At 56.5% G+C, this 69868-nt stretch overlaps 2 protein-coding genes across 2 annotated transcripts in view; both read right to left on the bottom strand.

The window, feature by feature from the left end:
• The window catches only part of ALDH4A1 (aldehyde dehydrogenase 4 family member A1), a 32756-nt gene extending 23360 nt beyond the window's left edge, over positions 1–9396 (bottom strand). The window contains exon 1 of the mRNA XM_068967190.1: positions 9331–9396. Coding sequence (XP_068823291.1) covers positions 9331–9392 — 62 coding nt within the window. The 5' untranslated portion in view covers positions 9393–9396. The remainder of the gene's footprint in view (positions 1–9330) is intronic.
• A 5718-nt stretch (positions 9397–15114) lies between these two features.
• IFFO2 (intermediate filament family orphan 2) lies at positions 15115–61214 on the bottom strand. The gene is made up of 9 exons (XM_068968888.1): positions 60544–61214; positions 26513–26573; positions 25132–25227; positions 23832–23972; positions 22428–22567; positions 17769–17889; positions 17562–17654; positions 16604–16734; positions 15115–15238 (listed from the first exon to the last, which is right to left on the bottom strand). The coding sequence occupies exons 1-9, from the start codon at positions 61212–61214 to the stop codon at positions 15133–15135; spliced, it is 1560 nt and encodes a 519-aa protein (XP_068824989.1). The 3' UTR covers positions 15115–15132.
• Between the last annotated feature and the right edge of the window lie 8654 nt (positions 61215–69868).

Here is a 69868-nt window from a genome sequence, read left to right as displayed (position 1 = left end):
GATTCTCCAGGCCAGAATACTGGAGTGGGCAGCCTTGCCCTTCTCCAGGGCACATTCCCGACCCAGGAATCGAACCAGGGTCTCCTGCACTGCAGGAGATTCTTCACCAGCTGAGCCACCGGGCTCTCAGCAGCAGTGAACCGCCGCAAAGCAGGCGACTCAGCCACCGCCTCGTCCCCCTCAAGCCAGGAGAGCGCCGCCGCGCACTGGACCGGGCACCAGGGAGGTGGGCCGCCCCAGCCCTCTCTGGAGCCCAGGGCCTGGCGGGTGCGAAAAGCACAGGCTCTGCCGGAAGCAGACATCCTGGACGAACCCCTACACCTGCTGGAGACCTCACTACGTCACCACACTACACTGTAAAAACGCCGCAGGCCTCCGTTTTCTCATCTGAAGAATGGGTGACCCCATGTTCCCTGCAGGGTCACTGGGAGGATGACAAGCCCTGCTTACTCTTCCTGCTCTTAAGTTCTCCTAAGAAACTGCAAAGGTCTTCCAGAATGTTTACTCCACCAGGCCAGGCTTTCTAAGGCCAACTGGTTCCCAGACACTCCCAGGGAGTCCAGGGGCTCAACAAACACTGCTGGAATAAATGCAGCCCTGGGTCCCACCCGGGACAGAAGCTCGAAAGGCAGCAGCTACCAGTGTGGCTCCCTCCCCGCTCTCCCACCTCAGGCAACATCAGAAGCGGGGCAAGCCCTCCCCAGGGCAGAGCAACATCAGAAGCGGGGCAAGCCCTCCCCAGGGCAGAGCAACATCAGAAGCGGGGCAAGCCCTCCCCAGGGCAGAGCAACATCAGAAGCGGGGCAAGCCCTCCCCAGGGCAGAGCAACATCAGAAGCGGCGCAAGCCCTCCCCAGGGCAGAGGGCCCCTGTGACCTCAGGATCATATGCCCACAGGGCTGGCTGGCTGTTTGGAAAGTGCCCAGGCCCTGGCCCCCCTGTCCGCCGGACTGTCCATCCGTCTGAATGTAACGTAGGGAACAGACACTAGTTCAAAGATCAGCCTCAGAGCCTGAGTCAACTAAGAACCAAAAATAATCTAGGAATGCCTGACAAGCCTTTTTTTGCCCCTTGGCTCGTGGGCCCTATCCGGATAGCGTGAGCACCCTCCCACTGGCTCTGGGGAAGGCAGAATGAAGCGCTGGTAGGACCCGGGGCTTTTATAAGGATCTGCAAGGCCATTCCCGGCAAGACTGTGTCCCTCACTTACTCATTCATTCATGCAGTCAGCATACATCTTGCCCACAAGTCAAGAAGGCAGAGATAGCTCAGATGAGGTCAAAGGTCTCACCCACCCACGTGTTCACCACACCTGGCAGGTGCCTGGCTCTGGGATGCAAAGGCGAGTCCATCCCGACCTTCTCAGAGCAGCTCTCAGCCCTCCCGCTTCAGGAAAGAAACGGAAGGCAGAGTCAGGATTTGACTCAGTTTCCCCTAACCACCTGGCGTGCCGCTTCTCACCTGGTGACTTCACGGCCTGGGTCTGAGACCCCAGCTACCACGACCCACCCTCTGCACGGGATGACCCACCCATCCTTTTAGGATCTGAGCTAAAAAGGCTGCAAGACCAAAACATCTCCTGCAACGGGGAATGCTGAGCTCTGAAATGTACAAGGGGAAAACTGATGGGAAGCGGAGGGGCCTGGGCTCCCAGGTCGCCCCCAGGCCTCCACCCTGGTCCAAGGCACCACAGGCTTCCACCCGCACGACTGCAGCAGCCACTCCGGCTCCACTGACTCCAAGCTCCTCTTGAAACCACTGGAATAAACAGCCCCATGGCCCACCCAGGGCAGAAGCTCACAAGGTGAAAAAAGGCTGTGAAAGCCAGAGTCGCTCAGTGTGTCCGACCCTTTGTGACCCCAGATTCTCCAGGCAAGAATACTGGAGTGGGTAGCCTTTCCCTTCTCCAAGGGATCTTGCCAACCCAGGGATCGAACCCAGGTCTCCCGCATACATTGCAGGCGGATTCTTTACCAGCTGAGCCACCACGGGAAGCCCAACCAGCCCGTGTCCCACCCAGGGCAGGAGCTGAAAAGGGAGCAGCTACCAGTTTGCATAGTTTTAACATGAAATCATCAACAACACAGAGAGATAAAGGGTAAGTAAGTGCTCAGCTCAGAACTACCCAGTGGCTTCTAGTTTCTTCTACAATAAAGAATCAGAATCCTTACTGAGGCCTCCAGGCTTGTTTCGCATCCCCCCTACCCCCCTCCCACACTGTCAGCAGCAATCCTGCCATTCTGGCCTTCCCGCCCCTTCCCTCACCCCCTCTGCAGGGGATACTAGCCTTGCCCAACCTGGATGGGGCCCCTATCAGATCAGCTTACAGCCGACAGCCCTCATCACACAGCTCGGACTGTGCTCCCACAGCGCCCAGACCACAGCAAGCATCCAAGGAACACCTTGAAAACAACAAGCACACAGCTGGGCACCAGGCCCCCAGGAGCAGACTCCTGGAGGCAGGCCCCCAGGAGCTGGCGTGGGGGCAGCCAAGGCCAAGCAGAGGACTAGAAAGGAAATGGCCCTTCCTTCCTTCAGCTTCTGGGCTTTTCAGCTGTTATCTGAGACCTGATAAGACCAATCCTCCTAATCACTGAGATAAGGGGCTGGGGGTGGAGGAGAGCTGAGAGAAAGTGCAGAGCCGCGCCTGAAGCTCAGGATAAGCTGCCCTGGAAAACTTCAAGGAACTTTTCTGAAGCATGTATGGCATGCCTCGTGTGGTGCTAAGTGATTACCCTACAAATATGTTACCCTGCAAACTATTACTACATCCATCTGACGGACAGGGTGGGGGCAGGAAGCTGAGGTTCAGAGAGTAACGGCTCGTGGCCACAGCTCACGGAGTGACGGAGTGACGGCGCGCGGCCTGAGCCCGGGGCTCCTCCTTGGGAGACGCGCTCTGGCAGAAGCGCCTGGAGGGCTTTCCTGGTGGGTCAGTGGCAAAGGTTCCTCCACCTGCAATGCAGCTTTGACTCCTGCGTTGGGAAGATTACCCACCCCAGTATTCTTGGGCTTCCCTGGGGGCTCAGATGGTAAAGAATCTGCCTGCAGTGCAGGAGACCTGGGTTCGATCCCTGGGTTGGGAAGATCCCCTGGAGGAGGGCATGGCAACCCACTCCATTATTCTGGCCCGGAGAATCCCATGGACTGAGGAGCCTGGCGGGCTGCAGTCCACGGGGTCACAAAAGAGTCAGACAGGACTGAGCGAGTCCAGGACAACAACGTGGAGTATCTCAGAGCCCCTCAGCCCGCTGATAGGACGGGTTCCTCCTCTCTTCTCCCTTCAGCAAAGAGGCCGCCCCGAGGTGGGGAGTGACCTTGACCAAGGTCACACGGGCACCTATCAGCCCTGCCATCTCAGCCCAGGGCTTTCGATCCGTAGCGATGCCTGCTGGTAGGTGAGGAGATCGAAATAATGCTTGAAGCTACACAAGTTTTCTTGGTGCTGGCCAGTTTTTTCGGCTGTGCCAAGCAGCATGTAGGATCTTAGTTCCCCACCCAGGAAAGTCCCAGTGCCGGCCACTCTTCAAAGTGGGTTTAGCATACGAATTCATTTACTCTCTAGGACCATTTTCAAGGTGGCTACTGTTAATCTTTCTTTTCTACATGAGGACAAGAGGCAGCACAGAGAGGTCAAGGAACCCGCCCAGGGCCACACAGCAGCTAGCAGGTGGAGCCAGGACCCACCCCGGGCTGTCCGATGGGCCACTCCAACAGCAACTGCTGAGCACCAGCTGTGCGCCGAGCCAGCTGCAGGGCACCAGAAGCCAGGTCCCCCCCAGGCCTGAGTGCCGGTGCTGACTGCGGCCTGAGTGGGGATTTTCACAAGTTTAGAAGCAAGCGTTCCAGTCACTGGAGGTTCTACTTACTCCTTTACTCAGTGTATTCACAGAAAACACTCTGGGTCCCAGGCCCCCAGCAAGCCGTCTGCCACTTCACCTCTAACCCTCGGGCTCTGTTGTTGCTGTTCAGGTGCTAAGTCACATCCAGCTCTCTGCGACCCCGTGGGCTGCAGCATGCCAGGCTTCCCTGTCCTTCACTATCTTCCAGAGTGTGCTCAAACTCATGTCCTTTGAGCCTGGTGCAACACGGCTATCAATAGGATCACTCCCGTCTCACAGGCAGGGCACTGGGCCAAAGGACAGCAGGGCCACAAGTGCTGGGTGAGCGCGGCTTCACCGGAGGAGGACACTCAGGCAGGAAGCACTGACCTGGGCAGTGTTTGAGAAATGAAAGGGCAGAGTATGGCCAGGGGGCAGTGGGACGTCCCAGGGTCCTGGCCAGAACAGCATCAGGCGGGCTGGGACAAGCCCTAGGTGGTTTTGAAGTTAGGAAGACTAGGCAGGCAGAGAGGCTGAAAGGCAGCCAAAGTCACCAGGATTCCTGCAGGTGAACTCCAGCCCACAAGTCCCCTAATGTCGGAGGGCCAGGCTGGAGTCACCTCTGGACCCCGGCACCCAGTGAGGTCTGATACAAGAGTATATAAGGGACAAATATTAACACTCTAAGTTTCCTAGGTGCCCAGTTTAATTCTTTTATTTATCAAATGTATATACAGGTATAAATATGTATCTTGGCTGTTTCCAAAGAGAATTTGCAGAGACTTCCCTAGTGGTCCAGTGGTTAAGAACTCGCCGTCTAATTCAGCGGACGTGGGTTCCATCTCTGGTCAGGGAACTAAGAGCCCACATGGCAGAGGGCAACTAAGCCTGAGTACCACAACTAGAAAAAGCCAGAGTGCCACAACAAACACCCAGCACAGCCAAAACCAGAAGCAAAAGATTTAGGAAAAAAAAACAACAAAGATTTTGCAGAGGATGCCCAAGACAAAATTAATGCAACAGAGAAAAGGCAGAGAGAAAGGCAGTCGGTTGGGAGCTCTGGTGTTTACTAGCTCAAGACCTTGGACAAGATTTCCTTAACTGCTACAGGCCTCAGTTGTTCAGTCTGTGAAATGGGGACAGTAACACGTAATTCATGGGGCTTTCCCGGTGGCTCAGTCGGTAAAGAACCTGCCTGTCAATTCGGGAGACCTGGGTTCGATCCCTGGGTTGGGAAAATCCCCTGGCGGGGGGCACGGCAACCCACTCCAGCATTCTTGCCTGGAGAATCCCCACAAGCAGAGGAGCCTGGCGGCCTGCAGCCCACGGGGCCACAGCGAGGTGGACACGACTGAGTGACGACGCGTGACACCTACAGCACAGGCTGCTGAGGAGCTAAGTGAAATCACCCCCATAAAAGGCAAACGGCAGCCCTGAGTGACCATCCCTGGCCCCTCCGTAAAGGCCAGCTGTTCACTGCGATCCTCTCCCAGACTGGTTATGATAAATTTCTGTTGACAAGGGAGGAATCACATGATCATTCTTTCATTCACCAAATGTTTGCTGAGGGCTGACCAGGTGCCAGTCACAGTTCTAGGGCCTGGGGACATATAATAAGGGAGGTCAGTCTCAACTGAAAAAGCAAGCTACAAAAAAGCATCTGCAGAGGAGCCCATTTTTATGCTGTTTTTCTAAAGCATATATATTCCTGGGCCGTGAAAAGGCTAGTCGTCAAAATGACAGCGTGGTCACCTCTGTGTGGCAAGCTGCCGGGTGACCTCCGTCACCTTTCTCTTTTCTTTATCTGTACTTTGTACAGTGGACTCATACTAACTAAATACAAAGAAAATGCACAGTCAAGAGTGCGTTCAGGGACTTCCCTGGTGGTCCAGTGGTTAAGAATCTGCCTTGCAATCTAGGGGTCAAAGTTTCAACGCCTGGTCAGGGAACTAATATCCCACACGCCACAGAGCAACTAAGCTAGCACACCGCAGCTAGAGAGTCCCTGTGCGGCAGTGAAAGATCCTGCGTGACGGAGCTGAGACCCAACACAGCCCAATAAATAAACAAATATCGTAAAATAACAAGAATAATTGATCACCACTTCAAAAGCCCCTTGGACAGCAAAGAGATCAAACCAGTCAATTGTAAAGGAAATCAGTCCTGAATATTCATTGGAAGGACTGATGCTGAAGCTGAAGCTCCAATACTTTGGCTGCCTGATGCGAGGAGCTGACACATTGGAAAAGACCCTGATGCTGGGAGAGACTGAAGGCAGGAGGAGAAGGGGGCGACAGAGGATGAGACGGTTGGATGGCATCACCGACTCAATGGACGTGAGAGTTTGACGTCCAGGAGATAGCAAAGGACAGGGAAGCCTGGCATGCTGCAGTCCATGGGGTTGCAAAGAGTCGGACATAACTAGGCAACTGAACAAATCACTTCCGAAGAAAAGAAGTATGTTTAAAAGTTGGTTGAGATTCCTGGCACTCCAGGCAAAAAGGGAAGCACTGCAGAACATCAGCCATCCCAGGTTCCCAAGAGATGGTTTCTGTCAGCACTAGAATTTCATGTGTAGGCACTGAGAGTTATCACTAAAAATGTGCTAAAACTGCTTCCCCATAAATGCAGACATGGCATGCCACAGGTATATGCTAAGAAAGAAAGTGAAGTCGCTCAGTCGTGTCCGACTCTTTGCAACCCCATGGAATGCAGCCTACCAGGCTCCTCTGTCCATGGGATTTTCCAGGCAATAGTCCTGGAGTGGACTGCCATTTCCTTTCTGTCAAATAATTAAACAAGTGGCCAAACACCAAAACTATTCTAGAACCACAGTTCTCAACCAGGAGCGCCTGTGCCCCTGAGGTGACATTTGGCAATGCCTGGAGACTTCTTGTTGTCATGACTGAGGGATGCTATGCCATCTACGGAGTAGACGCCAGGGATTCTGCTAAACATTCTACAATACACAGGCAGCCCCCACGACAAAGGATTATCAGACTCAAATGTTAATACTGCTGAGGTTGGGAAACCCTGTCTTGGGGCATCAAGCCAGCTGCTATATCCAAAAGAGGTATTACCTGAGCCAGCAGATCTGGTTACAAAATGCTTTTTCTCCACTCAGGAGGCGTGAGCCTGGAGTCAGACAGAGGGTAACTTTATTGCTGTTTAGTCGCTAAGTCATGTCCAACTCTTTGCGAGCCCCATGGACTGTAAGCCCACCAGGCCCTTCTGTCCCTGGGATTTCCCGGGCAAGAATACTACAGTGGGTTGCCATTTCCTCCTCCAGGGGATCTTCCCCACCTGGGGATCAAACCCGAATCTCCTGTTTTGGCAGGCAGATTCTTTAACTGCTGAGCCACTAGGGTAGCCCTTAGTATCAACGTTTTTAACAGGCAGATAAGTTTCCCATTGGTAAAACGGTAATAATACAGGGCTTATCTGCACAGGGCCAGGCCTATGGTACTTGATTGCTTGATAACTACTGCTGTTATGAGCTTTCCGTCCAAACCGCCCACCCCACCCCAGCCCCCACCTCCCCCAGAATAGAGGTGTTTTTATACCAGACATTAGAGGGCTTTTTGGTTTGTTTTTTTATGTCTAAGGCTTTCTTCCATTAAACTGAAAACTCTTGCAGGTTGCAATACCCCTCCCTACAGCGTTTAGCACACCACGTACACAGGGCAGATACTCAGTAAACACGTGGACCTATGTGGCTTCCATCAGGGTCTGAGAGGCGTGGTCTCAGAATGCAGGGAAGGGCCTGCAAATGAGACCACACTGAGGATGCAGTGAGCAGGGCCCCCAACCTCAGTTTGGAGAAAGACTCCTCCTCCTTGTCCTCTTCCCTATCCCACCACCCGCCCCCACAGAGCACACACAGCTGCACTGAAACGCATCCGTGCCCAGGGCGCCCCGTACCATTCCTTGGGACACTGATTAACTCGAGAGAGGCACAGCTTAGCAGGGGAGATGCAACTGATCAGTCCTAGGGGTTAGGCAAACAAAACTCAAACTGGGGCCAGAGCTGCCCAGCTCTGAAAGGGAGGTGGACAGACACATGGGTCCACAGGAGTGCAGCCTCACCCAACTGTGAGCCCCTCTGGGGCAGGGTCTGTGTCCTACCTGCCTCTTCCACCAAGCCCACGGGGTGCAGAAGAGGGGTCTGAGGACATCTGTCACTGACAGGGCACAGGTCCAGGAATCCCACTCCACACTGGAGGGGTCTGCAAATCTGGGTTTGCAGGGCAGCTCCACTTGGACCACTACACCTCAGCTTCTTCTTCTGAAAGCAGCTACCCACCAGTGAAGTTTAAAAACGGGCGATAATGACAATCATGATTAATAGCATCGGGCACTGCCTCCAAACCAGGCACTCTTCAAAGCACTTCATGTGTCATAACTTACGAATCGTCACAGCAAGGCACGTAGGCCAAGTGTGCAACACAGGTTTGGCATGTTATATGTACTCCACAAATATTATTCCACCTATCAGAAGAAAGGAGTCCATTTTTCTGACCAACTGCTGCTGCTGCTGCTGCTAAGTCTCTTCAGTCGTGTCGGACTCTGTGAAACTCCATAGCCAGCAGCCCACCAGGCTCCCCTGTCCCTGGGATTCTCCAGGCAAGAACACTGGAGTGGGTTGCCATTTCCTTCTCCAAGGCATGAAAGTGAAAAGTGAAAGTGAAGTCGCTCAGTCGTGTCCCGGCTCCTAGCGACCCCATGAACTGCAGCCTACAAGGCTCCTCCGTCCACGGGATTTTCCAGGCAAGAGTATGGGAGTGGGGTGCCATTGCCTTCTCCGACCAACACTTAACTTGAAAAAGGGGGAAGGAGAAAAGAGAGAAGCAGAAATGCCAGTCCAGAGGAGAGAGGGAACCCCAGGGAGGGTCCTGAACGTGAAACCAAGGGTGGGGAGGAGAGAAACGAAACGTGCTTTAAAAAAAAACAAACAGAGGTGCCCTGAGAGGAGAAGGCTGTACTCAGGCGGCAGGCAAATGTCTTTATCCATCCGGAGAAAGACGAGGTGATCAAGCGGCTCCTTTCTCACCGTGGGGATCCAAGAGGGCACCGAACCAACCCACCTCACCCGCCGGTGGGCAGGACCCCTTAGCTAAAAGACCTTTGGGAGATGGACACATCGCAGGAGGTGGGTGTCGGGCGGCATCAGAGGAAGCGACCCCCGGCGGAGAGAAGCCTCTGGGAAACCCGGAGGGGGTCTGGCCCGGAGGCAGCCCGGTTAGGGAGCGAGGGTGGAGCCCGGTTCGGGGGTCTGGCCCGGAAGGAGCCCGGTTCGGGGGCGGGGATGGAGCACGGTTCGGGGGTCCGGCGCGGAGGGAGCCCAGTTCGGGGACGGGAGTCGAGCCCGGTGCGGGGGCGGGAGTGGAACCCAGTTTGGGGGTCTGGCCCGAAGGGAGCCCAGTTAGGGGACAGGGGCGGGGGGGGCGCCCAGCGACTCCTGGGGCCCCGGGGCCAGCAGGCGCCCCTTGGCCTGCCCGGCGCTCACTCACCCGGCCGCCCTCCCACGGCGGGCCAGCAGGGCGCGGCAGAGCGCGGCCGAACGCAGCAGCATCCCGGGATCCCCGCGCGGCCGCTCGCTGGACCGGCCTCGCTTGGAGCCACTGGACGGCACCGCCCCGCCTGGAGCGCACCACCTCGGTGGGCTGGGGGGGGACTGCCGCCTCGGCCGCCCTCCAAGTCGGGCCCAGCCTAAACGCCTCTGTGTTTGCCTCCTGCTAATAGAAGAATTCTCCCCCGAGGGCCTGACGAAGAACGCTATCTCATATGACGCAGGGCAAAGCAGCCCAAGAGCGAAGCCCCGAAGCGTACGCGTTTCCCCCTTTCCTCCTGTATGGTATGACCCGGTCGCCCTCCGACGGGGGCCGGGGGCAGGAGGGCGTGAGCTCCATCCACCAATCAGAGTGAGCCATGAGAGCTCCCGGACCAATCAGAGGGGCGGTCAAGTTGCAACCTGCTTAGGCCGGGATTAGAGGGGCAGAAGCAGCCAATGAGAGAGCAGGGATGGGGCACGTGTGAGGCGGGGCGGAAGGATTGGGGTCTGCTAGTCAGGTGTCGCTGGAGGCCCTACCCGGAGGCTCTCGCTGCCCTTGGCCGGGGGCTGCCAGACTCTTACACCCTGCAGAGGGCCTCGTCGTGGCCGGCCCCCTTCCTCACCTCGGGGGCTGCAGCCTGGCTCTAGCCTCCTGGTAGGGACGCAGCCACCCTCCACTCCCGACCTGGAGCTGAGCCACCTAGTTGCCTAAGGCATTGCGCTTGGACAAATCGGTCTACTTCCTTGCAGATTACGGTCAATGTAAGATAAAACCCGAACCAATCTGCGCTCGGACTTCCCTTCAAAAGCTCTGGACGCGGAATCCGTTTTATTCCTCTGCTTTATTTTGGCGCCCCGGACCAAAATTTGAATGTTCTCTCCGGGACGTTATTTGCACGAACACGTGAACCTTATTGACAACTCAGATTCTGAAGTTCTGAGGATGGAATCTTAGGGGCCCGTTCTATTGCTTAAGTACTGTTAACGACTTTCCCAACGCTCTCTTCTAATGTATCTGTTAGTATTTTCTCCAGCGGTGTGTACCGAGAACCTGCTTAGGAGTCAGAGTTCCGATGCTGATCGTGGTTTCTCCCTGTGATGTTGACAAGATAGTAACTTTCCTGGGCCTCAGTTCTGTGTCTGTAAAGTGGGGGTAATAATACCCGCCTTAGAACTTCCTCCTTATTTCATTATCACTCCTCTTTATCTGGGAGGCCACACTCTTTAAGGCACTTCGGAGAATTTAAACAAAAGAGTGGGGAGTGGGGAAGGAAACTTCAGTCCTCCTCTGGTGGGAGACGGGTTCCCAGAGCCCCTGCAGATACCAAAATCCACGGATACTAGTCACTTAATTAAGATGGCACAAGACAGTTAGCTTGCTCCACCAGAGAATGGAAAATTTGCAGATTCAGAGGGCAATATGATTAATAGGCCCCCAGTTCCAAACCAGGCTATGCTAGTTCTTCAGGCTGTGATCTCTCTGGCTCTCTTCCCCTTCTATGAAATAGGTATAATTCCTGCTTTAACTGCTTCCAAAGATTTTATTGTGAGATGTGAGGTGATGTAAAATTTCCCTATTTGATCACTAATCGGCCAATGACTTTTAGTGTTTATGTGGCCTGTGTCCTCTTGCCCCTCCCCCATCACTTTATCCTTAATTTAAAAAGAAAAAAGCATCAATTCTAAGACATTTCACTTTATTTAAAAGAAGCCAATATACAGGATATAAAGGGCATGATATTTACAACAATACAGTAAACAGGTTGGTTTCCGGTAGGGTCAGTAGTCTTTCAATGAGTATAAACCCCCCCTTCCCCTTGACGCTAAACCCAGCTGGCAGACAAACAGCAACAGTGGGGTGGGATGGGACTTCAGGATATAAAGTCTCCCCGGACGGGGCTAAAAATAAGGTAGATGCGAAAATGTCCACGGAGGAGTCTATGGGCGGAGGGTGCCTTTACCTCACTGCTTTGATGGCTTGGCAGGGGGAATGGTGAGGGGTTTGCCCGAGCCTAACACACAGCCCACCCCGAGCCTGGAAGTCTTCCACTCATTTCTCAGCTCTCTCCCAAATACAGCTGACTTGGCAATGGATCTTGGCCAACCAGAGTTGGAGCAACTAATCAGAGCCCACCCTCTGAAGCAGAGCTTGCCCCCCGCCCAGCACCCCCTTTCCCTCCCACCACCCTACTCCATTCTGAATTCCCCACTGCCCAGCCACTACCACAAATGCCCGCACCCCGGCCTTCCAATGGCCAGGGAGCTGGGGGATCAAGGGACAGAGAAATGGGGTGAGGGGTGACCTTTGCGCTGCTGAAGCCGCCCATGGGTATGGATGAGCAGGTGGTGAGGATGAGAAAAGGTGAGAGGTACTGATTATATTAAATCCAGCAGCAACATGCATCTTGTCCACAGAAAAATGCTGGGCTACCATAACTGCCTACCCTAGATTTTAAAAAAACCTTTCCTTTCATAAAAATAGATGAGAGTCTCTTGCTTTATAAATAGATTACATTTAGCTTAAGTTATACCTTATATGACCCCCTGCCCCACACCCTCTCCCCCCATCCCAAACCAAAGATTCTCCAGGTCATCTGAGCTCCATCCACGGAGCTAAGTCCATGATGGACAGGCCAGTCGGAGACCTCTAGACATATTGCCACAAGAAAACAAAATGTGTTTACTTGTCAATCATTTTTTTCCCTGTTCAGAATCTCAGAAGTGTGTGTGCGTGTGTGTTCCACAATCAGGGAGCCCAAAGGAAGCTACTCTCCCTGCCCCTCCCCAATCCTCTCTTTTTATAAACCCCCCCAAAATAGGAGAGCAAAAGAGGGCAGCACAGGAGAACCCATTTGAGAACAATTCTGAAACACCAATGTCAATATGACACTGGGCTGAGAAATAGAAAACCAAAATTAAGTATTTACATCTTTACAAAGGACGGACCAGTTGGTCCCAACTGGACCTGGTGCTGCCCCAGCGAGCGTTGGGGTCTTTCTTGGCAAGCTGTGAGCCCATGGCAAAGGGGGCAAGCGGGGCCCACTGGCAACTAACTCAAAAAAAGAACTTAGTGGGGAGGGAGGCAGCCAGGCTAAAGCCCAGGACCACACCCGGGAGGCAGGTCACTAACACTCTTGCTGTCCCCCCATCCACCAGCCCCAAATCCTTGCTCCCCAGGGAGAGCAGCTATTGAAAACCAGCAGGACGGATCTTTCTGGCCAGCATCTGACCCTGGCTCCTGCCACTTCCATACTTCCTAGATAAATTCAGAGTACCCTAGTCCCCAAAGACAAATATCCTATGTATACAAGGGGGGAAGGAAAAATAATACTACTGGACAGCAATCACCGCAGGAACCTTAGTTACCCCCTAAATACTTCTATTGTTGCTTACTGTCTTTAACTCTGTCACCCTCCCACCACCCTGAGGCAGGCTTCCATTCTGCCCACCTGCCCACAGCACTCAATGCCTCCCTCACCCTGGGCAGAGGAGGCCCGGGGGGGCGGCGGTTTCCCACCCTCCCGGAAACGGAAAATCTTTTCAGCAGCTGAGGTCCAAGCCCAACTGGCTCTGATAACCTTTGGTTAAAATAAAAATAAAACGACAATAACAATAACAACAATAATAATCTGTTTGAACCCTGTAACCTTTAGAACAAGGGTCAGTGAGAAGGAGAAGACGTGGGTGATCTCTCCTCCGAAACCTCGTCCCTTCACGCACCTAACGAGGGACTATCTGGCTAAGAGGTGCTGGGAATGGAAGACGTTCAGCCAGACTTTCACGGGGAACCAGGAGGAGGTTCTCCCACGAACACAAAACAAAGCAAAAAAAAAAAAAAAAAACGGAAAAAATTCACAATAAAGGCCACCAAGTTCTCATAAATAAAAATTACACACCATCACTAACACTCTCCTCTCTCTCTCTATATATATATATATATATATTTATATAATACGAATATTATATACAATGGTTTTAAGACTGCAAAACAGGTGGGGAAACAGAAGAGAGAGGAGGCCTTTACAAATCACTGGTCCTCTGGGGAGGAAAGACAGGAGGCCTGATCTACTCAGAGCCCCTCCTCTGCCTGCAGACACAGGCCGTGGGGTAGTAAGGAGCTCTGGTCCTTGGGCACATTTTGCTCCTCTGACCTCCAGGGGGAGCTCCTGAGCCAACAAAACCAAAAATCCCCAATCATACCAGGGGATTGGTAGTAGTGAGTGGTGGGTCCAAAAAGATACTAAAAAAAAAAAAAAGTAAAGCCTGCTCTTCGGGCTCCCAGCTGAGACTTGAGGGTGGCCTCCACACAATGCCCTCTGACTCAGCTCCACTCAAGTCTGGAGAGATACTGGCTCAGATTAACTCTCCAACGGATCAATCAAGCAGTGAATTACAGTAGAGGTGAGCGTATGTCCATCCATGAGCGTGCTCTCAGGCGAGCTCCCGCTCCGGCCACCTCCTCTGCCAGCAGTCCCCGCTGCCTCCCTCTGCTTCCCTTTCCAGTGCCCGCCGGTGGCCAAACAGTGGGCAGCTGGGGCACAGTGGAGAACCAAGATGCTGGCAAGGCAGTACTGACCCAGCTCCCTGGAGGAGGCGGTGGCTACCAGGCCTGGCCCCCTCCAGACTTTCTCACAGAGAAATTTCAGATCTATAACCCCTTATTGTTGGCTGGGGAAAAAAAAAAAAACAACATCAGGGCAATCAAAAGACATTCCCCACCCCCAACCCCCACCCGCCTCCCCAACCCACGGAAGTTCCTAGAAAGCAAGCAGTCAGGTGGCTGAGGTCCTCGGGACCCCCACCTCGCTACCAACCTTGACCAAACCCCCTCCCAAGTAAGTGCTCACCCACAGAGGCTGAGAGAGAGAGAGAGAGAGAGAGAAAGAGAGAGAGAAAGAGAGAGAAAGAGAGAGAGAGAGAGGGAGAGGAAGAGAGATCACCCTAGCTTCCGCCTCCTTCCCAGCTCCAGGGGAAAACCAAGGAGCTAGTTGGGAGAGGGCCCGCCTCCCACAATGGTATAAGGCAAGCTGCTTTTTTTTGTTTTTTTGTTTTTTTTTGCATAGTAGTTTAAACACAGTGAGGCTCCACCTTCCCCCACAGTGCCTTCTCCCTCTGCTTTGCCACTCGATCCAAAAAGAAAAGAAAAATTTGTCCTTCCCTCCCTCCTTCTAGCCTTCTCTCCCCTTCAGTGAATGACATGCCCTCGGGAAGTCCCCACCCAGGCCTGGAAAGGTGAAGGCAGGCAGCGCCTTCCTGGGGGGGAGGTGGACCATCCCAAGTTCAACTCCAGCAGGGGCGGGAAGGCAGAGCTCATGGCCAATCAGAGGAGCAGGTGGGAGGGTAGAAAAAGGCATTGACCACACCCGGGGGGGCCCCCCCGCCCTCACCTTAGAGTTTTGTATAAAAACACCTGCTAGGAATAATTCTTTGGAGCTCAAAGTGGCTCAGCTGAAGGGAAAAGGCACAGTTAACACTGCATCGTCCGGACAGAAGTCTGCATTTGTGATGTGGAGAACAATAGAAATTGACAGCACCATTCCTTGGGTGGGTGGATGGAGGGGGGCACTGGTTGGTGGTGGGCGGAGAAAGGAAGGAAGGAAGCAGCGGTCCCTGGGGGCCTCCAGAGAAGGGAGGGCATAGGAAGTCTGCGTGGTCAGGGCTGGGAGCCCCACTTCCTGGCCCCGTGGGGAGAGGCGGGCAGAGGCCCCATCGCCAAGACCACCAGGCACGGGCTGGGGGGGTGGGGGGCGTGCCTCAGTCATCAGCTGACCATGGGCTCCACGTCCGCCTCCCGCTCAAAGTCGTCCGGGATCTCGTCTGTACTTCCTGAGTCGCTGCTGGCCACGGAGCTTGGGGATGGTGAATTCCTGGAAGGGCACAACAGAACAGGAGACTTCAGAGGGCAGCCTGGGGCAGACAGCAGGAAGGATGGAGCAGCCCCTCCTGGAAAACCTAGCCTCCACGGGGGATCCTCGCCGAGACCTACCCTCTCTGCTTTCCTTAGAGTCTTCGAAGTTCAGGGCTTAAACAAGGCTCTCGAGACCTCGTGCAACGCCCTGGTGCTGAGCGCTCCATGGAAGCAGGAACCATGGGTCCAGTTCAGCTCCTACACTCCCATCATCTGGGCAACTAACTCAGAGCCCAGAGGGAGGCCACAGAGAATAGCAGTTCACAGCACTGGGTTCAAATTTTCAACTTGTCACTGCTGAGCCGGGGGACCTAGTGCAAGCTGTTTACCCTGCCTACACGCACACTCCTCTATCCAAACAATGGAAACAGCAGAAGTGGGTTCTGGGAATCAGTGAGCTGAAGGTAACATGCTCAGCTCCCCCCTCCCCCCTCCCACACACACAGCTTCCCCCTGCTTCTCCGTCTCTTACAGCCCAAATGGTGCAAGAACACCGTCATGATGAGAGAAATGATTATAACTAACATATTTGTGCTTCAGGCCAAGCGCTGTTACTTGTCATTTTATCACTAACATGTCTTTCTCCCCTGAAAGGGGGCTCCCCAGGTGGTTCAGTGGTAAAAGCCCGCCTGCCAGTGCCAGCGATGCGGGTTTGATCTCTGAGTCAGGCAGATCCCCTAGGGACGGAAATGGCAACCCAGTCCAGTATTCTTGCCGGGAAAATTCCATGGACAGGGGAGCCTGGTGGGCTACAATCCATAGAGTCACAAAGAGTCGGACATGACAGCAACTGCACACACACACACACACACACACTCCCCGAAAAGCTGCGTGTTCCCTAAGGGCGGGAGCTGTCTCTGTGCTGGCAGGGAAGGAGGCCTGATGTGTGTTGGTCTCCTGGGGACCAGCTCATGTGCCCTTAGGTTAGAAGATGGGAAAGGAAGGAAAATTGCTTCCTCAGGACCCATGTTAAGCCCCGCCTACCTCCCCACCCAGCAGCTCAGCAGGAAGTGGGGCGTGGGCTCCTGGAGGGCAGGGGCTGTGACCTGCTCATCGCTGTATCCCCAGGGCCTTGCACAGAGCACAACTTCTCAAAGGAGCCTTCCACCGTCCCACACCGATGAGAACAGGCTGGCTGTGCGAGCCACGTGAGCGTAGCTGTGTAAGGCACGCGGTAGGTGGCTGACGGTCACGGGAGGCCCAGACCGCCGGGCCGGCGGACGGAGTCCCCAGGCCGCGAGTCGCAGCCCAGAGCCCGCGCCACACGCCCGCCGGGGCAGCGGCGGCGCGTGCGCGTGCGCAGCGAAGGCGGCGCGGGCGGTACCTGTCTGCGGAGCCCTTGATGAGCCGGCGGCACGTCTCCATCTGCACATCCAGGCCCCGCTTCATGCTGCACATTTCCATGTACTCGTGCAGGTGGCGGTTCATGTCGCTCTTGGCTGTGGCCAGCTCCAGCTGCGAAGAGCCGACACGGGGGAGAGCGCAGGTCACCCTCACAGCGAGCCGCGCGGCGACCTCGCGCCCTCGGCCATCCCACGGCGCCACACCCCGCGCTGGGGTAGCCCCAGCAGCTCTGGCCTGGGCGCTCCTTCACGCGGACTGCGTCAGAAAAGGGGGCTCACGCTTCTGACCCTTCTCCTCAACCAAGGGCTCCATCCCTCAGGGAGGAGCCGGGCTTCCCTTCCTCCCGCCTGACAATGACTGACTCTCACAGACAGGTGTGCCAGGCACACACACAGGCTCTGGAGCAGGGAGAACCGGGCTTGCTGGCCGCTTCCTGGCTAGGGGGTCTCAGGCAAGTCACTTGGTCTCTTTGACCTCATCTCCTCTGTAAAATGGGTACACAGTGCCCACTGCACAGGGTGGAGGCACCCAGGTCCCCCTCGGGTACACACACAGGGTATGAGAATACCAACAAAGGTGTATTTTTAAAGGGCTCAGGGCCCAGTGTCACTTGATATCATTCAAATGTCAGTTCCCATTATTTTGAGATCACCATGTCAGTCAAACAACTTAAGAAAAAACCTCTCTGGGGCAGACAGGTATCACTACCCCCATTTTACAGATTAGGAAACTGAGGCCCTACCCAAGAGAGGGGTGACTTGCCCAGCACCAGGCCAGAGAATCAGTGGGTCTCCTGACTCCCAGTCCTGGTGCCTGCGCTGCTATCCCAGCCCCTGTGCACATGGGTTCTTAGTCACCGGGGGCCTCGGGGGTCACGTGGGGGACATCACCGGGGGCCTCGGGGGTCGCTCGGGGACATGCACAAGCGGGCGCCTCACCTCGATCTGGCCGATCGTCTCCTGATACTCCTTGTCTCTCGTCTTGAAGAAGGATTCGGTCTCGTGGATCAGGTTGCCCAGGTTTTCCTCTTGCTGGAGAAACGGAACAGGGTGGACAGCTTAACCAGGTGGTGGGGCTGCCGGGAAAGATCGAGGGACGGGGGAGCACAGGAACGAGGCGCCCCCGGGGCCCGCCTGCCAGCTCACCTCGCCCTGCAGGTCGAGGCTCGGGTTGCAGTTGGTGAAGTCTTCCCAGAGCAGCAGCGTGTCTTCATTCTCTTCCCACGTCAGGCTGTCACAGTCATCGTCGAAGTCAAAGGTCTCCCGCCTGGGGGGGGGGGGGGGGGGGGCACGGGCGGGCATGAGTGAACAGTCAGGCTGCAGGGGCCCGGGCAGGGGGGGAGCACGGGGCACGGGGAGGGGCCTGCCATGTGGCTGTCCAAAACCACGAGAGCAGTAGCCAGAGGGGACGCGCGCCTTCTCCACGGAGCACAGCTCTTCCAATGCAGAACGTACGTATGTATCACGGATACAAGTTACACTGCATGTTCCTAACAATGCCAGTCTCTCATTAATGAAGACGAAAGATAGCGTCTTGTGAATGGTTTCCATTCATTTAACAACTCATTTCTCGAGCCCCTACTATACCTGAGATGCTTCATATAATCTTCTCTGCAACTTAGAAAGGTGGGTATATTGCTCCCATTTTACAGATGAGGAAACTGCAGCTCAGAAAGAATAAACTAGGGCTGAGAGCCAGACCTTTCTGTCCTCTATGGCTTTTTCCTCTCCATCAAAGCACACCCACAGGACCGATGACTAGGCATATATTAAAGTGTGATTCATTCCATCCTCACAACAGTCCTAAGAGGTCAATATGATTGTTAGTCCCATTTCACAGGTAAGGAAATTGAGGCTCAGAGGGATTAGGTGGAAACTTCTAGAATAACACATGCTGGAAATTGGATTTGAATGGAAATGCTCAGTGATTTCTGGGCTTCCCTATTCACTAGAACTGGCAATAGGGTGATGGACCGTGCAGGTGTATCTGGGACCGAGGGAGTTCTGCAGATGTACTGGTTACCCCAACTGCAGGGGACTATTAAAAAAAAAATAATAATTCAGCCCAATACACCCATTATTCAGATGGGAAGGCTGAGGTCTACAGGAGTAAGTCGCTTGACCCGGTGAATCAGCTGGAGAGGCAGATGTGAGTCCCAAGTCCTGATTCCCATCCCAGGGCTCTCCCTGCTGCCCACGCTCACTCCTTCAACTACTCTCTGGATCCTACAGTGCACCGCTCCCAACCTGCTGGGGCCACTGGGCAGGGCCCAAGAACCTCAGGAAAAGCCCTGTCCACAGCACCCCTGGAGCCCGGCTCCCCACCAAAAAGCAGTTCCTGCAGGAGCCTGTAGGTGGCTCCTGGCGTCCGGCGACCAGAGCTGGGACCCGGCTGCCCTGGGAGGCACTGCCCGCCCCTTGGCCAGACAGCTCCAGGCAGGCTCCCGGGTCAAAGGTCGACCCATCACCGCATCACATACTGGACTGCTGATTTCACTTCCTTCCCGGCGGCTGGGACCAGAAGGCAACCCTGGCTGAGTAATGGAGAAGGAGAAAGGACAGGAAGCTGGACTGAGGAAGGACTCAGAAGAGGGGGCCCGGCCCCCAGATGTGGGGGGCGGGACCGAGGAAGAGGCGTGGCCATGGTGCAGAGAAAGGAGCAGATTCCTCCCCTTCTCCGGGATCTGAACATGAACGTGAAGTCGCTCAGTCGTGTCTGACTCTTTGTGACCCCATGGACTGTAGCCTACCAGGCTCCTCTGTCCATAGGGTTTTCCAGGCAAGAATACTGGAGTGGATTGCCATTTCCTTCTCCAAGGGATCTTCCCAACCCAGGGATCGAACCCGGGTCTCCCGCATCGTAGACAGACGCGTTACCGTCTGAGCCACCAGGGAACTCCTGGATCTGAAGCCCAAGCAATTGATTTTGATCAAAACAAAACAGCCCGGACTTGGGCGCAGTTATTCAAAGACTTCAGAGGAACTGGCCCATGGCACCTTCTGCCTTGGGTCTCAGCCCGGAACCAGGGAGAGGTCGGTGGGAGGGGGCCCGGGCCCCGCCCAGGGTGTGGCCTGGTGGCTTTGGTGAGAACTGCCAGGATGGAGAGGTGATCAGAGGGTTTCGTTTTGCTTTAACTTAGGCAGCTTGACAACCAGATCAATCTAATTGATGGGTTTAATGCTAAGCCCAGTTCAGACCTGTCAACACTCAGGTGCCCGTTTTTGCAGCATGACAAAGAGCACACATGGACCCAGGAGCAGTCCACTCGCCCCCCGACCCGGCCCGCCCACTTTCTGGGCAGGCTGTGGATTCTTGGTGACCTGGTGAGAACCTGGGAAACAATTTCTTCAAAGAAGCCTTTTACTTCAACTGAATGAGCCCAGCCAGGGTCTCTGGGGCCTAAACCCAGCTGGACACTCAAGAATGCCCACAGCAACCTTCAGAAAACCTAGACCTGCCCAAGGGTTCTCTCTCCTCAGCGAAAGATGAGAACGTGAGAAGGGAGGGGCGCATGTTTGGCGCTAAGTAGCTTCAGTCGTGTCCGACTCCTCTGTCCATGGGACTCTCCAGGCAAGAACACTGGAGTGGGTTGCCACGCCCTCCTCCAGGGGAGCTTGCTGACCCAGGGATCGAACCTGCGTCTCTTACATCTCGGCAGGTTCTTGACCACTCGCGCCACCTGGGAAGCCCATGAGAAGGGGTGGGGGTGGGGGGTGTTGAAAGATAGATCAAGAGCCTAGGAGCCTCCTTGTTACCCTCAAAACACCAACCCCTGCTCTCCACAAGCACAGCGCCATCTCAGTTTTGTTTCAAGGGAGTGTCATGCAAACCATCCCGCCCGGGTCCGACTCCTATCTCCCTGCCGAGTCAAGGGTGGGTATGGCGTGGCAGGAGAGACAGAAAGGGAAATCTCTCTGAGGACACAGACGGCCCTGGACCAAGATCCTGGGGTCAGACCTCTGTCCTGACCTGCCTGCCCTCTCTGAGCTGCGTCCTCATCTGTGATAAAGGGCTGGGCGGAGTGAGCATGGGACTCTACTACCTGGGCCACCCCCAAGCTTGGCAGGAAGGGTCTGGAGAGGCCCGAGCCCCCGGCTTCTGAAACGAGTATGATGGTAGGGCGCCGTGTGGGTGGTGACGGCCCATCCGAGTCAAGCGCTAAAATCCAGCCCTGCTGTTGGGACACCCAGGACTCCCGGGGAGGGACATCAGGCCAGAAAGCACGCTTGGCCGTGAAGCTCAGAGACCAGGGGGTGGGGGGAGAAGAAGTGGGAGGGAAGATGGAGCCCTGGGTCAGGGCTCAGGGGACCAAAGGCAGGGGACTCTAGGGAGAGGGCTGGCAAGGGCAGGCCCGTGGGGCAGGGGGAAGTAGACTCAGAGACGCAGCCCCAGCCTGCCGTCTGAGCAAGGCCCTGAGCTGAATCAGCCTATGCCTGCAGCCGCTCCCCTCCCCACCCCGCGCAGGATGCCACGTGGATGCGAGCCAGAGGTGGGTCAACACTGCAAGTGTGGCATGGAATAACCAGGGCCACAGTGGGTCCCCGCCCCAGACAGCCATGCCCGGCCGGTGCCCAGCAAACCAGCTGTCTGCAGAGACCAGAGCGGGCCCGGCTGGTGCCCAGCAAACCAGCTGTCTGCAGAGACCAGAGCGGGCCCGGCTGGTGCCCAGCAAACCAGCTGTCTGCAGAGACCAGAGCGGGCCCGGCTGGTGCCCAGCAAACCAGCTGTCTGCAGAGACCAGAGCGGGCCCGGCTGGTGCCCAGCAAACCAGCTGTCTGCAGAGACCAGAGCGGGCTGCCCAGGTGCTGGTACTTATTGTTCTTCAGTCACTAAGTCATATCCGGCTCTTCGCGGCCCCATGGACTGCAGCCTGTCCAGCTCCTCTGTCCACGGGATTTTCCAGGCAAGAATACTAGAGTGGGCTGCCATTTCCTTCTCCAGCAGATCTTCCCGACCCAGGGATCGAACTTGCGTCTCTTGCGTCGGCGGGCGGGTTTGCGAGCCACCCAGGAAGCCCAGGCGGGTAGCTAGTGTCCCATCGTGGCAAAATTTAAGCTATTAGCGTGCCACTGCTGAGCCTGCAGTGGGCAGACATCAGCTTTCACGAGCTGGCACAAACTGGCTCCAGCCCACCACTGACCACACGAGAGCCCGGACTCTGCCACTAACCCAGGCCGCCGCTTAACCCAAGGGAAAAGAAAAATTTTTTTGACTTTGTATGGTGATGAATGTTAGGCTTATTGTGGTGAGCATTTCACAATATATACATATACTGAATCACAATGTTGCATAGCTGAAACTAAAATAAACTTACCATGTCAGTTATATCGTAACTTAAGGGAAAAAAAAAAAACTGTCCACAAATATGACCACTATTTGGCTTCTCCAGTGGCTCAGCAGTAAAAAATCTGCCTGCCAAGCAGGAGACGTGGGTTCAACCCCTGGGTCGGAAAGATCCCCTGGAGAGGGCAATGACAACCCACTGCGGTTATTCTCGCCCAAAAAATCCCACGGACAGAGGAGCCTGGTGGGCTACAGTCTATGGGGTCGCAAGGAGTCGGACGCAACTTAGCAACCAAACAGAAATGAGCGCTATTACCAGTCTGGCCTTTTCTGAAAATGTGAAACTCCCCAAATACTAAATGTTGAAAATGAATCCAGATTCTCGCAGAACATCATGCTGGCCAACAAAGCATCTGGAGGCTACTTGTCAGCCAGCCCAGGGCACCGGTTTGCACCCCTTGCCCTGGCAATCTGGGGAGACAGACAGGGGCCCCGGGCGCGAGGGCAGCCAGGATACTCACAGCTGGTTAAACACGCGCTTCATCTCATCCGTGATGTTCATGGAGCCGACCTCGTCGTCTGAGAACCGGTTCACCTCCCCATCCTGCTCGGAGATGTCGTCGTCGGAAGCCACCTTACGCTCTTTCTTTTTGGGGACCACCTGACCCAGAAGGAGAAAGATCAACATCACTGGGCAGCCCTGCGGGAATGGGGGGCGGGGCGGACTGGGAAGGGAGGTGGCATCCCGAGGGATGGATGGAGTGTGGCTGGGGCGGCCACTGCCAGGAAGGGTGCAGGTCCTCTAAGAAGCAGGTGGCGCTAGCAGGAAGCGTGAGGTGGGGAGGCATGCGGGGCAGAGGAACAGACGGCCTGGCCCCTTCCCTGCCCTGGGAGGCCTGGAGATTCAGCCGGCCGGATGTCTCAGAGCTCCCCAGAGAGACACAGAAGCCCTTATGCAGGTCAGATGGCTCCATGCTTCCCAGAGCCCTCCTGCTCCCATGCAAAGGCGACAGGTAGGCAGCCCCGGTTCAGCGAGCTTCCTCCACTCCAAGCAGACAAGACGCGACAAACCAGACGCAGGCTGAATGGGCCCTTGCTTCCCCACAGAGGGGCAGCCAGAAGGCACCCAGGGGAGCCCAGGCCTCACCCCACTACAGCCAGAGCCACACACTCAAAGCCAACGGCACGCTGTTTTGCTCTGGGCTCGAGCAAAAGCCAAACCACAACCCCAAACTCAAGAAGCAGCCTTTGGAGAATGGCAGATGCCCTTTGGGCAGCTGGACAGCCCCCAAGCCCTCCCTGGGGGACACGCGCCAGTGCTAACCCATCGCCTTCACTCTGGACACAGATGTTTGCTCGCTGGGGGTAGGGAAGTGGGGGACTGAATGAGTCTCAATGTGGGAATGAAAGAAGAGTCAGCAGGCCAACAGTTCCCCTTCTGAATTCTGAGGCTCGAGGGCTAGGGCTCAGGCGGGCTTGCCCAGGCTCCCACAGTCCGGCCAGGGCTCCCCAACCACAGCCCTGGTCCGCGGCTCCTGCTCCCAGGAGAGGCAGGAGGCAGGGCAAGGGGCCCAAGGTGGACAGGCAGACTGAGCCCTGGAAGGTCCGGAGACCCGAGTCCTCGTCCCAGTTCTTCTGCCACACTCTTCCAGAAGCCCGGCACGTCGCCCCCCACCCCCCGGTGAGTGGTGTCCTCGGACGTAGGATGAAGCGGTCAGCCTCGATGACGGAGTCGCACGTGCCTGTGAGTCTATGCAGTCCCTGATTCTACACTTTCCTGGGAGGCCGGAGCACTGGGCAAAGGCTGCCTGGGGGTGGGTTGGGGAGCCGGGGAGGGACATGGGCGGGGTGTGAGGGGCCCGGGGCAGGGTGGCCGGGGTGGGTGGCAGGCAGCGCCGGCTGGTGAGCGGGGCGGCCCTCGTCACCTGGAAGATCTTGGACACGTCTTCCGAGTTCCGCTGCTGCGCGACATCGCACAGCTTGGCCGTGATGTCGATCCGGCGGCAGATATCCATGTCGACCTTCATGGCCTTTTCTTGGATCTTTGTGTCCAGGTCTGTCATGGGCTGCAGGGGGGATAGCAGGGGGTTACGTGAGCTGGGGGGCCAAGCGAGGGGTGGGGCAAACACCCCCAGGCTCTGGCTGGGCGGAGTGGTGGGGAGACCCCCCAGGTGCTGGGCAGGAGGTCCCCGCAGTCCGAGGGGGGCCCTGCAGCCTTTGCTGAGCATGAAGGGTCGGGCCAGTGGCTCGGGCTCAGGGCAAGGGGCCAGGGGAAGTAGGTGCTGTGGGGACCGAGGAAGACTGTGTTTGCCGGTCTCCCTAAAGGCCAGAAGGCATCCTCTCAGCAGACACGGCGTCAGTGTTGGTTTTGTCGGAACAAGGGAAAAAGAAAGATGCGTCCCAGCGCTGAAAGGCTGCCCTGCTCCCGTGGCGGGTCTGCCCCACCTGTCCCCAACAAAGATTCCTCCCAGGCTGACGGTGGGGGCTACCTTGGACGGGTGGGGGTCCCCCAGACCCCGGTAAGGGGAGCCTTCTGCCCTCTTCCAGCCATCCCAGCCTCACACCGCCCAGGGCCAGAAGCCACGGCCGGCGGAGGCACCTGTCCTGGGCTCCGTCTCCCTCCTGCAGTCTTTACATACTGCCCGTGGCCCGAAGGTGGCAGGAAACCAGGTCCCCAGCAGGAAGGAGGCCCTTGCTGCTCTGCCAACAGCTGCCCCCGCCCACAGTGACTCAGAGGGGCTCCGACTATCCCAAGGACGCGCACACCGGCCAGTCCCGACTCAACAGAGCAACCTCAGGAAGGCCGCTGGCCCAGGTAGCCTCTCGGCCCGGCGCAGACCAGACCTGGGGGCCCCTTCAGCCTGCCATCGGCACCCCCTGCGCCAGACATGGAGGCCCCTGGCCGCCCCCGTCCCCCGCCCCCACGCTGGTGAGCTGGCAGAGTCGGAGCGAACGCACACAGGCCGTCAGAGGAGCCCGGGGCGGGCGGATGGGTTAAGCAGCTGATTAATGCATCTCTACTCAGACCACGGGAAGCAGGGGAGGGGTGGGGAGGGGGGCCTGATCTCCGATGCATCCGTCATCCTCACAGGTCAAACGCAGCCAGCCAGGACTCTAACTAGAAGCCGAGCTCTGGAGCCTCGGAGTGAATGAAGCATTCTGCATGATGGGTGGGGGGGTGGGGGGGTTTCATGACACCTGGGGGTGGCGGCCGGAGGCACTTACGTCACTCATGAGCCCCTTAAACACCACCAGCTCAGCCTTGAGACGCTCAATCTTCTCGTTCATCTCCTCCTGGATGGCTTCCGCCTCCTGCGCTGCCTACGAGGGACGGAGACCAGGGAGGGGATCAGGGGGTGCTGGGTGGGCTCCCCAATGTGAGGCGGAGAGGCCGGACACCTGGGTTTAGAGCCCCAGATGGACGCCTGATATCCAACCATGCTGGGTGCCCCTGTGCCCCAGGGGAAGTGAGCCAAGACCTTGACCCAGCCTGGCTCCCCGCTCAGCCCTCACTTCACCCCTCGGCCTAAAACAATTCTCTTCTGAGAACTGTTTGTTGGATGGAAAAATCCGTGGCAGACATTGAGAGAAAAAGTGGATATAAAAGCGATTCCTGTGGGTCAAAATAGCAGGTTAATGTATGTCACAGTGCCAATATGTGACCATCTCCGATCTCCAGAATGGCAGCATCACGCGTGTCAACCTCACTGAGCGTGCACATCCAGGGGCTGTACATGAACCCAGAAACGCCCAGAAGGTCACGCACCGACTCAGCAACAGGGGGGCAGGAGAACCGGAGGCTAAGTTTCGTTTTCTTCTCTGTGCTTCTCTGAACTTTCCAAGTGTTGGCCCGTGACCATGTTACGTTTGTAAAGTAAAAAGACCTTTTCTCACAAAAGAAAGCAGGGCTGGGGGGCAGGGAACCTTCATCCTCTTCCTTCTACGCATTATTTTAACCGTTCCTTGACGTTGATGTCTTTTAATGTCTCCTTGACATTATTTTAATCCCTCTCTAACTTCCTTAGAAGATCAATGCTTATTTTCTTTCTTTCTTCTTTGGTTATTTATTTATGTAGATGAACAATGCTCTAATTATCAGAAGGTGACTTTTTTCAGTGTTAAAAAGAGCCATCCACGGCTTCGCACGGGGTTGCCACGCTTGTGCCCATTTGGCTGAGAGGAAAACAGAGCTGAGAAGGTCACGTCTACTCCCCAGGGTGCACCGCCAGCCCGTGTGAAGCAGGGCCCAGAGCACAGAGCCACCAAGCCAGAAAAGCCAGAGACCGTCCTCACACCTGCCACAGAGTGCCCCTGGGGCTGGGACCCCACCTGGCAACGAGCCCCCCCGCCCTCTCCGAGGCACTCGGCCCCGAGTCCAGTCCTGCATGGCTGAGACAGCAACAGGGCTCCTGTGCCCAGGCTTTTCTGCAACTGCGTGCCGGGGATGCCTTCCCAGCCCCGAAGCAGGGGACGTAGGAGAGGCCCCCGGCCCCACAAAGGAGAGGCTGAGCTGACACAGCCCAGAGGCTGTGCTGGGAACCAGCCCCCAGCCTCGCCCTTCGACCGCGTGGCTCGCTCCCAGCCTCTCCCGGTTGGGACCTCTTACCTCTTGCAGCGTGTCTACCATGGTCTGCAGGTTCACGCGCTTGGCGAGCTCCTCCTCCCACCTGCAACAGCCAAGAGGGACAGGCGGTCAGAGGGCGGCCTCCCCGGGGCAGCCCACCCCCAGGCACAGTGCCAGCATCCACCCTGGACCGCCCCCGCGCTGGCTGAGGAAGGCGCAGCAGGGACTCCAACCCCGCCTGTGTCCCAGAGCTCCCAGGCAGGGGGCGGTGGGAGGATGCATGATGCCAGGGTGTAAGGTGCTGGACGAATGCTGCCGCCCCTTCTGCTCCTGTGAGACGCGGCTCTGAGGCTGTTCTCAGGAGCCGGGCTATAGCCAACACCACGTTCAGGCTCTCCTTTGCACCCACAAGAAACAAACTTTTTTCATGCCAACCATTGCAATCTCAGAGTCAACCTGTCCTGCCACCTACCCTAACCAACAAAGACATCTCCCACATAGCTATTATCGTCCCTTTCTTACAGATGAGGAAACTGAGGCTCAGAGAGGTTACATATCTTGCCCAAAGACACACAGCTAGTTAGGGGATGAGGTTGGACTTCAAACCCAGGTCTGTTTTTTAACATTAAAACAAAAAAAGATATAAGTCTCACTTATTTAATGCCTGGGCTTCACTGCCAGCTCAGATGGTAAAGAATCGGCCTGCAAAGCAGGAGACCTGGGTTCGATACCCGGGTGGGGAAGATCCCCTGGAGGAGGGCTTGGCAACCCACTCCAGTACTCGTGCCTGGAGAATCCCCACAGACAGAAGAGCCTGGTGGGCTACCGTCCATGGGGTCGCAGAGCTGGACACAGCACATTTCATGCCTAAGTGAGGGTGAGGGCAGGCGGGGCCAGGACTCAGGCTGCGGGCTCCAGATCGGGTGCTGGAGACCCTGCTGGGCTCCCCGTGGACCGTGGACCCCAGGGAGCCTGACCCCCTCCCCGACCCAGATGGCCCTGCTGCCCCAGAGGAGCGGGCCCTTCTCCAGCCACGGGACAGACAGACCGGGGGCTTCTCTCTTTCTTCACCCCGGGGCTGCCTCCCTACATGGCCTCAGAGCAGGCAGAAGCCTTGAGGATGCTGTCGGGGCCAGCTAAAAATAGGCCAGAGGGGAGGGATGGCTGAAGAGCGGGTTACGTCACCGGCTTTTGGAAACAAGAGAAAACGGATACTGTTTGCACACACAGAGGAAAATTCCTCCCCTTTCCCACACGAGACACAGACGCCCCGGGCAGGGCTCCCAGAGGACACACATGCTCCCCCCTCCTTTTGGTCTACACCAGCCCCCGGCGGCGGCGGTCAGGCCTCGATCAGCAGCGGGAGGCAGAGTTCAGAACCCCGTGGGCAACGGGGCTGGGTGGGCGTCCTGGTGTGGATGAGAGATACAGAGGGACCCAAGGAGGGGCCGGGAGAGAGTCTAAGAGTCTGACCCGGGCAGGATCGTCTCATGGAACACTCCCGTGGTACAAACGGAGACACCGAGGCCTGTGTGTGAAAGGAACCTGCCCAAGGTCACCCAGCATGTCGTGGGCGGGGCCGTGAGTCCAAGGAACAGCTGGGGAACAGGAACCCCAGATGGGGAGAAGCTCAAGGCTGCCCCCAGCTTGCCCAGCACACAGGGTATCCGGGGCTGCCCTCGAGCGAGGCTGAGGCCCAGAATACAGGGCCCGAGCTGAATCATCTCTCCTGGCCACGCTGCCCCGAGGGGGGCAGGGGACTGGCTTCCAAAGCTGCTGAGCAGAGCGGGGACAAGGGAGGGCGCTGACCGCAGCCTGGCCCCCAGGGTCAGCCTCACTACTGCATTCCTGCAGCAACAGCAAGATAAGGGGGGCAGTGAGGGATGGGATGTGGGCACCTGGGGGCATCTCACCCACACACACACACCAGCTTCTCAGAGGAGCCTCTGGGATGAGGCCAGCCCCCTCTCACTTTTCTGTTTCCTGGAAGCAAACTTCTCGTGAGGAAGGTGGGGCAGCGGGTCAACAGACCCATTGAACAGACAGGAAAAGTGAGGCCCAGCAAAGGCAAGCAGGTCAGGTCAATGCAGAGCGAGGACACAAGCCACGTCTTTGGATCCTCAGACACAGGAGTCGCAGTAGCAGCAGCCACTGATTGGCGAGCACCACTCGAGTTCCCTGCACTGGGCTCAGTGCCTTGGACACATCTCATTGGCTTGCATCTGACCTCTTAACCCTCTCCTGTAAAGACATTTTCCCCAAACCCATTTTGCAGATGACAGACCTGAGTTTCAGAGAGGTGTGACCTGTCTAAGGCCACACACAACCAGTCAGCAGGGATGGGACTCAAGCCAAGCTCATGCTCTCAAGCCTCCAGTTTTCAAATGGGACGCGCGTGGGCATCACCCAGGGACCGTGCTCACGTGCAGAGTCGGTTCAGCAGATCTGGGGTGGGGCTCATTTCTTACGCGCTCCCCAGCGGAAGGTGCTTTGGGGGCCCCCTCACTTTGCTAAGCTGCACCCCAGGTGAGCTTGCACAAGTGATGTCATCGGCCTTTCATTTCCAGAGCTGGATGGGCGCACAGCTGGTGCACCTGCCCCAGGAGACCCAGGAAGGACCCCTGTGTGTTGACAGCAGTTGGCTTGACAGACTGAGCCGCTGCCCGCACTGACCTCCCCTCCCGGCCCTCGGTGGGAAAGCTTGGCTGTGCCCGCTTCCATGTTGACAGTGCAGAAACGCTTTGCCCTTCAGCTGCTCTGGCTGACTGGGGTGAGAGGATGGATGAGTGATGTTTCTTGAGGAGCCCCAGATGCCCTGCATTCACGGCAACTCAGCCGAGGGGGAAGCAGCGCGAAGCTGAGCCAGAAACTGGTCACCCAAGTTGTGGGCTTTAGGACATTCCAACACCTGCTTCCCAGGCCCGACCCCTCCCCTGCCCTGGATCTGCTCACAGGAGCTTGGTTTCAGCAGGAGGGGAGTTTCAGGCGTCGGGACCAACATAAGCAAAGACAGGCCAGCAAGAAGCCAGGGAGAAGCCAGCTGCCACCAAGAGGGGACACGCCTACAGTGGGCCGGGGGCTGCTGAGCGCACAGTGGGCGTGAAGCCGCAGAGAGACCGCCTCCCCGTTTCACAGGTGGGAAAATAAAGGCCCAGCGCACCTGGGCAATGCTAGCCAAGGCCAGGACAGCCCAGATCGCTTGGATCCACCTCTGCCTTCCCTGACCCACCAGCTCAAAAAACTTCCAAACTCTATCTTCTCTTGAAGGGAGTGGAGAGAAGGACATTTATTGGTCACTTTCAGGGTGGTGAACACCATGCCGGGCCCTCACATACACATAGAAGATGAACTATCACTTAATCCTGCCCTAAGGGTGGCCCCCACTTCACAGACAGAGGAGACAGAATCAGAGGCAACCTGACTCCCTTTTCCCTCCCGCCACTTCAGCCTCCTGAAATCCATCCATTCTCCCAGGCCTGTCTCACATGTCATCTCTCCTCCAAACCAAGGCAGCCACTCCCCTGGTTTTCCCTCCTTGAGCCCAGGCTTGACCTGGCAGGCCACAGGACGCCGTCGTCCCCGGGGCCTCTTGGCAGCGGCGTCTCATCCACGGAGCCAGCCCATAATGCCAGGGACAGTGGCAGACCACCCTCCGTCTCCTCCACGCCCAGGCGTGCTCAGGCCCAGGTCTGGCTCTCGCTCCCAGCAGCCCACGGGGACCCTCTCTGGCCCCAGCATCCCCCCCTCTCTCCGCACCTGCAGATGCCCTCCAGCCACGGCTCTCACAGCGGTCTCGGCTGTGGATGCTCAGGAAGCAGGCAGGGTGGGTGACGGCGGTGCCGATGCTGGTGTGACCGGGCGGCCCCCGCGGATGGGGCACAGACAGGGTGCCCGGCGCCACCCGCAGAGCCTGCCTTCAGCTTCACAGGAACCTCTAGGCCGGGTTAGAGCATCTCCACGGGACTGATGAAAATGCTACAGTCCAGAAGCATGAGCCCCCCCCCCCCCAGAATCACACAGCGGGCCGCGGGGCTGGGGGAGGGGGAGTGCTCTTCTACAGAAACAAGAGACTCAGAGAATTTCCAGAAACAAAGGCTGAAAGGGCCCAGAATCCACCTAGACCACACCTCTGAGTACAAAGCAAAGCGAAGTGAGGTGCAGGGTTGCCCAGGGCGTGGACAGCGGGGCGGGCACCCTCCCCTGCCCCGGCCGAACGGCTTGAGTCTGAACCCCGGCATCTGCTTCCACCGCTTGGGGCCTCAGTCTCTCCATCTTTAAAGGAGACGGAGTGTGAGCCCAGCACCCCCCGGGGACGCTCAAGAAGAGCCATTCTGCCCCTACACTCCAGGCTCAGACCGGGGCGCCCACAGGTGAAGACGTGCATGCAGACAGCAAGGCCAGCTCCTCCAGCACCCCCCTCCAGAGGGCTCGGGCACCCTGCGCCCGGCTTGTCGGGGCCCAGAGCGGGGGAGACGCCAGTTCTAGGTGGGGAAGGGGGTACAGAGTGGCGCTGCAGGGGTCGGGTCTAAAGCGGGGGTCTGGCCCCTCCCCAGCAGTTCGTGATGACTGCTTCTATGCTCCCTGCACTAACCCCAGCCTCACTTGTAAGGAGTCAGACAGCTGTTGAATGGAGTTGCTGAATGAATGTGTCATGCAAGTGTCCAAATCTTTGTTGTGACGAGACAAAGAACCGAGGAACATACACTCGCGTGACAAATGGATGGATGACCCAGGTGGCACGCGCCCTCCCCAGCCGGGGCCGCTTGGACGGCGTCCTCAGTCTGAGCCCCAGCCTGAGGGCCTCGCCATTCAGCTCCGACCGTCCGCTTGGCTCCAGACCCTCCCCCGGGAGAGGCCCTGCACTGTGGGGCGAGCTGGCCAGATCGGAAGTGGGCCGGGAGAGGGCCGGGAGAAGGAGAAAGCGTATCTGTCCTGCTCTCCGCAGCTCCAGGCCGGGGCAGGAGAGCAGGGAGGTCAGGGCTGCAGGCGGTGGGAAGAGATGCCTCCCTGGCGTCCACACAGGCTCAGCCACCGTCTTAGCAGAAGGAGTGGAGACGGCCGCTCCCCCCACCCAGCCCCCCCAGGCCCAGCCAGATGTGGTCGCCTGCATTCCTGCGGAGCCACCACTGGACCACGTGATGGACGGGAAGTCTGGGCAGGCTGCTGGGGGGAGGGGAGGCACTGAGGGGCCAGCCCCCCACCCCCACCCCCAGCCAACGACAGGGCCAGGGTCTCCCTGCCCCCACAAGCTCGGGGTGACAGACCCGCAGGAAAGGGGCCACAAAGCCTGGCTTCGGAGGGGCGGAAGGCCGGGCTGAAGTCACTGGCAGAGGGACTGACTCACAGCTGCTTCACTTCCTGTGGGTCACAGAAAGAGGCTCCGGGGCTCCAGCTCCAGAGGAAAGCGGGTGCAGCTCCCGCAAAACCATTGCAGTCCCGGGGGCAGCCCAGGGGGCCTCTGGGGAGAAAGTCCTGGGGACCCCATGGAGGGGGGCGGCAGGAGACCGGGTTAGCATGCTGTCCCTGGTGCTGGCTGGCTGTGTGACTCTGGGCAAGTCAGCCACCCTCTCTGGGCGGGAAGCGCAGCCCCTCTGAGGCTGTGAGAACACACGGGGTCCAGTGGTGTGGCTGCAAATGCCCAGCCCCTCCCCTGGCACACAGAGTACACCGCAGACGCGCCAAGGCTCAACTCCGACTGCAGGATCCCACGGCTGGCTCCAGCAGCCAGGCCTCCGGGGGGCTGGGAGGCGCCGCAGGAATGGTCCACACCTTGCCGGGGAGGGCGAGCCACCGGCACGCCCAAGCCAGCTCACTCAGGTGATGGGAAGCAGGCTCAGGTGAGGCTGGGCCGGAGCCATGGGTGGAAAACTTCATTTGGGGCCAAGCGTGGGCCCTGCCTCCGGCGGCGGGCAGGTGGGCGGAGGGCAGTTTGCACCCGGGGCCCGAGGAGCTCACCCCATGTCATGTGACTCCAGCCGGGGGCCTGCTGGAGCCATGCTGCCCACCTGCCCACCTCTGCACTGCCCACCCGCCCATGGACGCAGAGAGGTGCCCCTGCCCTACCCGCGTGGGCATGCCTTGCCCCAGCCTCATGGCAGAGCCGGGGCCCCAAGTGCCAGCTCCTTGTCTAGACTAACGTCTGAGCTGGAGGACCAGGCAGACCAGGGCGACCCTTCCTCAAATGCAGTCTCATGGAAACCAGTGGGCTACAGATCAGAGCGGGCGCTCGGCAGGCCCCTACCCGCTGACTTCTACTGAGCCCCCTAGAGAACTAGAAATTCACAACCGGGTCAACTGCCCCCTTCCACGCCACCCTCCTTGTCCAAGACCACAAACAGTTCACGGTAGAGGCAGAGAAAGAAACACAGATGAGCAAGAGCGCGGCGGCAGCGGGGTGGGCAGCCCAGCGCGGACTCACGTGGGCCTCCGCGGCCCCTGACTCCCTGCTCGGTACACCGCACCTTCTCTCTCCGGTCACCGGAGAGGCCGGGCCCCCAGCCTGTGAGTGGACAGGCCCCCGGCCCCCGGAGCCCCGCTCGCATGGGTACTTCCCAGCCCTGCCTCCCCCACGCTCACCATCTCCTTCCCCGTGGACTTCGGCGCTCCAGTCCGCACCCAGCCCCTGATCCGGGTCCCAGAAGTGCCCATCAGAGGCCCAGCTGCCCAGCTGCACTCTGCTGCTCAGAGGGAAACACAAATTAAATGCCAACTGATTGTCTCCGCGGAGGAGGTATTAATTTAATGTGAACACTTAACCAGGGCAGCCGATTCCATTACAGGCGGGTGGTAATGGCCCAGGCAGGCCGGAGCACAGGCTGGGAGCTGGTGATAGGCTGGGTGGAGCAGCCACGTTATCAAGTGTGCGCCTTTTCCCAGCAAGTGGGCACCACACACACACACGTGTGTGCACACACAGACACATACATCCACACACGCGCATGTGCACTCGTGGGTGCGCACTTGAAACAGCAGCTGCCTCCAGGGCTTCCCAACGGGGCGGTCTGTGTAAGGCTACTCAGGGTGGGTGGGGGTCTCAGGTCCGCTGGGTAGCACCCTGTGGAGGAGAGGGTTCTGGGCTAGAAGGGGCGGGAGACCCAAGCTCAAATCCAGCTCTGTCGCTAATTCACGGCATGAACCCAGCAAGCCCTTCCTCTGCTGGGGCCTCTGGTCCATAACACGATCTCTGAGTCCCTCTAGATAAGACCCGCACACCCTGAATGTGGCCCTTCCTCAGAGCCAGAAAGAGACAGCCTCAGGGACATCACCACCGCCACCGAGTCACCCGGGGTGATGGCATCGAGCCACTGGCCCCTGCCCTCAGCACCCGTGACCAGCAAGCCAGGACTGGGTGGCAGCACACGTTTCTAGTTGATTTTTATTGGAGAAGAGCTGCTTCACAATGTCATGTTGGTGCCTCCTGCATGGCAGAGAGATCAGCTGTCTGCACACACAGGTGCCCCCTCGGGCCTCCTTCCCATTCAGGTCACCACAGTGTGTTAAGCAGAGCTCCCTGCGCTGCTCAGTACCTTCTCATTAGTTATCTGTCTCATTCACAGCGCCAGCAGGGTACGGGCTTCCCTGGGCTCGGGGATAAAGAACCCGGGAGACCCAGGTTCAGTCCCTGGGTGGGGAAGATCCCCTGGAGGAGGAAGTGGCAACCCACTCCAGCATTCCTGCCTGGAGAAATCCCATGGGCAGAGGAGCCTGGAGGGTCACAGTCCACGGGGTCACAAAAGAGCCGGACACGACAGCACGCAGCACACTCACACGTCAATCCTGCTTAAGCGTGAACCCCAGGCTCCAGTTCCTCCCACGCCTTCCTCCCCTGTGGTATCCATATATTTGTCCTATGTGGGTCTATTTCTCCTTTGCAAATAAGAGCATTTATACCATGCTTCTAGAGTCCACATATAGGCGCTAATGCACGATTTGTTTCTCTTCCCGTGCTTGGTTCGGCCTTTGTCCACTCATTCATTCCATGATCGGTTCTGGAGCGCGTGCCATGAGCTGCTCAGGCCCGACAGAATCAAAGGTGACGTGAACCTGCTCTGAGCAGGGCAGCAAACCGAGCAGGCCGCCTGCCCCTGCAGCGTCCCCAGAGCGCCCACTGGTCCCCGGCTGGAAGCCTCAGTTTCCCCTCTGTGAGAAGGCGGCAGCAGCCCTACCTTGCAGGCTTCATGGATGTTCAAAGCACTCGAGCGAAGGCACACATGCGCCCTGCTGGACGAGGGCCATTCTCAGCACTGGCGTGGCCCAGCCTGGCCCTGTCCGGGAGAGGCAGCGACAGGCGGGTGTGCGAGGCCCAGACCCCCCAGGCAGGGACACGTCTTCACCCTGCCCCGACCTTCGGCGGATCTAGAAGCAGCTGAGAGGGGCTGGCAGGAGAATTTTCCCAGCCAGGCGGTGAAAGCAAGCCCGACCAACGGACGGCAGGGCTGAGCTGCGTGGAGGCATTCCCACTCTCCCTGCCTGTTCCCATTCCCACTCTCCCTGCCTGTTCCGGTGACGACGGCTACCCTTCACCGGGCAGCTGGCAGGCCTCCGGGGCGCTCCACGGGTAGTCACCAGGCCTTGAGAGGTGGGGAGGAAGAAACTGGCAAGTCTGTCACTGGACCGCAGCCCCCAGGCCCACACCCCCTCGGGCAACGAGGCAGCCAGCGTCAGAGCAAGCTACCTGGCACCAGGTCCTTTCTCTCTCTTTAAAAAAAGAAACAAATTATTTGGTCACGCCAGGTCTTAGTTGCAGCATGCGTGATCTTTAGCTGCAGCATGTGAACTCTGAGCTGCAGCATGGGAGATCTAGTTCCCTGACCAGGGATCGAACCCGGGCCCCTGCACTGGGAGCATGGAGTCTTAGCCACTGGACCCCCAGGAAAGTCCCAGTGTGTCGGCCCTGCCTCTGCCCAGACTTATTGTGTGATCTCGGGCAAGTCCCTTCTCCTCCTCTAGCCTCACTTTCCCATTCTTAATGCAATGGTGTCAGACTGGATAAGTTCAAAGGGCTCCCCCAGTCAGGCCAAGAAACAACTTCCACAGTGCCTGGACAGACACCCCATGCCATCAGGAAAGCCATCTCATGAAACAAAGACAGTCGAAGCCAGCTGGGACATCAGCCTTTGGGTTCAAGCCCGTGTGTGTGGTGGAGAGGGGGTAGCGGTTCTGCAGTCAGAGGTCCTGGGGTCAAACCCCAGCTGTATACACACCTTGCCCCTGTGTGACCTGGCACAGACTGCCAGCCCTCTCTGAGCTTTGCTAAGACCACCCACCTCGCAGGGCTGTTTGCAACTAGTCAACGGACCCGTGACGACAGGTGCAGTCAGTGGCTTCACCCTCGTGACCTCCCAGCTGTCAGTGGTCAGAAAGACTGGGAGCGTGGCCCCAGGCCACACTTCAAGTGACAGGGCCAGACCTGAACCCAGGACTGGCTGACCCCACAGCCTCTGTGCCGCTGTAGTCATCACGTGGATGCGATGGGGAGAATGAGCTAGACGCCGCCGTCACCTGGCTGGGACGGGGGCACGTGGCGGGGGCAGGGGGCGGCCGAGGGAAGAGAGCCAGATGCTGACTCCGCAGCTTCCACGGCCGGCAAAACCCAGCCAGCAACCTGCTTCTGCCCCCCTCGCCCCTCGACAGGCCCCGGGAAGGAAGGGGCACTGCTCAGGCTTAGAGGTCTGTCCTGACAAGGACCACCATGTCAGCAGGCAAGGCTAAGGCAGGAGGGGTCCCCTGGTCTTGTGGGGTCACCCGGCAGGCACTGAAGGTCATTCTCCCAGGTTCAGACGCCCCTGCTCATGTGCCCCCACGTCCATCCCAGGCTCCAGCTGTTTACACCAGCCTTCCGTTCCAGTTACCCAGCGTCCATATCTACCCAGGTGGCCAGGGTCACTCCCGCTTTGGTGCCGTTTACTGAAAGCCCCTTTGGAGACCCAGCAGCTCTGTAGATGCCCGTCACCCAGAGCTGAGGGTTCAGAAGCAGTGCCCTCCTTCCAGCGCCTCTGTCTACAAACCACACCCACGTGGCACTGACCCCCTCTCCCCGGCCAAGCAGGCCACTACGAGAAGCGGCTCAGTGAGCATCTCCTGGGGAGGAGGAACCTGCTTCCCAGAGCGCAGGCCACCGTCTAGTTTCTGGGACACCGCTTCCAGCCTCTTCCAGGCTTGCAGCACCTCATCACCTCCTCCAGGAAGCCCTCAGGACTTCCCCAGAAGGAGCCACTACACCCATCTAAGCATCTCCAGCCCTGGCACGTGCCTTCCTCACAACGTCTGGGGCATTGTAAGTGTTCACTTCTCTGCCTCTCTCATCAGACTCTGCTTTCCTGGACAAAGGGAGGACTTGCTCTCACTGTGAAATGCTCATTTCGTGCTAGGCTAGTCACTTTATCTCACCCTAGCTCTGCGAGGCAGGCGTCACCCTTCCCACTTTACAGGTGAGTAAACCGAGGCCCAGGGGAACCTCCTTGCTCCAGGCCAGGCCCAGGTCCACCTGACTCCCACGTCTGAGCAGCCTGGCAGTGGTTCTATAAACCCCACGCCCTACCGTGTCTCCCCCAGCACACTGCTCAGGAAACACCCCCAAATGACCCTGCCAGGGTCAGCACTGGTGTGCGACCCTGGGTCACAGCCACTGATTTGGAAACCGGCCGCTTAGCCTGTTGACTCACTTCCTGGGCCCCTGGGTGGAGAAAGGCCCTAGGGTTCCACCTCCACCGGCCAAGACGGACATGCCCACAGCCTGCTGTCCATCCCGCCCCCAGAGCTGGCTAGAGCAAAGCCCCGAACCTGCCGTGCGCCTGGTTCCCGTCTTAGGGCAGGGGCTAGCGGGAGCACCCGCCTTGCGGAGCTGGTATATTAAATGAGTCAGCATCCGCCACGCGCTCAGCCCAGAGCTCGGCTCCCAGTAAACGAGCTCTCAGCCCAACGGATGGGCACTGATGAGCTGCGGAACGTGGGCTCTATGCTGTCTCTGCTGCCGTGAAGATTGGCCGGCTCAGCCCGGGGTGGCAGGTCTGCGGGGTGGGGGTGGCCAGGGCCCTGGGCACCAGGCAGGACCCCCAGGCACCAAACCAGACTCCCCTCTCCAACACCTGGTGACACGCGGGACCGTCAAACGAGCCTTTGGGGGCTTGCCTCATCTCAGAAGGACGTCCGTCTCACTGCCCTCGAGCCCAAGCTAGTGCCACACCCTGGGGCTGGCACGCGACAGGCTCCGAGGACGCCCTGGTGAGCGGGCGCGGGTGCTGCTGTGAAGCCCAGCGCAGCAGCCTCAGCGTCTGCAGCCCAACCCCTCTGACTGTTGGCTTAGATTCCATCTCCTTTTCCCCACAACAGATTCAACAAACATTTCCCAAGGGCCCACTTAGGAGCACAGGACCGATTTAAAAGGACTCTCCTCCCCTGCTAGAGGAGCGATGAGTCTTGGGGCTCCCCTCAGGCGGGACCTCAGCCCCGCCCCCAGTCGTGGGTCCTCAGTCCCCTCAACCCATCAAGGGCCAGAAGATCAGGACACCGCTGCCTCATGCCCTGAGAGTGGGGACAGAAGAGGGTGCGCACCCCAGGCTCCTGGAGAGGCACCTTCGCTCTGCCCGTGAGTGCCCACTGGTACCCAGGGGGGCGGGAGGAAGGCACAGCGCCACCAGCACAATGGAAACCCCGGTGGTCTCCAGAGACAGAGGCTTGCGGATGGGGACAGGGGTGGGGGAGACCTGTCCCTGTCCCCTTCTGTACCCTTTTCTTTAATCAGAGTAAACTACTCAGAAAGTTTACCATCCTGACCACTTGTTAATTTTCTTTCTTTCTTTTGGCTGCTCTGGGCCTCTGCTGCGCCGTGGGCTTTTCTCTAACTGCAGAGAGTGGGGACAACCCTCCAGCTGCGGTGCCCAGCCTGCTCACTGCGGCGGCTTCTCTTGTTGTGGAGCACGGGCTTACCTGCTTTGAGGCAGGTGGGGTCTTCCCGGACTCGGGATCAAACCCGCGTCTCCTGTATTGGCAGGCAGATTCTTTACCGCTGAGCCACCAGGGAAGCCCCCATCTTAACCACTGTTCAGTGAACAGCTGAGTGGCTTTAAACACATTCCCACTGCTGTGCAGCCCCAGAACCCCACCCCTCCCCAGAACTCTTCATCTTGCAAAACCGAAACTCTGCCCCCATTAAAACTATAACTCCCTGGTCCCCCTCCCCCGGCCCCTGGCAACCACCACTCTACTTCCTGCCTCCAGGAATCGGACTGCCCCATGTCCTTCACGTCAGTGGAATCATACGGTATTTGTCTTATGGAGACTGGCTTATTGCACTAAGCATAATGGCCTCAAGGTTCATCTCTGTTCTAGCATGGGTCTGAATTTCTTCTGTATCTTTAAAATTTTCAATCATGTAATGCATCAACTAGTCAAGAAAATCAAGGTCATTAAGACAAAAATACCCGCTCATTTTCCCTTTGTTTTAAACTGCCCAAGTATTTTACAATGATTACACAAGAAACAGAAAAAAAACAAAAACCAAACAGGTAGGCCAATAAACAAAGAACAGACGCAAGCCAAGAACTGTGTGCTTTTCCTACTTAACAACACACAGCAAGCACCCTTCCCAGAGGCGATACAGTGGCTGGCCGGGTACCTCCTGGGCCCTGCACCTTGGTGCACACAAATTTGCATATTTGTCCAGTTATCCATGGAGTGGGTGGCTGGGTCAAGGCTTCCAGTGTAGAAGAGACTTCTCTGCCCCTCAGAAGTGCTGGGTGTGACAAGGCTGTTCTCTCACGGCTCAGCAGCTGCCCATGGAGCCAAGGAAAAAGCTAGGTCCTCACCCCAGCTCAGCAGCAAGACTGTTTTGTGCCTCAGTTTCCCAATTAGTCAAATAGTCCTAAGGTTGCCTCTCCACTGGATGGAGGAAGACCCCATCATAGATACTGTCCTTCCTCACCCTCACTGGGGTGGTACTCTGCCTTCGCCAAGGAGCCAGGGCTCGGCGATCAGGCTTGTATGAGAATCAGGCCCCATCACCTCTCTCCCGAAAGGGCAGACATGCCAACCTTGTGTGTGGTGAGCCCCGGAGCAAGTGGCCACGTGCTAGGGTGGGGAAGACATGCCCCTGGCGCCTCCAGCGCCAGGCGTGCCATGCCGCATCATACCTCGAAGCCTTTGCCCGTGCCCGTGTACTCTGCCCGGAAGCCTCCCTCTACACGCCCGCTTCGTCATTGCCAACTTCAGGACTCAGCTTGTATACCCCCTCCTCCAGGAAGCCTTCCTTGGCTCCTTGGTCAGGATCAAGTGCCCCTCGTCTGTGTTCCAGAGACCCTGGTCACTCGCTACTGAGGCTGTCTCCACCTGTTGGTTTCCCCTACTTAACTCAGCCCTTGTAAGACGAGACTCTGGCTCCCAGCTGCAACCCCAGAGTGCAGCATGGAGCCTGGCACACAGTAGGCACCAGATACATGTTCGCTGGGTAAAGGGCCCCTGCAAAGGTCACCTCCAGGGCCTTCCCTAAGAGGCCCACTCTGGAGTCGGTGCAGCACCTACTCAGTGGGGCCCTGGACATGACTGCCCTGCCCGCCCCCCACCCCCAGCCTCAGGTTCCCCACGCGACTGTGCAGTCCCCGCCAGCTCTTCTGCTCTCCCCCAGCGGTCCTGCTCCCTCGCCGGGACGCCGGGCCCACCTTTCCCAGGGCAGACAGCCGGCAGGTTAGTGCTCACAGCTCTCCATCCCTAGCACTCGGCCTCTCTGCCCGGGTCTGGCAGAGCAGACCCCCACCCAACCCCCTAGGGTCAGCAGCTCTCGGCCTCGGGGACTCCAGCTCTTGTCCAAGTCCAGGAGCCAGGAGGGGATCTGGGCACCCCGACCAAGGAGCGGGAGGCCCCAGGGGTCTGTGACCCGGGAGGCCAGGGGAGCCCCACCCAAGGACGTGTTTATAGCCTGGAGGAAAAGCAGCGACCGCCAAGGCTATTTTGGAAACCTAATGTGCACTTTGGGTCTCTGTGTTTATGTCGAGTGCCCGTGCCGCCTTGCAGGTAAACGCACGGCCCTGCGGGTCTGCAGCTCAAGGCCATCGCCCCGCCAGGCCCACATCACTACTCACTCTACACCGAACACACTTGGGCCGGCGAGGGGCAGGCGGCCAAGAGGAGCCCAGGAGGCAGAAGTTGGCACACACCCCATTCTGGGTTCAAGCCAAGGCCCTGCAGCCTTGAGCAAGTTGCCTCTCCAGGCCTCAGTGCTCTCTTCTGTGAAATGGGAAGGAATGACCCCCTCTTGGATTAAATGAGGACTGGCAAGCATAAACAGGCTCCAGGTGTAACAATTAAAAAAAAAAAAGCAGAACATGGGTCCCCAGCACCTCAGAATGGGAACATACAGAAGCCTACGCCTCTGCACACGAGAAGCCCGAAGCTCAGAGGGGTGAAGCAGCGTGCCCAAGGTCACACAGCCAGGTGTGGCGGGGGGGTGCTGGAACCCAGAACCTGTGCTTCCTGCCAAGCCCCTGCTGAGGGGAGCACAGCCCCGAGCAAGCCCCAGGGAGGGAGGAAGGAAGAGCAACAAGGACCCGGGGAACCAAGCACAGGTACACGCAAGGCTGGTGCCACAGCGGACGGAGCGTGGCCCACCGCCTGGCCCTCCCTGTGGGGCCGTGTGCTTGTCACGGCCGCCCGGGAGGGCTGCGGGCACCAGCGAGGCAGGCAGTGCGACCCGGTCCCCCGCGCCGAGCGGGATTAGTGACCACACACAGCTCAAGGGGACGGACTCCTGGCCTAACGCCAGCCGCCAGCCACCTCGCAGCCTGACACTCAACTGCTTTTTTTTTTTTTTTTTTTTGGACTGCCCTGCTCCGCATGAGGGATCTCAGCTCTCCGGACAGAGACTGAACCCCCAGGAGGAACACAGAGTCTTCACCAGTGGACCACCAGGGAAGTCCCCCTGACATTCAACTTGATGTGAACCAGTGGGCAGGCCACTGGGGCTCCCCCAACACACACACGCACACGCACACACACACAGAGCATTCCTCCCACCCATCCACAGGGCTAGGGTATGCCTCTCAGAGGAAAGAGAGAGGTCAAAAAAGAGCAGAGAAGCTTCTGCGACAGTAACACCCAGCAGAGCACCGCATAGGAGCCGCTAGCCTCCTCATCCCCATCCTGCCGATGGAGACACTGAAGCTCGGAGAGGTAAGGCGACTTGTCCAGGCCTCATAATCGTAATAGTTAACAATATGAAGTGTTAGGATGTGACAGGCACTATCAAGTCATTTAATCCTCACAAGAGCCTTATGAGGTAGATGCTACTAAGTATGCCCATTTTACAGATGAGGAAACTGAGGCACCAGGAAGTGAAGCCACGTGTGCAAGGCCACAGAGCTCAAAAGTGGTCCAGGCAATCTGGCTCCAGAGCCCACACTCATACCCACCAGACGCACCTGCCTCTGCCCTCTGTTCAGAGCCGCAGATGCTGCGGGAGAACACGGGTCTCTCTGATCCCAGGGCCCAGATGCCCTTCTCTGGGCCACGTAGCCTCATGACAAGAAGGAGAAGGTCAGGGAGCGGGACCTCAGTCTCCCAGGAGTCAGTGAGTGAGTGTGAGCGCTCGGTCATGGCCGACTCTGCGACCCCGCGGACTGTGGCCCACCAGGCTCCTCTGTCCATGGGATTCTCCAGGCAAGAATACTGGAGTGGGTTGCCATGCCTTCCTCCAGAGGATCTTCCCGACCCAGGGATTGAACCCGCATCTCTTGTGTCTCCTTTATTGACAGGTGGATCCTCTATCACTAGTGGGAAGCCCCCTTCAGGGGACAGAATGGATCCCAAATGGCATCCCCTCCAAACCGTAAGCGTGAAGCACAGAGGCCCCCACCCTGGGCCCTGCTGGTCCTGACAGAGTGGCCCCTGAAGCGAGGGTCTCCTAGGCCTGGCCCAGCCCCCAGGACCCTCAGAGGGGCAGGGCTAAAAAGCCTCCAGTCCCCCAAGCTGCCCAAATCCTGCCTGGTGCCCAGCCCCCGGGGGGGCAGAGGGTCACCAATCCCAGCCCTGCCAAGGTACCATCAGAGATTCCCTTCTCAACTCAAACCCATCTGGGGCTTCTGCTCCCCCCAGACTTGGTCCTCCAGCCACACGGCACCTGGACTTAACAAGAAGCCAAGAAAGAGGTGGTCCACAGCTGAGGGATGAGGAGCAGGAGCCTGGGGGTGAGGGGGGGAGGAGACCCCTCACACAGCCACACTGCTGCCCCTTATCTCAAACCCTGATGTCAACAGACAGACTCAGCCACACCCCAGCGGGTGGCCTGGTAAAAGGGACTCTCTCGGAGCCTCAGTTCCCTCATCTATAAAATGGGGTAACAACAGTACCTACCTCACTGGGTTATGAAAATATACAAGATCATGAACACCCAGCATCTCACGTTACTTTCCACCTTAGCGAGCAGACCTCAATTCCAGCTGCTGGGGATGGGGCTGGGGTGGGGAGGGGGGGGTTGTTGTTTCAGGGTCCAGGGTTCTGGGCTTGACTGAGACGCACCATTCTGCCCCTCAGAGGCTTCATTCTCTGGGCCCTTCTCCCCAGTGCTGGGGCTGGGGCGCTTGGCATCCAAGTAGTCAGCACATGCAGGCCCTCAGCCCCTGTTTACGTACTGGATGAATGAATGAGCTTGTGGGCTGGAGCCCCGCAGGCAGCAGCAAGCAGGCCTGGGTGTGTGTCCCACTCTGCCTGCATCCCAGATGGTCCCAGGACCCATTTGCTAAATGAAGCTCCGACCACCCCTGGGTGCTCAGGCTCTCCCTCTGCCAGCCACCCCCTCCAGGCAGCCTGCCAGGGGTTGTGGCCCTTTCCCAACCTGCCGGCCTCCCAGGGACAGACGGCTGGTCCACGCCCACCCCAGCAGGCCCACAAAGGCAGCAGGCAGCCTCCTCCTGGTGACTTAGCCTTGGGACAGATGGCTCTTGGTGTGACGTCTGCCAAGCCAGCTGGCCTGGCTGCTTTAAGGGGCCAGGACACCGGCTGGGAGTCCTGCCCCAGCAGACAGGGCTCTTAACCCCTTCCTGCCCCTGCCACGGGACTCGGTGTCCCCCTGACCCCTAATCACTGTCCATAACAGTCAGGCCTCCTGCCCTCCACCCTCGGAGGTGAGAGGCCTCCCAGGGAGAGGCTCACTAAACGCTAAACGGGAGTCAGAGAGGCTGTGGAGTGAAAGGGAGCCTCAGGGCAGATGGGAGTGGAGGAGGTCCCACCGCTCGGCTCTGAGGCAGGCCCGGCCCACCAGGAGTCTGCCAATCCAGAGGGCGGGCAGGAGGGTGCTGGATCCTGGCTGGGGAGCCCCGTGGAGCCGCTGCCTTGCTTCCAGGACACCCATCCAGGCAGAGACTGCCAGGTCCAAAGGCCGTCAGCTACCTTTATCAGGCGGAAAAACCCACTCCCCGACCCAATCGCCCAGAAATAGCACTGGCCTGCAAAGGAGGAGACCCGACCCCAGCAGTCTGACCGAAGGTGGCAGACATGCTGCTCAGCCTCTCTGGGTCTCAGTCTCCCCATCAGGAAAGCTGGCCCGAGAGATCCCTGGGCTCCAGGGCCACTTTCCGCTCAGAGGGCGCGATGACTCCAGGAGAAGGAATGTGCTTCCTCCCTTCCCCACCCCCAGGAACTCATGGAATCCTAGAGGGACCAGTCAGATCCTTTCTCCACCAAGAGCATGTCCCAACCACGACCGAGCGCAGGCATGAGTCAAGAGGACTTCAGGCAGGAAGAAAGGAAGCTTCTGGGATTCAGAGGGGGACTGATGCGGCCTGCAGAAGGCGGGAAGGGTCTTCACCAGGCAGTGCCCCACCCAACCCCCTACTGGACAGAAGGCTAGACAAAGGGAAATGCAGCAGGCGGCATCGGGGCCAGAGACCAGGAAGGGTTTCCCAACGGAAGAGGCTGCACGGATGTCCTTACAGAAGATGCCTCGAGGGGAAGGCTCTGGAATGTCGTTCCCAGGCTATAAAATCTCTAATGGGATTTGCAGAGGTCCTACCCTCAAGGCCAGAGAGGAACTGATGACTGCTAGAGACCCTCTGCAGACAGCAAGCCAGTCTCCACAGCAAAGCAGGACCTCAGAGTCTCTGCACTTGGGTGTCCAGCCAATCTGATGTCCCAAATGGACAACGGCATCATCTCAGGGCACAGCACAGCCAGGCTCAGCTGCGGCCTGGGGCCTGCTTGCCAGTTCAACCAGCATCTCAGGACAGAGGCTGCAGACGACTTGTGAAAAGCCCAAGAACACATCGAAACAACCGAGGAGGGAAGGACAGGGCCAGAGGGCTGCCGGCCAGGAGCGGAGCCGCCTGTCAGCCCAGCAGAGACGCGAGAACATGGGGCTGGGCTCCACAGACGTGGCTGCGAGTCCCAGGTCTGCCACCAACGCTGGCTATGACCTCCAGCAAGTGACTACCCCTCTGAAAAATGCGTGTTGGGGGAGAAATCAGACATCTCTAAGGACTCCTGCGGCTCTGATTTAACAGTCATTTGCCGAACTCCCTAGGGATAGGAGTCTGCCATCATCCCCAGAAGCCAAGCATAGGGCCAAGCACAAGCACTCTAAAAATGGCGGATGGATGGATGAAGGGATGGATAAATAGAGAGGAGGGTGGATGGATGGAGGGAAGAAGGGACGTATGGATGAATGCAAGGATGGAAGGATGGATGGATGAATAGAGAGACAGATGATGGATAGATGGATGGATAAATGGATGGATGGATGATGAATAGACAGATGATGGATGGATGGATGGATGAATAAATAGAGAGACAGATGATAGATGGATGGATGGATAAATGGATGATGGATAAATGGATGGATGAATAGACAGATGATGGATGGATGGATGGATGGATAAATGGAGGGATGGATAAATGGATAGATGGATGGATGAATAAACAGATAGATGATGGATGGATGGATAAATGGATGATGGATGGATGGGTAAATGGATGGATGGATGGATGGATGGATGGGTAGATGGATGGATAAATGGATGATGGATGGATGGGTAAATGGATGGATGGATGGATGGATGGGTAGATGGATGGATGGATGGATGGAAGGGTGGATGGATGGATGAATAAATAGAGAGGTGATGGATAGATGGATAAATGGATGGATGGATGATGAAAGGGCAGATGGAAGGGTGGATGGATGGATGATTAAGTGGAGGAGTTCCTGAAAAAGAAGAGCAGGTCTTTAGCGTCTGCTGGAACGATTCCTTACTCTTGCCCTCAAGGCCTCCCTGGAACCATGTTCCCAGGATACACACCTCCCAGCATCCAACCCCCCTTCTCTAATTTGTACACATAGGTGCACACACCTATGCACACATACTCAAATATGCAACAGGCTCCAAGTGCTGTGACCCAACTCTGAATCCTGAGAATGGAGGCTCCGGTTCCCAAAAGCCATGAGACCTATCTGCTCCAGTCTCCCCCCGGGGCGCCTCCACCTCCTGAAGCACCCTCCCAAAGCTGGGTCTGGAACGAGGCTGGGCAGTGGTGGAAGCCCAGTGACAATCCTCTGAGACTCAAGTTCACATGCCAGCTCTGCCCCTTTTCCGGCCGTGGCAAGTGACAAGACGCTTCACCTGCCAAGACTCGGATTCCCCATCTGTACAGTGGGCACAACCACATCCACCCTTCAAGAGTCTTGTGAAGTTTAAGAATCTTGTGCAGTAAAAAAAAAAAACATGGCTGTGAAGTTTTAAACTGTATCAGCCACACGGGATGCTCTCGGGGAACCATGAGGGGAATATTACGGGGTTCCAAGGTCCTGGCTTCCTTCTAGGAGGAGATGAGGATGACCCGAGCCTCCCAGGGCTTCTCTGCTTGGGCCCTGTGATCCTTTCCACCTCGTTTCCCACCTTAGGGGTGGTGATAGCCAGGACTTAAGCCCAGCAGAAGCTACAAAGCAGCCTTTGTCTCGGAGATGAAACCCTAAACCGGGTGCCTTGACGTCAACCCTGGGCAACCAACGCCAGGACAGCCTTCAACATCACCCTTCTGCCTAGGTCTGGGAGTGAGGGCTTCACCCACAAGCCCTGGCAGAGACAGCCTGTGGGCTCACAAGAACCTGGAAGCCACCTTCCCGTGGCTTTAAGAAGGAACAGCTACCCCAGTGACCCCTGAGGTGCGAGACAGGACTTGACCCCTGTCCCCTGTATCTGAGGCCAAGGGCCGGGGCCAGGAATGTGTACCCATTCCTCAGCCTGGGAGACTGAATCCGGGCTGAGACTAGAAGAGTCCACCAGGTTCAGGTTCGAACTCTAGCTCTGCCCCTCCACACGACGAGACCTCAGGACAGGGCTGAGATGATCTGAGGCCGCCTCCGCGTCAAGGCTGCTGGGACTTGGGAGGCAGGGACAGAGAGAGACTCCCCGTTCAAGACCACCCTCCAACAAGGCCCCTGGGAGCCTCAGGGTCCAGGCAACACAGCGTGTTGGCCGCAGCCTCGGGGCCAGGTCTCGCCCTATGGTGACCCTCTGCCAACAGCCTGCTGGGGAGGACGGGGGATGTGACCTCCTCCTGGCCGGTCAAGAGGGCCGCTGGGCTGGGGAAGGGAAGTGCTCTGAACAAAAAGGCCACTCTGCAGCCGGAAGCAGAAGCGGGAGGGCCGAGTCTGTGCTCACTGTGTGGGGCCTGGGGGCTGGGGAGGCAGGGCTGGGCTGAGACAGAGGCATAAAGCAATAGCAGCTCAGGGGCCTGCACCACGCTTGGCCCTCGGTGTGCCCCATCTCACTGGAGCCTCATTACAACCATGAGCTAGGGCTGTCAGCCCCATTTTACAGATGAGAAAATTGAGGCCTGGGGTGGTGATGCGAAGTCCAGGTAGTCCCACTCCAGGATCAGAGCTCCCACCCAAGTGAAAGCCCTGATCACACGCTGACAGTATAACCAAGGAAGAGTGAACAAATTGCTTCTTTTTAAAGCCCCATGGATCACCCCTGAATATTCATTGGAAGGACTGATGCTGAAGCTGAAGCTCCAATACTTTGGTCGCCTGATAGGAAGAGCCGAGTCATTGGCAAAGACCCTGATGCTGGGAAAGATTGAAGGTGGGAGGAGAAGGGGATGACAGAGGATGAGATGGTTGGATGCCACCACTGAGCAAACTCCAGGAGATAGTGAAGGACAGGGAAGCCTGGTATGCTGCAGTCCATGGGGTCACAAGGGGTCAGACATGACTTAACGACTGAAGGGCGACAACAATGGATGTATTATGCCTTAAGGCCCAGAAAGGAACAACCTATAAATTAGGGATCCCCTGAGCTCAGCATCAGGTTAATCCTGGCTTGTCTGTAGCCTGGTGAGCGCCAGCCTGTCTCCCAACACGAATGAGTCCTAATGTTGTAAACGTCAGTATTTTATTTAAAGGCAAGTATAAAACCAGTTACAATGTAATATTAAGATTTTCCATAGAAAATTGTATAAACGTCCAAACATACTATTTGTCAGGGCACAGCCCCAGACTGTGGACTCAAGAAACATGGTCTTTGTGGGGACTCGGGGATCAGCCTTTAGAGTTCACCCAGTTCCTCACTATGGGCGAAGTCCTCAGACCTCCAACTCCAGGGCTCACCCCAGAGAAGAGGGGGTGGGAACGGCCCGCACTGGGCCAGGCTCGTCCACAGGGCTGTGGGTCTCAGCATCCCACTTTATACCAGAGGAAACCAAGGCACAGAGAGGCGCACAGCTGAGCGCGCAGTGGGCAGACAGGGTCGGCAGGTCAGTCGCCATCCCAAGACGCCAGCGTCAGGCCGAGCTTAGGGAGCTGTGTCCTGCTACAAGCAGACGAACCCAAGACGACCTCGGATATCTCCCGTGCAGCTCTGCAGCACTGGGGACCCAGCCGTCTGGCCAAGAGGCAGGGTTCATTCGGTCCCTGTGGGCGCCACCTCGACAGGCTCCCAGACCTCTTCACGCTAAGCTCTCTGACCTCTGGGAGTTTTCCAAACCCCTCCTTAAAGGACCAGCAGCCTCCAGAAGGATCCCTTAGCTCGAGAGTTTCGAAGGAACCCTGTTTAGGGGACTGGGTCCCGGCCCCTACTGTGCTGTGACCTCAGGAGAGCTGCTCTCCTTCTCCGGGCCTCAGTTTTCTCATTGGTAAAATGGCCATGTGTATTTAAGTGGGAGTAGAGAGAAACAGACACCACACTGAGGGATGAACTCGCAGAAGGTCTTCTTCAAAAGACAGCAGGCACATCTAGGCATCTGGGATGACAGGAGAACAATGTCTCCTGGAAGCAGGGGAGGGCCGAGATGATCTCAGAGAGAGCCTCAAACCCTCTGGGCCCACCAGGAGGTCAGAGGAAGGGGTGCGGGAGGGCGGTCAGCTGGGAGAGTAATGGTGAGCCGCCTAGTCCCTGCAGCCCCGATCCGCGTCTAGAACTGCATGGAATCCTAGGCCCGGACCTTGATGGCGGCAGGGGAGGCTGAGGCCCCCAGGACGGCACTGCCCTCTAACCCTGCAACTTCCTCTCTCGCCAACCTCCTCTGCCCCCCACCACGATGTCAAGACCCCAGCCCCAAAGTGCAAGGAGTGTGCACTGTGGGGTCCTGACCCCAGGGTGCTCCACGTCCACAGGGGAGAGACACAGGCTCCCGGCCCCACGCTCACAGACACACGGGCTCATGGAGCCTCGCAGGAGGCAAAGAGCCCCCACGCAGGCCTGGCATCGGGCAGGGGTGAGAAACCAAAACAAGGAAGAGAGAGAGGGAGAGAGGATGAGAGACAGCAAAACTGAACAAAGAGAGCCCAGAAGGCCCCGAGTGGGGAGGGAGGGGCAGAAAGGGGAGGGAAAGAGAAGGCCCACCTAGCGGTGTCCCGACTCCGCCCGGAAGCCACCAGCCCGGCCCTCTCAGCTCCTGGCCTCTGCACAAACTGCTCTCTCCACCTGCAGCACCCTGTGCCCCCTCTCTTCCACTCTTATTCGACCTTCCGAACATAACTCAGCTACTGTCTCCTCCAGGAAGCCTTCCTTGACTGGCCTTAAGCTGGCTCAGCTGCCTTCCAGAATCGCTGGGTTTCAGGCACAACAGAGTCCCACCAGGGTCCTCTCTAGTCCAGCATTCTGACTTTGCAATGCGCCTTTCCCAAATTGATTCCAGTCTCAGTCTCCTCCCCTTCGCCGGATGGCCTTCTACCCATTACTACAGCTGGCCAGGGCAAATCGGGGCGGGGGGCGGGGTGCCCACGGGTCCTGGGAAGATGTCCTGACCCTGCCCAGAGAGGAGCCTGTCTGCCGGGGAATTTCACAAGGTCCACTCAGACCAGCAGCTCTTCCCCTCCCCCAAGACGGCCAAGAGGCGGCAGCGAGCCAGGAAGCTTCTTAAATAACCCGAGTAATAAAAGTGGCCAATTAAGAGGGTGGAAGGCAGTGTCTCCACTGCGGGGGTGTCTCTCCATTGAGCAGCAGACGCACAGGGGGCTGCGTGCAGGAGCACATTCCGAAGTCGGAGCACGGAGGCCGGAGAGCGCTGAGCAAGCATCTCGGAGCCAGCTCGGAGCCAGCCCCTGCCCAGCGCGGCCCAGGCCAGGGCCCCAGCGCCCCCCGCTCCTCCCCACAGAGCCCCCGGCCTCACTGAGCATCCTCATGACAGCTGCCCGTGCCTCAGCGCTGTCCTCCCCTTTCTCTCGCCACTCATGCAACAGGGCTAGTGGTCCTCATGTTGCAGATAAGAAATCAAGGTCTCCCTCAAGGTCACGGGGCTGATAAGTGGTGGAAACACTCTTGGACTCCTCTCTCCCCGACCTCCAAGTCACATACAAAGGCTCTGCTCTGAGCTGTTTCGTTTCAAAGGTTTTGTCCAGCACCCCATCCCAGCTTGACTTGCGACCAAGGGAAGATCTGCTATTAAGGCAAGGGGAGGACAAGACCTTTCATGGAACTTCAAGCGGCCCCTGGTTGCCCGGAAAGCTGGAGAAGAAGCGGCAGTGTGGGCTTGGGCCCAGGGCCTCCGAGCACGGTCATCACAGGCACTGCTGCTGCTGCTAAGTCGCATCAGTCGTGTCCGACTCTGTGCGACACCATAGACAGCAGCCCACCAGGCTCTGCTGTCCCTGGGATTCTCCAGGCAAGAACACTGGAGTGGGTTGCCATTTCCTTCTCCAAGGCATGAAAGTGAAAAGTAAAAGTGAAGTTGCTCAGTCGTGTCTGACTCTTCACAACCCCATGGACTGAAGCCTACCAGGCTCCTCCGTCCACGGGATTTTCCAGGCAAGAGTACTGGAGTGGGTTGCCATTGCCTTCTCCACATCATCACAGGCACAGCACGCAACAATTTATAACATGCTGCCACAGGCATCACTTGGTTTAATCTGTCAAACAGCCTCATGAAGCCAGGTTTATTACCCCCATTTCACAGCAGGGAAAACTGAGGCTCAGAGGAAGAAAGCTGCCTGCAATTGATATGCCCCTTCCTGGGTACCACAAAGAGTAAGAGGTTGGGTCTGAAGCCTGACTTCCTGGGTTTGAATCTTGGCTTGCTGCTTCCTGTCTTGGCCCTCAGGGTCTCAGTTTCAGCATCTCTAAAATGGGCCACTGATAGTATGCAACTCCTAGGGTTATTATGAGGTTCCACGAATTAAACGGCTTTGAATAGCACCTGGCAGAGTGTAAATGGTATAGAAATATTTTTTAACTAATTAATTACTGTTTACTGTGCCCGTAGTCTGCACAGGCACTATTTGGGCAGGGATTTGTCAGGTGGTATTGTCCCATTTGCCTGGTTCCCCAGACTCTGGGCTGCTGAGGGCAGGGGCTGTGCATGCTTCACCCCAGTACCCAGCACGGGGCCTGGCACAAGGTGGGTGCCCAGCCACTGTCCAGAGAACAAAACTCCGGCTTCTCAGACACCATACCCAGCAGTCTCATCTTCCCCACCAAGAGACACAGGATGACTGTAACAAGTTCCCCATTCCCTGGCGAAGTTCACAGCACCCACAGAAAGCAGAAGTCAGACCTGAGCCCAGGGCGCAGGCCGGCTTCCCTCCGGCCACCGGAATGCCCACTGCCCTCTCCTGCTTGTCCTCAGGCAGGGAGGGCCCCTGACCACTGCCCGGGGGGCCCTTAGGTGCTGGGCATGACAAAGGGAGCATTAACTTGGAGTGTGAGCCCCAAATCCTGCCCTGGCTTGGCAAGTGAATTTTCCTTTCTGATCCTCAGTTTCCATCATGGAGGGTGGTCACAAGGTTTAAATCAGATCACGTGCAAAGTGCTCAGCAGGTAACAATTCATGTTCCCTGCTCACTCTCCCTCCTTCCCCACCCACCTGGATATGCCAACTAGGAACTCTTCCCTACCTAGAGCCTGGTCCTCAGCGAGCAGCGGGACTGGACTGCCCTCCAAGGCCACCCGGGAGGCTCATCTGCTCGCCCCGGCACTGATTCATTGGCTTCACAAGAAAGTAATTACTCTAAAGTCACAGCAGGAAGTCTTCCCCGCGTGGCAGCCACCTCCTGTTCTGCCACCCGCTGCAGCAATATTGTGTCAGGCGCCGGGGAGACCCGCACCTCAGCCTGCCTCCCACCTGCCTCCGCCACCCTTTGCCAGCTTCACCAGCCTTCAGCCTGCATCTTCCCCGGGGAGGAGCCTGAACCTGGGGTCTGGAGACCCAGGCTGCCCTCCTTTGAGATCTGGGACAGACGTCTTCACCCTTCTGAACCTCTCATCCGTAAAATGCTGCTAAGTTGCTTCAGTTGTGTCCGACTCTGTGCAACCCCATAGATGGCAGCCCACCGGGCTCCCCTGTCCCTGGGATTCTCCAGGCAAGAACACTGGAGTGGGTGGCCATTTCCTTCTCCAATGCATGAAAGTGAAAAGTGAAAGTGAAGTCGCTCAGTCGTGTCCAACTCTCAGCGACCCCATGGACTGCAGCCTTCCAGCCTCCTCCATCCATGGGATTTTCCAGGCAAGAGTACTGGAGTGGGGTGCCATTGCCTTTTCTGCATCCGTAAAATGAACAGTAATCAATTCCCACTTTTCAGGATGGCTCTAATAAACAAATCTCACTTATTTAAAGATTTCCTCACAAGGCTTAGCACATAGTAGGTACTCAGTCAATGATGGCGATTAACCCATTATGATTTATTTTAAGCCTTTTGGCCAATGTTTCCACATCCCATGGTTTCAATTGATTCTTATATCAACCCCGGGAAGCAGAACTCACAAGAAACTTCATCCCCATTTTACAGAGCAGCTCATCAAGGTACAAGAGATTAGGCAGCACGCACAGAATGCAGGTCACTCTAGAAAAGTTACAGAGACACCAGTCTTTCCGTGGCCCCCACTGCCAGGTGGGCAACAGGAAGCTTAGCCCACAGCACAGGCAAGCCAGGGCCATGAGCAGGGTGCCCCCTGGGCCCCTGGGCAGCTCCAGCTGCCCCCGCCACACCCTTGGGGGCTCAGCCAGGCCACAGGCCCCGGAGGGAACCAGCAGCATTTGCCAGGTTTAAGTACTGAATGACAGCTACTCTTGTATCAGGAACTGGGGTAAAAAACCATATCCTGCCCAGGAAGCCAAGCAGGGGTGCCCACTGGAGGTGGGAGGGCACTGCCCTGGCAGCCATCAGCAACCTTCACCAGCCTCGTTTCTGGCCTAGAATCTTCTAAGCACCTCACGGCCAGTCATGCCCAGAGGCTGTACCACCCCCAGATGCTGCCAGCAAGGTCAGGGACCACCCTCTCCCCAGAGCCCAGCCTGGTTCCTGACTTCTGCCCACCTCCCAAACCTGGCACTGCCCAACCCTTAGGGCGCCCACCCTTCTGCCCTGTGAAATCTGGCCATGTAACCCTTAGAACTTCCCGTGCTGTAGCCATGTGAGCCCATGGCCTGTCCTTCGGTGTCGGGACATAGATTTCAGCAACCCCCTTTTCCAGATGAGAAGATTGAGACTCAGGGAGGCAAAAGCAAAGGCCAGTTTTTATATCCTGTGTTGGGGGCCTAGCATTTGGCATCAGTAGATGGGTTTTCATTCAAACTTGTTGAAATGATGTGTCAGGACCAGAGTCCTGGTCTCCTGACTCCAGGTCCAGACCTTTTGCTCGACAAGCTGCAAGTCGGCCAGATATAGAGTCCATGTGTGTGGGTCACCAGTGGCCACGCAGACCCACTGGGGCCTGCCAGCACGCAGCAGCCAGGCACACAGAGCCTCCCTCATTGCACAGATACTTGCTCAGCATGGACTCCAGCCAGACCCTGGCTTGGCTCTGTGTGTACAAGATGAAGAGGGCAGACCCGGAGCCGGCCCCCGCAGAGCTTACAGTCGGTGGAAGGGGCAGACACGTCCCAGGCAGCTACAGTTCAGGGTGGAGGGTGCTGTGCCAGGGGAGGCAGTGGGCGCTCAGGAATGCCCGACAGAAGGTCAGGGGAGAGCTCGGGGAACAACAGGGCTGCCTCCCTCCCTGCCATGAGCCTGCAGCCATCTGTGACCTGGGAAATAACCCGAGCGCCTGGCCGCAGCGCATCGATAGGATCAAAAGCCAGGACTCCGTGGGCAATGTCCAGGCCCTCCGCTACCACTGACTCATGGCACGGTTCAGATCAATTCCCCTGGAAGTCCACGAATCTCCTGGTGGCAAAGAACGTGTGCCAGCTCTGTGCCGACCCTTCTGTGTCCTTCAAACCCCGACACGTGTGGAGATGCGGGCACGGGCTTGGAGAGAGAGCCTGACGGCGCATGTGTGCATGAGCGTGCGCGCATGTGTGTGTGTGTGTGTGTGTGTGTGTGGCTCAGGGGCCCCGCATCCGGTGGCCAAGGAAAAAGCCCCGCCTCGAATTCCTGGGAGAAGGAATCTTCAGCGTCAGCTGTCTCCCTGCTTCCTGCCTCCTTTCCTTTCCTGGGACCTCATTCCCTTCCTTCCAGCGTAAGGCTCTGAAAATCCCTCCCAAATTTGTCCCCAGAGAGCCTGCCAGCCAAACCGAGATTCTGGAAGACGAAGGAGCTAATGGAGTGGGGTTTGTGTGTTTCTTTTAAAGGAGGCTGGGAGAAAGGGCAGGGGGTGACCGGAGATTTCCGGAGACACAAATCAACCACTTAGAGTAGGAAGAACAGCCTCTTTAGATGCTGGACAAAGAAGCAGCCCTTTCTCCCTCCGCCCCCAGCACCATCTCCGGTGCCTTCCAAGGGACAGAGAGTGACAACGTGTCCTGAAATGGATGTGCCCAGAGTCCAGCGCCATGCCGAGAAACCCTTGTAAAATGAAAGGAACAGATATCACGGAGGGTGGGAGGCGGGGGTGCTCTGGGATGGGGGATGTCCCGGGAGCCTCGTGTGCTTAACCCAGGCGCTGACTTACCCACTTCCGACCTCTAGGGGAGTTAGTCTCCCTCTTTCACAGATAGCAGAGGGCCAGGCAGCTCAGAGAGGCCAAGCAACTGCCCACAGTCACGCAGAGACTGGGAGAGTTGGGATTCGATCCATGCTTCCTCCAGCCAAAGCTGCCCCCTCCCCCACGGAGACAATCAGAAATAAAGAAGCTGTATCCGCAGCGGTTTCAGAAACAATGGAAGTGCGGGGAAAGAAGCCCTCTGAGCAGCTTTCCGGGGAAGCCTTGTGACTTTGGGGCACTCAGGGGCCAGCACCCTCCTGCCCAAGGGCCTCCCAGGGCGTCATGGCAAAAAGACAAGGGACAGTCCAGCAGGCCCACCCCCAGCCCCTTTCTGGAGCTCCGCATTCGGGCTGACAGCCCAGCCCCTTCCGGCTCAAGATCAGAAATAGCTGTTACAAAAGTCCCTCCCATCCCCGAAAGTAGCTTTTTAAAAAATGCTTAAAGGCAGACACATAAAAAGGTGGAGAGCATTCTGCCAAGTCTCAACAGAAGGCAAATGGTGCAGGCATCGCCTCGGGGCAGGAAACAAAACTTTCCATGACAGACGGACTTTCTGCCCTCTTTGTGGGTCAGCTCCCTCTGGGCCTCAGTTTCCCCGTCTCTAAAGTGAAAGTATTCCGCTGAATCAGCAATTTCTTTCTTTTCTGCCAAACTGTAAAATGCTTGGTTTCCAAACAACTCTCCCTCAGAATATCAATTTGAGAGACATGAAAATGGAGCTGCTGTGGTTGATGGGGGCGGAATCCTAGGTGGTCTGCCCCCAGCTGGTCCCCCATCACCTCCCAGCACCCTGCTCCAGATCCCAGAGCTCCAAAGAGCCCGCCTGAAAACCACCGGGCTGAAGATCACCCTGGTCCTCCAGGACCTCAAACAGAGCTCCAGTAAAACAAACCAAGAGCTCCAGGCAGACTGGAGTTGGGGCACAGACACTCAGCAACGCGCACAGGCTGGGGACAAAACCAGCCCGGTCCAAACCACGCCGGGCCTGGGGCTGGAGAGGGGCGGCCAGGACAGAGAAAGGCCCCTGCCCTCCCAGGAGGCAGGCAGAGCAGCCCTGATTCGGACCCTCCAAGTCACAAACAGACGCAGAGCAAGCTGGGAGGGAGGGCCTACAGGAAGCCTGCTGGGTATCGAAGACCCTCGGCTCAGAAAGAGCACCGCCTGGCCCGAGGTTACACAGTGCCTCACGGCAGAGTGGGGTCTGCAGGCTCCAGGCACTGGAGTCTGGGTCCCTAGGATGCCCATTCTGATGCCCTCCGCCTGTCTAAAGTTCAGCTAGCTTCGGCAGGACTCTCCCAGGGAAAGGCCCCCAGCCTGCAAACTCAGAACAGGATATTTCAGTGACACTGCATGGCGACAGGGTGCCGATGTTTGTTTTGGTTTCCAAATCAACGCTTGACAACCTTGTCAGCTATAGTTTCAGTGACCACACTTCCCGCATGGTAAAGAGCTCGGAGCTGATTGGCCCAAGGGGAAATCAAAGCAGGAGTGAACCAGGCCAGGGGCTCTGGTTTGGGTAGGCGTTTTCAAAACACGGATCCTATCCCAATGACGCACATGAGCTGATGTGCGGTGGTACACAAAAGGTGACTTTGTAAATTTATATTTTATTGACTATGTCAGTGGGTAAACAAAATGTGGTCTACCCACATGGAGGAATATTATTCAGCATTACAAAGGGATGTACTGCTGGTATAAGCTACAGCGTGGATGAATCTCACAAACATCATCTGAGTGAAAGAGCCAGGCACAAACGACAACATGCTGCCAGACCCCGTTTATATGACAAGTCTCCAGAGACAGAAAGCAGGTCAGTGGCTGCCTGGGCTGGAGGAGAAGTGGGGATTCACTGCAGAGGTGCAACAAAGATCTTTTTGAGGTGATGCGAGAGTTCTAAAACTGCATTGTGCTGATAGCTGCACAGCTCGATGGATTGACTAAAAATCATTGAACTGTATGTGTAAAACGGGAAACCTCTGCAATATGCAAATTATACCTCAATAAAGCTAGCTGAAAATTTAACGTTCACAAAACTAAGATCACAGCATCTCTGGTCCCATCATTTCATGGCAAATAGAAGGGGAAAGCGTGGAAGCAATGGCAGATTTTATTTTCCTAGGGTCTGAAATCACTGCAGACGGTGACTGCAGCCATGAAATTTAAAGACACTTGCTCCTTGGAAGAAAAGCTATGACAAACCTAAACAGTATATTAAAAAGCAGAGACATCACTTTGCTGACAAAGGTCCATCTAGTCAAAGCTATGGTTTTCCCAGTAGTCACATATGGATATGAGAGTTGGACCGTAAGGAAGGCTTGAGCACTGAAGAATTGACGCTTTTGAACTGTGGTGCTAGAGAAGACTCTTGCAGGTCCCTTGGAGAGCAAGATCAAACTAGTCAATCCTAAAAGAAATCAATTCTGAATATTCATTAGAAGGACTGATACTGAAGCTGGAGCTCCAATATTTTGGCCACTTGATGGGAAAAGCCAACTCATTGGAAAAGACCCTGATTCTGTGAAAGACTGAAGGGGCAAAAGGAGAAGGGGACGACAGAGGATGAGATGGTTGGATGGCATCACCGACTCAGTGGACATGAATCTGAGCAAATTCCAGGAGATAGTGAAGGCCAGGGAAACCTGGCGTGCTGCAGTCCATGGGGTCGCAGAGTCAGAAACGACTTAGCAACTGAACAACAACAAAGCTGTTTAAAATATTTTACAAAAATAATAATATAGATGGTGATACATGACTATGGCCGCAGTTCATGGAGGTAGAACCCCAAAAGTTCCCAGCTTGGAAAACACTGAGCTACACAACCAAGGTTGCCCTTTGGAGAGGCAGAAGAGCATCTCCAAGGCAGCGAGTTCCTCCAGGTGGACAGGGGAAATGCTGGAAACTTCCCTTCCCCAGGACAGGCTCTTTCTTTTGCTCACCTCTTGGGACCCCATGCTAGACATCCTGGAAGGATCTGAAGCCTTCAGTGGCCAAGAGCCCAGGTAGACACCCTGGTCTCACTATCTTATGGACATAAGATCAGAAGTGGCCTAGCAGTTCAAACTCAGATTTACATATTGTCAAGGCTGGGAAGACCCTTTGAGGTCATCCAGTCCAGTGCTTCTTACACTTTTCCAAAAGGTTGGTCATATGCCTGCCCTCTTCCCAAAAGAAAATCCTTATGAGAAACCCAAATAAAGAAATAAATATAGAATGCTATTTGTATGAATCTGTACTGTAGGCAGTGAGAAAACAGTTACCAGTCCTTGAGATTGATGAGCCCATTTGGGTCTGTTAACACTTAGAACTAGGATTATGGTTGACAGGTCCACCTTCAGTTTAATTCTATCTCTGGTTTGGGCCACAGAGTATCAGGAAAATCCTGACTCACACAGATTAGTAGCTACAAATGGGACCAGCTTTTAGCAGTTTGCTTTCTGATCTCAGAATATTCTTCCGACGAAGAGAAGGCGGGGGTGGCTCTAACTTGACTCTGAACCAACAAATCAACGTTAAGTCGACTTCCAAGAGTTAAGAGTAAGAACTCAAAAGTGAGTGAGCATATTTTCATGACCATCTGACATTTTTTTAAACATCAATTTTTATTTAACATTCAAGGAATGCCTAAGGCATCTCTGAGGCAGCCTGGAGCTTCAGGCTCTTATCACCTTTACAGACAGGGCAACTGAGGCTCACTCAAAGGAGGAGGCAGACGTGCTTTGGCAAAAATCCCACTTGAGCCCTGAATCAACTTCAGAAAAGATGCATCTCCCCAATCCACCAAAAAAAAGGGGGGGGGGAGAGAAGGTGCACGTGCCCCCTACAAGGGCAAGAAGAGAGACACACTCACCCTCCACCTGTCTCAGCAGCGCCCATGTCATTCCAGGCAGCACCAGAAGCTGACATCACACCCCACACCCTGGGTGCAACTTGAACTGGGCATTGCTCAATGCCAATCCATCTCCCTCTAGGACTGGGCACGGTGTTTCCATCTCCTTAGTAGCCAGGTCCGAAAGGAACACACACACACAATAAAACAAACACCCTGCAAGCCTGGGGCATGACGACACCATCCACAGGGGCAGACCAAAGGGCCCTCCCGGTTTCACCATCAAAAGCAAGCGCCTGTTTCCCTGCCCCACCCCAACAAAGCTGCCCACACAGGGCAGAGAGGTGGCCTCCCCATGGCGAGGCACCAGGCCATTCTCGAGTCCTGCAGAGAGACAACCAGCCCAGGAGAGTAGCTTGTCTCCTCAAGGGGTCCAAGACATCTCCCCAGGAAGCCAGGCCCTGCATGGGAGACTGGAGACTCTGGGCAAAACTGCCCCCTCACAGCTTGACAAAGAGTCTCTCATCTTTACTAATGTCAATCTGATTACTTCATACCTTCCAAAAAGCATCACCAGCCTACTCGCCCCTTGTACAGCTGTGGGTGGATTTTATCATTCCCATTTCTCTGATAAGTAAACAGGCTTCCGAGTAGGCCAGTGACCACTCAGTTCAGCCAGAGATTCTCACTGGCAGGGGCTGGAGGTGGCACTTGAATCCTGTCCAGTGGCCAGCCCGCCCAGGAGAGATGAAAAAGGAGGAGACCCATGGCCAGCGGTCTGTGCTCTTGTGAGCAGTAGGACACAGGAGCGGAAGGAAAGATGCTTCTCAGGGCATCCTCCAACCCCTGGGGGTCAAAGCCACAGTTCCCAACCCAGAGTTGCCCATGCCTGGGACAGCAGAGGGCCCTGCTCCCTTCCTGATATGCTACAGACAAACTCCTCTCCTCTTATCAGAAGGCCGATTAGGTAACACTGACAGCCAGGTTGTGGGCAGGAGACAATGTCAGTTTCCCAGCTGGGAATCCGGGCTGGACAGAAATGTGCTAGCCAGTTCAGCAAGCAGTCTGCGCCACACTCCAGCCAGATCTGGTGGTCTGGGTCCATTCACTGTCCAGTTTTCCAGCCTAAGGTTATCTTTGCTTGTGTAGATAACTCGGTCTTTAGGGCTGAGTTTGTTGGGGGTCCAAAAAAACCATGAGAATTGGGGGTAGGGAGAAGAGAGGTGAAGGGAGGTGTTTCTAAAGCTCGTGGCCAGTCTGATGTAGGTCCAGTCCAGCCAGTTGGACGTGACAGAGCTGGAGCAAGACAGCGGGCCCTGGCCTCAGTGGACAGACCCAAGCACTCTGAAACACAATTTTTTTTTAATTCAAGGAAAAACAGAAAGTTAGTGGATTACTTAAGAGTTGTTTCTTTTCACCCATTGACAGAGGGGAGCCCACTTACTACATCCTTGGGGAAAACACCTAAGTTGCCAGGAGTATCTCACATCCCAGCTTCACCACCTATTAGCCAAGACACCTTAGGCAAGTCACTAGCATCCGTGCCTCGGTTTTCTCATCTACAAAACTAGGATAAGAATGCCCCCACACTTTGTGTTGCCATGAGGATTAGGTGACATCACGTAAAACACCTACGGTCATTATGTCACCTAGAAAACAATGTGCCTGGTCCAGTGACGGAGCGGAGGTGTCCCCCACGGTAGTCAGCGCCGGTCCCCATCCTTGGAACTAGAAAACCGAGTTTTCCCAGTCTGCAAACACAGCTTCCAGCCCCACCTGCTAGGACCAGCTGGCCGCCCACCTCCTACCCCGGCCCCTCCGGAACGCACACATTCCAGGGCCGTCAGACCGGAACGACCCCCAGCCCCGGGCCGGGAGTGCGGGGGGGCAGGGCGGGGCCCACTCACCTCCGCTTGTACTCGTCGCGCTCGCGCTTCACCTTGGCGAGCACGTTGTAGAGCGCGCGGATCTCGGGCGTGATGGTGTCGATCTGCACGCCCACGCCGTCGGGGTGCACCCACGACACTCCAGGGCCCTGCACGGTCTCCACGCCGCCGCCGCCCGTGCGCCGCACCTGCGTGTAGCTCCAGATGGTCCCGGGCAGGCGGCCGTAGTACTGCGGGTGCGAGCCGCCACCGGGGGGCAGGCCGCCCAGGGCCGCGGCATGGTTGGCGTTGGCGCCGGCCGCCGCGCCGCTGCCCGGCCCGCCGCCGGGAGCGGGGGGCCGCAGCAGCTCCGGCCCAGTCTGCACGGCCTGCTCGCGGGAGAAGGTCTTGTAGCGCAGCCGCCGCTCGCGCTCGCTCTGCTGCTGCTCCAGCTGCTTCTCCAGCAGCCGGTTGCGCCGCTCCAGTTCGTGCACCTTGGCCAGGAAGCAGCGGAAGCGCACGTTGAGCCCCTTGAGGAGATGGATGTTGGAGCCCAGGTCGTCCCGCAGCGCCGCCGTCACCGGCGACGGCCCGGGCCCGGCCCCGCCGCCGCCACCGCCCCCGCCGGGGCAGCCCCCGGGCCCGCCGCCGCCGCCACCCGGCGGGCAGCCGAAGGCCAAGGCCATCTCTCCGAACAGCAGCGAGTTCACCATGCGCCGGCCGCGCGGCTCAGGGCCCAGGGCCCGCGGCTCCAGGTGCGGCTCCAGCTCCGGGCAGGGCTCCCGGCGCGGCCGGGCCAGGGCGGGCGCGGGATCCAGCGCGGCCGGCCGGGCGGTTCCAGATGCGCGCCAGACGCGGCCTCCGCGATGTCGGCGAGCCGGGCCGCCCCCGGGTGTGGGCGCCGCGGCGAGGGAAGGGGCTCGGGCCGCAGTGGAGGCCGCGGCGGCTCGCAAGGGGCGGCGAGGGTCGCAAGTCCCGGCGCCGGGGGTTGTCGGAGACACTGTGGAGGCGCCGCGGCAGCCGCGCTCCGAGGACTCTCCGCGGGCACTGCCCCTCTGCGGCGGGCCCCGCCCACTGCAGACATAGGCCCCGCCCCGGCCGCGCCCCGCCCACCGCGCCTTCCTCTGCGGCGCTCCCAGAGCCGGAGGCCCCGCCCCAGGCCCCGCCCAGCCCACCCCTGCGGCGCTCCCGAAGCTGGAGGCCCCGCCCACCCCGGTCTCGCCCCGCCCACCGCGCCTTCCACTGCGGCGCTCCGGGAACCGGAGGCCCCGCCCAGCTCCGGACTGGACCCCTCCCTCCCCTGCGCCGGGTCTTGTGGCCCGGCCCGGCTCCGATCCTTCTCCCGGGGACACGGCCCGCAGAACTGCACCAGGCAGGCGGTCAGGTGGGATCGCCGCAGAGCCAGCCCGGCCTCTTAAAGGGACCGGCGACCTCGGCAGCGCTCGCTTCCCTCGCCAGGGAGTCTCCTCCCCCGCGGTCTTTGCCAAGGAGGCTACCCTGTTCTTTCAGCCACCCCTGCTCCCGCCGTCCCCGATTCCCGCGGAGTGAGGGGGACCTCGGTCCGGAAGGGCTGGGGACCAGAGCATCCGAAAGTGCATTCGCACCCACCCCCAGTCCAGCGTGGCGCGGCCTCGATCGACCTTCCCCGGATGAGGCGGCGCTTGCACCGGCACGTCGCCCACGCAGTGGACCCAGGAGGGATCCTCCACCGCTTACCCCAGCTTCTCATCCCGAGATCGGCCTGGGCTATGCCGAGCCGGCTGGTCCTCGGGCCCAAAGACGCACCGCGCGGATGCTGGGGACCTACGCAGGGAAACTGAGCTGAGATCCTCCGGCATGTGACACCGGCAAGCTCAGCCTGGGCTGCTACCACTCCCCGGCCCCGAATGATCACCTCCCCACCACCGCACAGGCTGAGATGCAGCTGGCCCCAGAGTGGGGGTCCATTTCATCAACCGCGTGGGGGGCACTTGAGGGCAGAACAGATCTAGAGGGCGGCGCCGACCCAAAGATGCATTAATTTATTCATTCAAATCTGTTTTCAGATTTACCACCCTAAAAAGACAAGTTCTCCAGTCTCCTGGTATCTCTTAAGGTGTTGGTCGTTCAGTCGTCTCCGACTCTTTGCGACCCTATGGACTGTAGCCTGCCAGGCTCCTCTGTCCATGGGATTCTGCAGACAAGGATACTGGAATGGGTTGCCCCTCACTTCTCCAGGGGATCTTCCCCTCCCAGGGATCAAACCTGTCTCCTGTATTGCAGGCAGATGCTTTACCACTGAGCCACCAGGGAAACCTGGTGTCTCTTAAACCAGTTTGCAAACATCTCTGATTATTTTTTGAATACTGATAATAGTTTCCATTATTGAATGCTAAGTATATATCAGGTGCCATACTTGTTATCCCGATAGTACAGAGGTCGCTGAGACCAGCGGAGCAGTGATCCACCCCTAAACACACACTGTAACCTGCCTACGCAATGCTGCTGGCCTCTTGTCCATTTCCCCAGTCGAAACCTCAGGGGGGAGTTGACCCCCACATTTGAATGCCTGCGGCTGGCACTGTATGCATTTAACCAGATATGTGGCATGTTCCACATTCTTTCGGCTGCATTTTTTGAATTGCAATTAAATTTTTGTTATATTAACTTAATGTGTTCGTTCCCTCTTGTGTGTAAGCTTGAGGGCAGGTACCCTTTCTCAGAGGGACAAAGGCTTTGTGTTCTCAGCGACAGAAGAGACATAAAGAAGATACGGGCATGCTCTGGGGTGAGGTCGTGGCTGTGATGTTAGTTGGCTATTTTTGATTCAGTCACAAGAGCAAACCCTCCCCAGGCTTCCTTCCCTCAACCCCGGCTCCTTACTCCATTCCAAAAATAGGCTCACCTTTCTAACACCCCCAGCAGAAACTCACCTGTCTTAAAATCTTTCTCTGCCTCACCCAACCAGATGTGATCACAGCCCTTCAGTCTTTGTTCTCTCGTCTCTTGGTAATTTTCTTGTTTATCTAACCTAAAGAATCAAAGCCGTTTTGCCTTACAGCAGGAGTTCACGGATTCCCCAGGGTGGGGTGGGGATTGCTAAGGATAGAATTCCGCAAAGTCCATGATATAGACGAAAGTTACATTTTTATTTTCACTAGTACCTGAATCTGTTCAGTTCAGTCGCTCAGTCATGTCCAACTCTTTGCCTGAATGGTATTTAGTATTTCCCTTAATCATGAATGCAGGCAACGAGAAGTCCCTGTGATGTTATTACTAACAGAAATCACAGGTATTTTCACGTCACCTTCAGTTTTTATATATCTCAAAGTATTATTTAAGCTACCATACTCTTAAGATCATATTCAATTCACCACTGTGTCTTACTTAATGTATTAATAAACATGTTACTGTATCACAAATTTTTTAGTATTTTGATAGTTGTATTTTAGTAAAATTGTCACTGGTGTCTGAATGCAATATTTTAAAAATTATTATGAGATAGACTCACAGGCTTCCCCAGATGCCCAAAGGGCCTTAACCCACAGAAAGGGTTAAGAAGCCACACCTGGGGAGCGGTTCCCTGCCACCTTTTCTCAGACAGATCTGTCCTGCTAACCACATTGCCCTGGAATCAGGGTGTAAAGCCCTCCTAGGAGGGCCGGGTAGGGTGGGGGCACCTAACTCTGTTCTGGGCCTGGAGAGACCCAAACAGTTCAAGATCATTTACTGACCTCCTGCTTCAGCACAAGCTCCTCCTTGTGCTAATTCTGGGGAAACAGCAATGAAGGATGAAAGAGCTCCAGAAACCCTGGGGGAGCTCATGGAGACAGACAACCACCTCACTCCCAACAGCTGCTAGTCCATGCCTTCCATCAGGTCGAGGATCTTGTGCCAATACTAGGTCAAGTTCAGCAGCGTACCTCCATATCCCAGCATGATGCATGGCACATAATAGGCGCTCAACAAAGATGAGTTTAGGTAAATAACCGGTTGAGCTGTTGGCACTGGAAAAAAATCCCTGTAAAGTACCTAAGAGGTATTCAGTAAATATTAGGTTTTCACATTTTAATTACATTTCTTTGTCTGATAACGTTATTGAGGCATTTTTTACATATCATGTAATCCACCCATTTCAATGGTTTTTAGTACATTAACCAAATTGCACAACTACCACTATAAATCAGTTTTAGAAGATGTCAGCTCTCCCAGTAAGATCTCTTGTGCCATTTACTATTTCCACCTCCTGCCCCAGGCAACCATTGATTGTCTTTCCATCTCTGTAGATTTGCCTTTTATGGACATTTCCTATAAACAGAATCATACAATATGTGATTCCTCATGCCTGGCTTCTTTCACCAAGTATCATGTTTTTCAAATTCACATTATAGCATCAGTAGGAACTTCCTTTCTATTGCCAACCTCTTCTAAAAGTTGGTAGTTTGAATTTTGCATTACCTTTTTTACTTTTCTGCACATCAGTTCCTCAACTGGAAATGGGCCTAATAAAAATATGTACCCCGGGGACTTTCCTGGTGGCCCAGAGGTTAAGACTTCACCTTCCAGTGCAGGGGAGGCAGGTTCAGTCCCTAGTAAGGGAGTTAAGACCCCGCATGTCTTGGGCCACAAAAGCAAAACATAAAGTGAACAATATTATAACAAAAATTCAATAAAGACTTAAAAAAAAAAAGAATATCTTCCTGGGAGGGTGGTTAAGGGTTAAATGACTCAATGCATATAAAGTCAGCATGCTGTAGATGCTCAGTAAAATGTTAGCTATTATCACCATTATTTCTTTTTCATTCTTTTTGCTTATGCCAGTGTGAAAAGCCCATAAATGTCCCAAGAAGCAGGGCAAAAAATAAGCCTCTCCCATGATCCCACGCCCAGTGGCCCTCCCCATCATCTGAGCCCAGTTCTGTTGGCAGGAAGAATGAACTGCCCTCTCCCTTGCATTCCCCATTCCCACCCCCAGCCTGCAGTTTCTAGAACATTCCCATCAGGTGTCTTCATGGCGAAATGAAAGACAGCAGTAAAACATGGCGGCACAGAGGAAAGGGAATGGTTATTAGTCCCATGTGATGCTCCAGGTGAAAATTAATCCTTTAAAAGGCACAGGCAAATTCTTGAGAGGCCCCATCTCTCCTCCCCCCAAACAATAATGACAATAACAACAGCCAAAAAAAAAAAAAAAAGAGCTGGCAGAAAGGGTGACTCTCGCCCATCCCAGCAGCAACGGCGCGCTGCCCAGCCTCGTCCCTCCTGGGCACCTCCAGGCTTACAGGCGGCTTAAGCTACCTGTTGGCTCAACAATTATTCTGGGTGGGTTTGCCTTCCTCGAAAAGGGCGTGGGTTTCACTGACGTCAGGGCGCCAGAGTGTCCCACTGGCTGCCCAGACAGCCCTCTCCTTGGTCAGCAGAACTCTGGGTGCTTCCAGCGCCTTCTCCGGGCCTCTCTCACGCAGGCCAGCTGGGCGATATGGCAGTGTGGTTACAAGCAGGGCATGCAGGGCCAGGCTCTACCAATTTACGGTGTGGCTGTGGGCAAGTTACTCACCTGCTCTGTCTCAGTTTCTCCCTCTGTAAAATGGGATGGTAGTAGTTTATGGGGTTACCGTGAGGACGAAGCAAGTCCACAGAGCTGAGAGCAGTGCCTGGAACATTTTAAGTGCCAGTTATCATGAATCAACATTCCTCAGCCCCCTGCCAGGCACTGTTCTGGGGTGGAGAGGGTCTTTGAGCTCCATGTGACAGGAAGTAAAGGCCAAGGGTTGCAGAAGCCTAACCAGGGCCGTGCTGATCATTCTAGGGGGGTCACAAATTTGGAGAGGCCCTTGCTTTTAGGCCTTCTTCCGTCATTTCCAAATGACTGCACCTGTTAGACATCTTCTTTGCACGGGTGCCAAGCTGCTTCATTTGTGTCCGATTCTTTGCAACCACATGGACTGTAGCCTGCCAGGCTCCTCCATCCATGGGGATTCTCCAGGCAGGATTACTGGAGTGGGTTGCTGTGCCCTCCTCCAGGGCATATTCCTGACCCAGGGATCAAACTCCTATCTCTTATGTCTCCTGCGTTGGCAGGTGGGTCCTTTACTACCTGGGAAGTCCAGTATCTTCTTCACCCCGACTCGATCACTAAACCCTTCTTACAGATGGGGAGCCTGAGGCTCAGTGGGTGAAGAGCTTATCCCAAAACACACAATTCACAGCACAGTTGAACTCTGAACCCAACTTTGAACTCCAAGTCCCATCCATTCTGCTCCCGCTCTAGCCTCTTCCTCAACCACCCGAAGATGGAACATTCAAACACTGATCTGAGAAGTGAGCCCTTGAAGTGATTTCTACCATCCTGTTCCATGGTGTTGGCCTTCAGGTGAGTAGAACCGGGCACGGAGAAGCAACGGGCAAGGGCATTGTCAGACGAGCCCAGAGCCACAATAAGAAGCAGTACCGTGCCCCCTCCCCCCCGCCTCCAGGTCTTTACACATGCTGGCCCAACTCCACAGACACCAGTCCCCTTCTCGCTGGCTAGCTCTCACTTATCCTCCAGATCCTGGCTTTAGCAGCACTTCTTCATTGCTGTCTTGTTTTGACCTTGCATTAAGGGATGATGTACATTCGACAAATATGTGTACAGCTCGATGAATTTCTACGCATGCACACCCTAGGCTGCTCCACACCCAGTTCATTTCCCACGAACAGAAATCTCCCTGGTGACCCCTTCCAGTGACACCTCCCAAAGGTGATTGGGCTCTGACGTATCTCACCATGGATTCCTTTCTAGCCTCATGGACGACAGAATCGGACAGTACATTTTTTTACTTCTTTCGCTCAGTCTTATCTGTAGGAGACCCACCCATGTAGTTTGTGCTTCTTTGCTGGGTCATGTCATGTGCTAAGAACATGTCACAGTGTATTGCTCCATTCTACCACGGATGGACATATGGGTGGTTTCTAGTTTGGGGCTATTTGAAGTAAAGCTGCTAAGAGCCTTCTCATCTCTGCCTTTAGGTGAACATAAGCATTTGCTTTTCTTGAGTAGAAACTGGGGGATGGGATTGCTGTGTGGCAGGGGTTGTGTATGTTTAGAGTTAGTCGATAGAGCCAGACAGTTTTCCAAGTTGGCCATCTAAATGTATACCCCCAGCAGCAGCGTATGAGGGTTCAGATTGCTCCAAATCCCAGCTAATTGTCTTGTTGTTTGGTTGCTAAGCTGTGTCTGACTCTTAGCAACCCCATGGACTCTAGCCCGCCAAGCTCCTCCTTCCACGGGATTTCCCAGACAAGGATACCTGAGTGGGTCGCCAGCGGATCTTCCCGACCCAGAGCTTGAACCCCGTCTCCTGAGTCTCCTGCACTGGCAGGCGGGCTCTTTGCCGCTGGGCCACTCGTCATTTCCTGTTCAGTGGCTCAGTCATGTCCACCTCTTTGTGGCCCCATGAACTGCAGCACGCCAGGCCTCCCTGTCCTTCACTATCTCCCAGGGTTTGCTCAAACTCATGTCCACTGTGGCAATCATGCCATCCAACCATCTCATCTTCTGTCCCCCCCTCCTCCTCCTGCCCTCAATCTTTCCCAGCATCAGGGTCTTTTCCAATTAGTCATTGGAGCTTCAGCTTCAGCACCAGTCCTTCCAGTGAATATTCAGGGATGACCAGGGAAGTCCAATATTCAGTACAGTCAGATAAACAATAAGTTTACTGTATAACGTAGGGAACTATATTCAATATCTTGTAATAACCTACAATAGAAAATCATCTGAAAAAATATATCAAAAAATCACTTTTCTGCATACCTGAAACTAACAGTCTTGTAAACCAACTCTACTTCCATAAACATATTCAGCATAATCAGTGCTTTTTTACTTTAAGTGTAGCACTCCCCCTAGAACCACTCTGCACCCTCAAAACCAGGGCAGGTGGGGACCTCTTGTTGCTCTTCCCCATGTAGATTCATTTGTCTGTAGCATTCCCGCTAATTCCTTGTCTCCCTCATGGCAGGAAGCGAGGGCTCCTTGAGGGAGGGAAGGAAACCACCTATCTCCTTGGAAGGGAGAAGCCAGGCCCTGTCACCCCAGCCCCAGGCCCCTTGCCCTCTGCCAGTGCAGCCGGAAGTGCAGCCCTGAGAACACAGGGCCCCTCTCTCTGATGCGCCCTAATCAATTTCAAGCCCCGAGCTTAATGAGAAGGCTCCTTACTGGATGTGTGATGCGGTGCCCTCTGGGCCTCAGCTTCTCTGTCTACAAAGTGGCAATGATGCCTCTGCCCCACAGGGTTGTGCCGTGTGTTGTGTGTGCCCAGGCTGTCCGACTCTTCGCAACCCCATGGACTGTAACCCACCAGGCTCCTCCATCCACGGGATTTTTCCGCACAAGGATATTGAACTGGGTTGCCGTTTCCTCCTCCAGGGGACCTTTCGGATCCGAGGATCGAACCCACGTCTCCTGCAGCTCCTGCACTGAAGGGACATTCTTTACCCACCGAGCCATTTGGAGGCGCCCCTGTGAGGTTGTGGTAGGGGCTAAATGAAACACTAAGTTACGTTCCTGGAAGGGAGCCTGACAGAGGTGGGTGGCTCTTTGCAGTCACTCGAAAGCCTGTCGCCCTCTGTCAGAGATGACCTCCCAGGCTTCCTTGTTCTCATTGTCGGAAAGCTCTACAAACTGCCCGGCAGCACGATGCAACCCGTCCATCTCTGCCCGAACAGACAGGCCTCTGACTCCAAAAACCAAAAGGTGTTTCTCTCTGCTCCCTGCCCGGCATTTCAGTCATTCCTCATGCTGTCCTCCTTAGATCCATCCCAGTAGAAATAGTCTATGGGCCAGGCATCATTTCACATGGATCACCTCATTCTCTCCAAACCTCATCAATCTGAGGAAAGACTCTCATTCCGCTTTCACAGATGGAGAAACGGAGGCTTGGAGAGGAAAAGCTAGATTCTTCCCCCTGTCTCAGGGCCTGGCCATCTTAGGTCCGAAACCTTGAGCCAGGTCCTGCCTGGATACTGTAATGTCCACACCGACCTCAGGATGAGCAAGGACCCTGCAGCTGTAGGGTGTGTGGGCTGTTGCCAGGGAGGCCCTGGGAGTTCCAGGAGCAAGATGGGGCAGGACAGGCCGTCTTCACCCCGTGGGGACCCTCCTGTCTCCTCCACTGGCTTGCTTTGCTCCCATTAAGAGATGAGCTGGGTAATTTCCCACACAACCCACCTCCGATTTCTGGTTTGCAAACAGCTTTTCACTTGCCAGGGAAAGCGCTCAGAGGAGGCAGGTCCTCTGAGGCCTCGTGGTCCTGTTCCTGCTGAAACAGACACCCCAGTCATGGGGCCGCCTCGCGGGAGGTGACTGCCAGCAAGGAGTGAGTCAAAGCCCTTTTTCCCGGAGGCCTGC

Source organism: Capricornis sumatraensis, chromosome 3, assembly GCF_032405125.1.
Source record: "Capricornis sumatraensis isolate serow.1 chromosome 3, serow.2, whole genome shotgun sequence".
NCBI lineage: Eukaryota > Metazoa > Chordata > Mammalia > Artiodactyla > Bovidae > Capricornis > Capricornis sumatraensis.
This window is presented reverse-complemented; position numbering and strand designations above follow the sequence as displayed.

What these genes read in the sequence shown, in the direction of transcription:
- IFFO2 (XM_068968888.1), bottom strand. Translation starts at nt 61,214, where the DNA reads ATGGTGAACTCGCTGCTGTTCGGAGAGATGGCCTTGGCCTTCGGCTGC. An exon ending in TTAAGGGGCTCATGAGTGAC is followed by an intron (nt 23,973 to 25,131) that starts GTAAGTGCCTCC and finishes TCCCCCCTGCAG; the next exon opens with CCCATGACAGACCTGGACAC. An exon ending in ATCAAGGGCTCCGCAGACAG is followed by an intron (nt 15,239 to 16,603) that starts GTACCGCCCGCG and finishes GTGCCCTTCCAG; the next exon opens with GAATTCACCATCCCCAAGCT.